This window comes from Pleurodeles waltl, chromosome 10 (assembly GCF_031143425.1).
Source record: "Pleurodeles waltl isolate 20211129_DDA chromosome 10, aPleWal1.hap1.20221129, whole genome shotgun sequence".
In the NCBI taxonomy this organism is placed as follows: Eukaryota; Metazoa; Chordata; class Amphibia; order Caudata; family Salamandridae; genus Pleurodeles; species Pleurodeles waltl.
The window spans coordinates 734,447,027-734,519,115 of NC_090449.1; positions in this window are offsets into that span (position 1 = coordinate 734,447,027).

A 72,089-nucleotide genomic window follows, 5' to 3' on the forward strand; every position below is an offset into this window, starting at 1 on the left:
AGGATCTCGATAAGGTGCTCAGCTGGAATATAGCTGGATTGGAAAGCAAATTACACAGCCCAGGTTGGGGTAACCTTATTGATGATCACTTGATTTGTCTTTTTCAAGAAACATGGGCATTAGAACCCAAATACAGACTCGGTTTTAAAAGCTTCTGGGTTCCGGCCCGTAAGTCATCTTCTGGGAGACCTTCGGGAGGGTTGCTCGTGTGGCTAAATATTTCTCTCAGGTGCAAGATAGAAGAATTAGACACTGGTTGCCCGGACTTGCAAGCCCTATTGTTAATGATTTCTGAAGAAAAACCCCTCCTTTTAATTAATATCTATAACAGGAATGTGAGTCCCCACTTTGAGTCTGACGTTCTGTCAAACTTGGACTATGTTCTTAAAAGTAATTCCCCCTCTTTTGTTTTAATTGGTGGAGATTTTAATGTTACCTTCGAACCTAATCCTTTAGTCCAAGGAATCTGTAAAGAAGAGGATGCCCATTGGGGCATCCCCCAGTTAGTCTCCAACAAAAAACCAAGATTGAACAAATCTGCACGCTTTTTGGCTGACATCGCACTAGCTCATGGCCTCCGAGCCTGTAATGGCCGCTCACACTCGGATGCTATTTTGCGACCCACTTTTAGGCGCGGAGTACATAGCAGTCGCATTGACTACATACTTCTTGATATCCGTCTTTGGTGTTACATGGTAGATATGAGGGTAGATGAGCAGCCTGTGAGCGACCACGATCCCCTGATTCTATCAACCAGAGGTCTTTTTCCTTCGTTGATAGTGCCTCACTCTAGGTCCAACGTGTCCCAACTGGCCCTAACCAATAATAGACGCAATCTAAAATGGGAATCTGTTATCTCCTCCCCTAAACATTTAGCATCTATCTACAGTTTGCTTGCGAATCAAATGGAGTGTATGATCCGGTTAGATGAGTCCGAGGAGGGCGATAGCCTTCTTACAGCCCACACTGATCTGTTCCAATCTTTAAAACAATTTTTCACAAAAGAGACTGTTAACAACTCCAATAAAAAACACAATGCCCCTTGGTTCAATAATTCCTGCAGATCAGCACAACTAGCTCTCCTGGATGCAATTAAAGAAGGCCATGCTGCGATGCTGAGAATAGCCAGGGCCGCTTATAAGAAGGAATGCTCAAAGGCACGCAGAAGTTGGGAGGAGGCCAGATGGGCCACTATCCTGGTTTCAGCCTCATCTAATAATACTTCCAAGTTTTGGAAACTAATAGCTGATAATGACAGTGACTCTCCAGCCGCGCCTGGCTCTACAATCCTCTCAGCAACTTGGGTAGAGCATTTTGGGCAACTTTATGGAGGTCCACCAGATGTTTCTCTGTGGCCCCCCAATGATTCATCAAACCAAGAGATCATTCCAATTTCTTTTTCTCTTTCCGAAACTAGAGCTGCAATAGACTCCCTGAAATGGGGGAAGGCTCCTGGCCCAGATAAAATTCCAGGTGATCTATATAAATCTAGACCTGATATATGGGCTCCCTACCTCAATTTTATCTGCAATACTATTGCAGCAGGCGCTCCAGTTCCATCTACTTGGAAAGGGGCAGAAATTGTACCGATCTTCAAAAAAGGAAATCCAAACATTCCGGCTAACTACCGTCCAATTAGTCTCCTCGATAACTTCCAAAAAATTTACGCGAAACATCTTCTGTCCCACCTTGAGGAATGGATTATTGAGTCTGAAGCCCTTTCTGATTTACAAGCGGGCTTCAGACCCGCTGTGAGCACAGTTGACCAAGCTCTAAGATTTATGTCAATAAAATGGAAGAATGTTGACCTGGGGGGGGGCAACCTTTACGTGGTCTTTATAGACCTAAGAGCTGCATTTGACCTGATCCCCAGGAATCTGCTGTGGTCAACATTATTAAACATGGGAGTGCCATTTGGCCTCCTGAAACTCATAGCCCAGTTGCACCAAAATACCTTTGCCCAAATCAGGTGTGGACAAGGGGGCGAGCTGACTGACCCTGTAGCTATCAAAAAAGGAGCTAGACAAGGTTGTGTTTTGGCACCTACTCTTTTTCTGCTCTACATCAATAATTGCATCCACTACCTAGAGAACTGCATAAATGATTCTCCAAAACTAGGTGGGAAAAAAAATCCCCTGCCTGCTTTATGCAGATGATACGATCCTACTATCAAAATCACCAATGGGAATTCAACACCTAATTAACCAGTTCTGTGCTTACTGTAGTGATTATGGTTTAGATGTAAATATTAAGAAAACTAAATTTATGATATTCACTACCTCTAAAAAACGACTGCGTACTAATATTGAGATGAATTCGACCCCATTGGAGAAAGTTGAAGAGTTTGATTATTTGGGTTTCAGATTATCTACATCGGGCAAATGGAAGGCAGCCATTGACAAGGGGGCTCTGATCATAAGCCAAAGAGGTGGGGCCTTAGTCCGCAGATCTAGAAAGGCACCGAGCCCCCCTCTGAACATTCTTGCGGAGATTTATAATGTTCAAATCAGAGCAGCAGCCCTATATGGAGCGGAACTTTGGGGGTCCCACAAAAACCTGGACATTCTGCAAACTAAGGAAAATATCTTCCTTAGGCAGGTGTCCAGGCTAGGTACGGGCACTCCAATGACCCCTTTAAGGCTTGACCTTGGTTTAAATGGCATTAAAACTATAGCGGCCTTAAGACCCCTTTCCTACTGGATTCGTCTATGGAAATCTGCTGAACTAGAACCATATAGGCTGGCTATAAGAGAGTTGATAGCCGCCCCTAAGGCATTGGAGAGAATCCCTTGGCTGAAAGAGATGAAAACTGCCTGGGACAAAATGGGTCTTCCCCATTATTGGAATCACCCGGATCAAATCCCTGACAAGGCTAGGAGATTTGTTACGAACAGATATTGGGAGAAAGTTAACGAAGATTCCCTGCACCAAAAGAGGGCGGGTAGGTTAACTATGGATTTTCTCCAAATTAAGCATGAACCCTGGGCTGAGATTTTCCTGAACCTCCCTATCCCTCCGTATGCCCGTGCTCTATACCTGCAGTTAAGATATGGCACATTGCCTACCAATGGTTTCACGGCCCATTGGCCATCTAACATCGCTACAAATGATAGGTGTATCTTCTGCCAACTTTGCAAAGAAACATCAGAGCATGTATTATTCTTCTGCCCTTTGTACAAGACACCAAGAAAGAGGTGGATTATTCCCCTCTGTAAAAACATGTCATTTCAGGACAGAGTAACAGCCATTAGAATCTGTACGCATGATTCTTCTCCCAGGGTTGCCATTCCAGTTACCAAATATTTATCGGAGGCCTGGTACATCCGTCGCAAGTTCATAGCACCCAAAGGCTCCTGAGCCATTTCTATACTTGTTTTCAGAAGGATTTTAATCTTCTTTTTTTATCCTTTTTGTATTGTTTTTAGTTGGAAATTTCCATTATGAATTTGTTGCCTTCCCTATGACTACCAAGACTGCACAAGCCCATATAGCCTTCTCATATAGTTATCCTGTTGTTTTCTTTGATTGGTACTCTGATAATGTCGTCTTTTAGTCCAATCAGACTATCTTCTGTCTTTTTTGTCTTTTGGTTGTGCATACTGGTCCTCCAGACAAAAAAGTCTTATATTTCAGTTTTTAGCTCTGTCCCCTTTTTTACTATATTTATTCATGTTTTATTTTATTGTATTTATATATTTGATGAAATGCTTTGTTTTGTTATTCTTATTGTTACACTGTTTTGATGTCTATTGGTTTTACATTGTTACCATGTTTTTATTACATCCCTTTTTAAGTATGATTGTTATTATTATTTTAAATGGACTAGATTTCTAGACCGAATGAACTTAATAAAAAAATGTACATAAAGTACACTTTTACTTCCATCTTGCTTCTGACATACCTCAAAGTAAACATCAGAGATTCACTTCTATATTAACTCGGTGAGGAAACATTAGAATACACCCATTTACCCACAGATTCCTTTAAATAAACAGTGTGATACAGGATAAAAACTACCAGTCATTCCACTGACTCACACATTATTCGACAGCTGAACACTAGCATTTACAGAAAAGAGACACCAGATTTAAGGTTTCAAAAGAGTGCAATTTAAAGGTAAAATGACTATGACTGTTAAAAGAGCTGATATGGCTCTGCCACGATTTTAATTTGAAAATAATAATTTAAAAATCTAGAAATAAAAAAAATATATTTTTTTCTCTTTGATTCCTTTATCAAAAAAATTGTTGAAAGCAGAAAAACAACTCGCAGTTTTTGGAGTGGGTGAACAGGAATAACTATGTATGTAATCTTCTCTGCTAAACAAGCACTGTCAAAACACATAGATCTCGCCCTTTTGACTTAGGGGGTCATTCTAACCCTGGCGGTAAAAACCGCCAGGGCGAATGACCGCGGTAGCACCGCCAACAGGCGGTTCAGCCGCGGCCAGAAACGGAAAGTCGGCGGTGTACCGCCGACTTTCCGCTGCCCTTGAGAATCCTCCATGGCGGCGGAGCTCCGCCGCCATGGGGATTCTGACACCCCCTACCGCTATCCTGTTCCTGGCGGGTCTCCCGCCAGGAACAGGATGGCGGTAGGGGGTGACACGGGGCCCCTGGGGGCCCCAAAAAGAATTTCAGTGTCTGCCTAGGAGACACTGAAATTCGCGACGGGTGCTACTGCACCCGTCGCACTCCAGCAACTCCGCCGGCTCCATTCGGAGCCGGCTTCATCGTTGCTGGGTCTTTCCCGCTGTGATGGCGGGCGGCCTTTTGGCGGTCGCCCGCCAGCACAGCGGGAAAGCCAGAATGGCCGCCGCGGTCTTGTGACCGCGGTGCGGTCATTTGGCGGTAACCGCATCGCGGGCGGCGACCGCCTACCGCCGCGGTTAGAATCACCGCCTTAATGTCTTTTCGATCTGCTTTTTGCAGATGCTGTGCAGCATCTGCAAAAAGCCAAAAGAAGAAAAAAAAGTGCAAATACTCTACCTTCCAGTGTGCTTGCATGCTTAGGGAATGACGTGGGTGCTCTTTTTTTACACGCTTATTTATATTTAATGATCCAAGATGGCGGACACCACATCAATTAGTAAGTTAAATAAAAATTTAATTAGAGTTGTGCAAAAGTGTTTTTTGCATTGTTGAGCAGCCCAGCAGAAAATAGCAGTTGCAGCAACCTCCGAAAAAAATAAAATTAAAAAAAACGCAAGCTTGGTATGCAACAGAGATCTGGGTGGTGGTAGCACAATGAAGGAAGACAAAGAGTAGGTGGGGGGCGAGGGAGAAAGGAAGGTGAGTGAGGTTGGGCATGAGGAAGGCTGAATAAAACAAGCATTTGTAATGCAATGGGTCTCTATTTGCTCAAGTTAGAGCTATTAGCAATGTAAATTACTAACTGGACTTTTCTTGCCACACAAACTGAAAATAAAAAAGCAAAACGTTTCACATAAGCGAGCCAATTCAAAGTGTCACCTTGAGCGTGAAAGAGACACACAAGAGGAAAAAGAAGTTTGCTCGCAGTCAAAGTTATGGGCAAACATGCAATTATCCATGTAACAGGGTTGATGGCCAAGGCAGTTAAAAAATTGCCCTAAGGAGGGACAAACGTACAGCAGTTACCAACGAAAAGAAAGGATTTTTGAAGGGCAAGCCTTTGAACCAGTGACAGTGATGGGCGTGGTTAAAAGCCCAGATACATACCAACACGTTGGAAAAGCATCCCTTGCACGCTTGCTGTGCTCAACCTACAAAATTATAAAAGAGAAAAACCTAGATGGGTGGGGAATACAATGTATGAGCTTGAGTGGGGCCGAATGAGGGAGCAACACACAGTGTGCTAAGTGGGGGTGTTTGGTGTAGGAGTAACCAACACATGTAGAGAGAGCTAGAAAACACATGCACACTCATGGAGTGCTGAAACTGTAAGAAAAGGTAGTTCCCTAAACATGATATGTGGAAGAATACAAGGCATCCAATCAAAAAGATGGTAAAGATGGTATGCTCCAGGGAAGAGACAACAACACAAAAAGAAAAGCAACCCACTGAATAAGAAGCAAACAAATAAAAGTGACAATAAAGCCAATTACTGGTAAGCGTTTCATGTGGAGATCAGGCTCTTCTAAGATCATTCAGGTCAGAAGTAGTTGAGATGGAAATGGCATATGTTAGATCTGACATACTTGTGTTGATGTTTACCCAAACATTTTGCCTTCACACCGTCTGGTTGCTGAATTTATATTTGTGGCTTTAGGAGTCTGTCCACATTACCACTGCTAACCAATGCTAAAATACTTGCGCTCTCACCTTAAAACACTGTAAGATTGGCATATACCTAATTGGCAAATTTAATTTACTTGTAAGCCCCTAGCAGATGGTACTGCATGTACCCAAGGCACATAACTTAAATGCTACTAGAGGGCCTGTAGCACTCATTGTGATACCTCTTAAAGTAGTCTTTTTAAACATGTTTTACGCCAGGCACTGCAGCCTGTGGTGCAGTTTTAAACTGCCCTTTCAACCTGGCAAACTAAACCTTTTGCCAGGCCTAAACCTTCCTTTTTATTACATATGTCATCCCTAGTGTAGGCCTCAAAAAGACCCATAGAGTAGGGTGCACTGTACTAAAATGTAGGACATGTGAGTTTAAGTTTCACATGCCCTAGCAGTGAAAACCCCCTAAAGTCGTGTTTCACTATTGCAAGGCCTATCTCTCCCATTGACTAACACAGGGTTACCTTTTTACATTTAATAAGTACTAACTTTGTATTGGGAGCAACAGATAAATATATGCCATTTAGACTCAAATGTATTGTAATATAAAGTCCTCTTTAATGGTATAGTCAAATTTTGAGCCACAATTCTCAAAATACCACTGTTAAAAAGTTGGCAAGGGAAGGGAAGAACTGTCCATGACCAGATGTGGGGATAGTACAGGGACCCCCCCCCCCCCAAACTTCAAAGGCAGGCATCATGTATAAATACTGACCTCCAGAGCCACTCATCAGTACTGCCCTGCTGCTTCCAGAGGTCTGCCCTGCTAGCTGAGGACTGCCTGTCTCTCTGAGAAGAAAGGCTGTATGTGCTCCCTTGATTTCGGGTAACCTAGATGACTACACAAAGAGTTGGCTCCTTCGGAAAGATAAGATGATATTTCATTATTGTTTTATCTTTCAGCTGCTGGCTCAGCCAACATGTGAAGGGAGGGGCGGGCTCGGCCACGTGAGGTGGGAGGGGGAATGAGGAGAGAGTGCACCTAAGTGTGCATGTGTGTTTGGCAAGCCGTCCTGTGTTGGTGTCCCAGTGAATGCTGGGACACTACAAGATGAGGCGCGACGAGCAAGGCGGCAGGAGTTGGCGGCAACGGGAAGAGGTACGTTTTTTAAGTTCATTATTTTCTTTACCCACCCCGTCCACGCCTCCACTTGAGATTTGTAGTGACCTTCGCTGACTACAAGGCTTACCTGGCTGACCTGTCTGAACTACAGGGACATAACAAGCTCCAGAGGCCTCCCAGCTAACCTGCTGCACTTGACCTTCCTGGACCTACAACTGGACCTGCTTGAGCCATACTGGCCTCTGCTAGAGTAAGTTCCTGATGCTCAAGAGGTGCCTCCCCAGGTCCTGGACCTGTGGCTGGCATTGGTTGCGCTCCTCCTCTGAAGACCGGTGGTATCCTAAGATTTTGGTCCATTTATAACTACAAACAGGGCCCGCAACAACCACAAATACGAAGCTCAAGGGAGCCTGGCTCTGTGCACAAGAGCAACTGCCACTGATGACCACTTTCAAACTACCATGCAGCTTTGTTAGCTGTGCGGTAGTATGAAAGAGAAAGACTCGCAGTTGAAGCAAATCAAACTTGATGGGTTTCACAATTTACAACTTAACATTGCAAAAACCTAACAAGTTTGACTTATTTGAACTGTGATTTTTTCTTTTTCATACTACTGTACGGCTCTGTTCTAAATGTAACATGCTTTTAGAATTGAGCCTACGGTAGTATGAAAGAGAAAGCATTTTAATGTTCCCTAGAAGTGCACGGCGCCCCTGGTGAGTTCTGATGGGGCATCAGGGTACTGCGACATCCACTTTGGAAAACACTGAGCTAGAAGAAAAAGAAGAAGCAGTCAAATGAGAGTGACTGGAAATCCAACCAATGGTAAGCAATGAGTGGGCTTCAAGCCCGCCTATGTTCTTGGTAAGCCCACAAAATGTCTCACAACGTGCACTGCATGTGCTGTATAGTAGGTGAGACTTACAAAAGAGGGATCCCTATAAGAAAGTGCACAAGAGGTCCTCTGCTTATGAGTAAGCATTTAACAGTGCTATCATGAAGAGTTTTTAGGTGCATTGTTATGTTATGTTATGTTACGTTACGTTATGTTACCTTATGTTGCGTTATGTTATTTTAGGTTATGTTAGTGGAATTCTAAAGCACATCTTATTACCCGTGAGGGTATCAAGGTGCTGGGCAGGTGAAATCTGAGACTGGCTGCGGTTGATGCAAGGACTAGAATCCTAGTCGAAGAGTCAATGGATAGCTTCTTTTAGGATTCCACCAGTGACATGGAGGTCCTGATGTTGAGGTCATTCAAGGACTTTAGTGCGAGCTGGGAGAAGGATCATCCTCTGGCTCTGTGAATGCTTATGCACAGAGCGTGGACGAGAGAGAGAAAGAGGCAGAGCAAAGTAACTGGAGACCGTGGTTGAGGTAGGAAGGTCCAGTGTTGTGAAGTGCATTGAATGTGTGTTTGATGATCCTGAGTCAGCAACGTTTCCGGACTGGGAGCCCGAGCTGCTGTCTGAAGTGGGTAGTGATGTGAGTGCATCAGGGGAGGTCAACAATGAATCTGACGAGGGAGTTCTGGGTGGTCGGAATTCTTTGGATGAGGTGAAATGGTATTCCTGCATCTGTAATACAATCTGTTTACGATGAGGACCTGGATGATGATGCATTTGAAGTTCTTGCATAGCATGCACAGGATTAAGAAGCAGGAGTATGCTACTGTGATGATTTGAGAAGTCATAGATAAGTTTGCTGTCCAGGGTGATTCTGAAGTTTCTGGCTTGCTCAACAGGCATTTTTAGTGATTTAGTCATAGCCATGCTGGTCAGAGTTCTGTATTATGTGTTCCATAGAGAATCACTCTCGTCCAAGAGAACATCACCATCTGTCAAACAAAGGGGCAATTGTAGACCTCTGATGAATCCTGTACCCTGTAGATGATTCCCTCATAAAAGACTAATTGAAAGAGTTCTACCAGCAATTCTTTGTGTGGGTGGCTGAACATGGATGAAGCTAGAAGCAGTTACAGTGTCCCAGACAGCCGACCAATAGTCAGAGATGATAGGTCAGGACCAAAGGATGTTAAAGATATTATCCCTCTTCCTGATCACCTCTCCAGGACTCATTTCAGAGCTGGCAAAGTGGGTTGGTGTCCAGTGCCGGTTATGTAGAACTTTCTACATGAACATAAGCCGGGACTTTTGTGATCAGCGGTCATGCATTTCCAACATGAAAGGCCATTCCTCCTCTGCATATTCAATCAATAGGTTAGCTTGCAACATGGCCTGAGTTCCCTCTTATGTGGAGTTGGAGAGCGATCCCATTAATTTTGTGTTGCAAAGCCTATAAGCAGTACCCTAGGAGCTCAATATCATAATATAGTAACACATAGGAGAGGATGACAATGTATACCTTGATGCATCCAGGACTTGCTTCAGACAATGTGCTTGTTGTTGGAAGTGCCAGTGGTGGTCCTTGCTCAGACCAAATTTCCAGTGTAGGACCCCAAAGGAATGAAATCATCATCTGATGGCCAATTGACACTCTTCCAATTGTAGCCCAGACTCTTCAGTGGATGAGAAGGACACCTCTCTCCACCTAGGCATTGGGTACCCCAAATGTAGTGGTGGATCCACTTTGAAAGCTCTGTGGTTAGAAAGCAAAGTTGTCAATAAGGATCAAGCCATAGGGTCCACTTTATGTGGAAAAGGCAGTCTGGCAGTTTAAATATCTTCTCAAACACAATTTTCACTGTCAGGGCATTCTTCTGTAGGTTTGTTCACCAACATTTGGGAGATAAGGTCCAGCCCCTCAAAAGATCAGCTGTGACAAAAGTTGGGCTATTTAGTAAGTTTCCACATGTAGACGCATTAGCCTTTCTCCAGTAATTCGGGTGTATAATTTTAAAGGTCTCACATGTCGCCAGTCTTGATGTCATAGTCACGGTCAATTTTATGTCACAGATGAGAGGAGGGCCAATAGAGGACTGAGAATGAGTATGCTCAAGACGTATTTAAATTAGGGCAACATGACCATTTTGATCACCTATCCCAGAATGAAAGCCGGAGTGCTGTCCTTCTTGTGAAATCAGATCTCACCTGTTGGATGAGCAGGTTCAGAGTGACTAAGCCTGTGTTCAACAGTATACTTTATGCATTAAGATTGCTCCCTACCAACTTAAAGTTAGGCCCCTCAAGTTCTGCAACAGTAGTTGCACTCGACATCATGTGCTTCACATTTGGTCCAATTAATCTGGTATCCAGAAAATGTCTCAATCGAGGTCCTGAGGTCATCCATGGAGGACCTTCATTCTTTCATTGTAAGCATGATGACCTCAGCATACAGGAGGGCTTTTCACTTCAGCTGGGGCAATACAGACACCCTTGATGGTGGTTGTCATTCGAATGGTGGTGGCCAATGATTTCAACAGCAGAGGTACTGGCAACATCCCTGTATAGTGCCCCTATTTATAGGAAGAGACTCCAGCAGAAAGCCACCATTTGTCACCTGTGCAGAGGGGTTTTTCTATAGCAGTGGAAGACTGGAAAGAAAGTGCTTCACAGATAGAACCATTGAAGGAATGTGAAGAGGTTGCCCCATTTCACTTGATCCAAGCATTTTTCTGCAATTATGGGACAATGCCACATTGGTTCTGGATAATCTCAGACGATCCACTGTAGGTGTGAGAGTGTACAAGGGTGAAATCAGAAAGATCTGACACAAGAAAGGAAGATGTATTCTTTTTAAGATGGATATAGCATCTGACAGGTGTCTTTGAGGGCATGGGCCTGTGTTACATAGGTGAAGAGCATTCTGTCAGAGAAGATTCCTATATTGGGGAAACCAGTCCTGTCCAAGAGTGAGTCCAGTGCTAGTTTACAGACACCCCCTACAAGCATTTGTGTAGAACCAAAGTCATCCCACAGTAATTTTGAAGTTGTGTAAAAGGAGGCACCAGAGAAGTTTGGCACAAATAGCCAACCAATTATCAATACCTCTTTTGAGCTTGTTACTTTAGCAAATATATAACAGCCTTGTTGGTACCCCCAATATTTTCAGTACTTTGAGTGTGAGATTTTTCCTGAAAAGGGTGGTCCCACTGCATACATTTGAGAGATTGATGGTGCTCAAGTCATATCAGATTCAAGGCAACTAGAACCCAAAACCAGTCCCACCTAGTCTTGTGTAGCTTATCTGTCTCTGATGGGGTGAGATGTGTCTTTTATACCAATGAAAGGTGCAATGTCAATGTGTTTGGTTGCTAAGTTATTAAGGATCTCCTTCCTCTTTGTTTAGTAGGCCATCCGTTTGACATTCCATAACACAAATCATAGTAGGCTGGACAAGTTTGGATGAGCTCTGATAAGGTTTTACGGTACTTGTGAGTAGGGGCAGTAGCAAGGGGAGGACGTTCTTGAGGTAAGAATGTTCATCAAGGCTAATCAGTACATTTTGCTCGGGTACTAATATCTGGGGTACTTGTATCCCAGAAGAGATGAGTCTTGGATTTTGTCGATAAAGTACCCAATGGGCATGTTCAACCCTCAATTTAGTATTTCTGTCTAAAGGTGACCAAAAATGGAGAACCACCAACAGTTTCACCATATAATGATAAGGGGAAGAAGGGTTAGGGCAAGAGTAATGAGTCTTTAGATAGAAATCTCACAGAAGAGATGAGGGGTTATGTGAGGCCAACAGTGGTTGTGGGGTAAAAGATAAGGCTAGAGGAGGTAACACTGTCAGGCTAACACACTACTGTAACGTGGTCTGGCCCTGGGGGAGAGGAGGGGAGTTCTAACTACTAAAGAACATTCAGCTCTACTTTGGCCCATGGCCCACCAGCAACTAAGGCATGATTCCTGCAGTAATAAGATCCAGGGAACACCTCATTCTAAAAGAAGAAAAGAAGTAAAAAGACAGTGTTGGTGGTTTCAATGGTTGAGCCTGGAGACAAAGGTTTTCAGGTAAGAGAAACATATGTCAAGAAGGTGTGGTGTTTCAGAAGTTGGAACATAGGCTGCACTGTATTTCAATGGGCAGGTCTTAGGCAGACAAACAGGATCATAGAAAAGTGTCTATTGATGAAACATGCATAATAAGACAAATACAACAGGCCTGACCGATTTTTTGTAGAGTTCCCAAACGTAGCAAATAAAATGCTATAGAAAAACAAACTGTTAAAAAAAAACGTTAAAAAAATTCACAAGTAATAGGATTGTGGAGTAGGTTCTTGTGTAGTTGTCCCTGCATCTGTCATCAATGATGATCTAGATTTGTCCCTGTTGCAGATTAGTTGACACCATGGTGCAGGCTTTCTTTACCCATCTATAGAAGGAATGTTCGGCTTCTGAAATCCATGAAAAGCACAGGGGAGGTGATCGATCTTGATCTGTTTATGAGTGTTGGTAGTTAGTAGTAGGTTCATTTCCTCATATTTCAGCTAGTCTAGAAAGTGTTTCAACTGCTCCAGTTCCATGAATTTATTTTGTGACTCTACCATCTATCATAATGAGCACCAAGACCAGATTGGGTAGGCCACATTTAGGCCCTCATTACAATCCTGGCGGTCGGTGTTAAAGCAGCAATTATACCACCAACAGGCCGGCGGTAAAAAAAATGGGATTTGGACCCTGGCGGTTACCGCCATCCAAGACTGCCACTTTAAAACACCGACCGTCAGGGTGGTAATGGCCGATGGGGCTGGAGACTTTGGTCTCCAGCCCGGCCGCCATCACAATCCCACCCTCAGGATTACGACACGGCCTACCGCCATGGTTTTGGTGCCAAACTTACCACCAGGAAAACCATGGCGGTAGGCACTATCAGTGCCAGGGAATCCCTTCCCTGGCACTGATAGGGGTCTCCCCCGCCCACCTCCCCCTCCCGAGAGTCCTCCTCCACCTTCCCCCGCCCTCTCCTGCCCCCGCACATATACACACCCACACGCGCTCCCATATACACACATGCACACACGCATACCCACCACCACCCACCCATGCATGCACACATACATACCCACACACTGCAACACACACCAACATAGCTTGTCCACACATGCATTCACAACACACAAGGCTCACAATCACTCATTCAAGCTTGCATCCAACGCGAGTCACACCCGCGTGCATGCATACCAAAACATACACACACACCCCCCCAAATACACACAACACCCCCTTACCCCCATCTCCGGTAGGAGAACCTGACTTACCTGCTTGCAGGGGGTCCTCCAGCTGGAGACGGTACGTGGCGATGCTGTCAGCAGCAGCGTCTACCAGCAAAACACCACCAGGCTGTATCATTGCTCATGATACGGTCGGCAGTGTTTTGCTAGCGTGGCGGTGCTGCTGTCAACAGTGCCGCCTTACCGCCGTCTGCCTCCATGACCGTCGGCGGTGTTCAGCCAGCATTCTGGCAGAATACTGTCGGCGGTCATGATACGCGTAGATGGCTGGTAGCCACCGCGGCAGTATGTTGGCGGCCATAGCCGTGGCGGTAGGCGGTCAATACCACCAATGTTGTAATGAGGCCCTTAATGTCTCTGTGCCACAGGTATGGCCTCAACACCAGAAGCAACTTCTGCTTTAAGTTCATTTCAGAAGAGAAACCAGCAGAGATGTGTATCTCATGTTTATCAAAGGTAAACAACCCATGTTTCTCTGCTACTCAAATAGCCTGTTGGGCCTGCTGATGTTGGAGAAGCAAGCAATAGTGGGGTGAAATAGGTTAGATATGTCTGCGTGGCAAAATCTGACATGGTGAGTCCTCTGAAATTTGAAGGTTGGGGTAAGTCTATTCCAAGAAGGTAGGTCAAAAATGTGGTCAGGAACTCTTCAATAGTGCCACTCTCTATGGCCTTGAGAATTCCATAGAATTGGCCATTGTCTCTTCCAGACCCATGCTCTAAATGTGTAAGTTTGTGGTGTAACTGCTAACATCTTGTTTGGAGGTTTGTGATGTCCACATGGGTGGAGTGTATGTCAGGCTAATTTTGTTTTTTTAGGGGCACTTAGAGCAGAGTCCACAGCTGTGATTTACCTCATGACAGCTTCTAGTGTGATTTCTGGAGATTTCACTGTCTCCTGGGGTTGGCTGTGCTCACCTAGGACACTGCTTCTGTGAATAGCAGTTCCCTGGATTTATGGTTATTTGCCATTGTATGCATGATGAGGTCAAGGTGGGTAGCGGTCAAGGATGTTGCCTGAAATTTAATTAACTTGGGTGCAAAGAGGCATTGAAAAACACCAGGAACATCTCCTCTGCTGTTTCAAAATGACCTGACGTGTGCTGTATCTCTCTCAACTGAGAGTCTAAGGGAGTGGATACTTGGATTGGTAGGAGCAGGCCCTCAAGTGTAGAAGCAAAAGACAGTGCCACAGTGAAGTATGCAACATTCTTGCTTAGTTTGTCCATGTACCCTTGGAGGAGATTCAGAACTATTTAAGTGAGGACCCGGTACCTCACCTGACTGATATAAAGGGTGTAGTTAGAGTTCTTCTGGTGATGAATCATTTTTCCTTGTGGCAAGGTCTTGTAATTCTAATGCCATGTGTGCCACCAAGTTCTGTGTGTAGGCAGGTTGCAGGGCATTGAGACCCCTCAAGCTGCAGCTGTAGGGCATTAGAGACAAGGAAAAGCGGAGGTAAACATGTCAAGTAGGCTTCCATCGATTCAGCTGGGAGACTGTCTATGTAGCATTATGAGTCAGAAGAGAAAGAAAGGTAGCTCACAGACCTCTCTAAGTTGTGTTCAAGCATCAAGTGTGTGGTTTTTCCTTAGTTAAGTCTTAGGGCTGCAAGCATTGCCCCTCCGGGCCACTTCTCTGGTAGTCGCTGTCTTCAATTGGAGAGTGTCACTCACATTCATTCCACTCAGGAGAAGCCCAGGAGTGACTGTGCACACTGCTCCTAATATGCTGGCTCCTCAGCACCTAGAATCAACAGGTAATTCTGTAGGTACTCAGCAGTCCCCATCACAGTCCATCATCCTCAGGGGCTGCCGCAGAGAATAGAGAGTGTGAGCCAGAATCGTCCGTCCTCTTCTTCAACTTCTGAGGGGCATGCTGTATAAGTAAACCTCAATATTGGTGGGTTGCAGGTAGGACATGAAAGGGCTGTTATCCAGACTGTACAGCCGGTGGGAGGATGAAAAGAGATCCCTTGAGAGCCCCTCTACTGCAGTGTCTTCTTGCACAGAGCGGGTTAATGTGTAGGGTCCCTGCATGCTGATAACTGTTCCAGTGAGGTGGACATCTCAGAAACGTACAGGGAAGCAGCCATCTTCAAGCTGTCAGCTCCATCTCAACACGTTTTTTCGAAATTGCGTTTTCTTAACTTTTTAAGGTGTAAATACCCTTAAACCGCAAATGGATTTTCTCTGTTTGTTTATCTATAAGGTTTGCAGAAATCATTCTTCCCTTCTTAACCCTTTCCTTCACATGTGCTGTCACTGAGAGGAGTTTCACATTTTTAAAAAACAATTGCTGTTCCAATGGTTACTTTCTCAACTCACATTTTCTTTTTCCACTGCTCTTTTCCTTCTCCCATACTCCTTCTCCCCCTACCCTTCCTCAGCCTTTCCCCTACTTCCTCTCTCTTGTGTTTTTTGGACAGACATACTCTAAATCCCCTTTCTTCAACCATTTTAAAAATTAGTTCCCCGTATCCTATGCTATTCCTTATTACCACTTTTTAATGGAGCTCCACTCATACTCTCATTCCTACCCTCAACCCTTTCCTTACCCTACCTCTTCTCTCCCTTTGTCTTTTTACCTGCTTTTTCGCTTCAATATTAGAATGAAGGGGCATATTTATGAGCCCCTAGCACCACCTTGCGTCACATTTGCATCATTTATTTTGACGCAAATGTGGCGGTGGGGTGGCATTTCCCACACGCCATATTTACAAAGAGGTGCAATGCTTGCATTGCGCCACTTTGTAAACTCTTGCCATACTTTATGCCTGCGCCAGGTATAATGAATGCCAGGGGGACGTTCCCCCGGTAATGGGGCTGAAAAAATTGGTGCAAGGAAATCTAAGAGATTTCCTTGCACCATTTTTTTCTGACCTTTTAACGCCTGCTCAGAGCAGGCGTTACAAGGGGGCATACCACTATTTATAATGGGCCCCTATGTACTCTGCAGGTGTAGTGCCAACATTTTTGCGCTACTCCTGCAGAGTATATCAATAGCGTCACAAAAAATGACACTGTTGCCGCCCACCCAGCGCCATGGTGCACCGTATTTTTAATACGGCGCACACATGGTGGAGGTAGGGGGCGTTAAGGGGTGCAAGGAAAGTGGCGCTGCACTGGGTGCACCGCCACTTTCCTTAAATCTGCCCATAAGTTCCAATGGTTAATGCTGAGAGTTCCATGTTTTTCTTATGAAAACAATAATATTATTTTTAAGATGCTATTTGATTTATTTCTCTAATAATTTCCCCAAATTGTATTTCTGCATTCTCAAAATGAGTTTCTATTATTTCAGTTTTCTAAGAATTTACATACTAGAAAAATTATTTACCTTGCCAACACATTTTCCAATTCAGGTTTAGATTCCCAGAGAGAGCCGATGCCATTATTGATTCTCTCTATAGGTAGAGGTTCAAGGGAACTACTTATTTTGCCTAGCCTGTGCCTAGTCATCCTCTACCAAAACAAGGATATTAAACCACCTGAGTAACCAGACATTAAGGCCTTCCAGGATCTATAGCCAGGTCAATGCATCAATTCCAACAAAGTTCATTGACTTATCAGTGATAAAATAAAACTGAAAGCAAGTAACAATGAATAGACATACCACGTACATTTGAACACTCGACTGCTCTTCGGATTGATTCTAGAACTTTGACATCTCCATGTAACATTCAGAATTATCATCATCAAAATATGCGTTGTAACGGTGTGGCTATGACCAATAGTCCTCAAACTACAATTGTTCATTGTAAATCAGACAGCTGAACACTATCAACATGCTTCATTTTCATTGGCTCCTAGCTGGTTATTAGCTACCAGGAAGATTCATAGCCAGTAACTAAAACAGCATCCACCCACATATCACTATGCCTTCTTACCTTAAGGGCTGCCTGTAAAGATCAAAGTTATAATAAAGAACTGAAGTGTTCACTTGGCTCATTGTATGGCTACTGAAGGACACCGCTTTTGAATTATTAACTTCCAGGTGCAGAAGGCTGGCTACATGAATAAAAATGATTATTATCTCTGCTGCCAACTTCCTGTAATAGATGCGTCTTTAAAGTGTTCCGTGTCTGTGAAAATGTGATTTACATGTGTTTCATTTAACTCATAATAAATCTGATATTGAAGCCAGTGCACATTCATGCAGGGAGATGCAACTACTGACTAAAGGAAGTAGGAGAAAATAAAAAGATAAAATAAATGCCTAAGCACCAACTCATTTGACTGTCTCAGTGCCCACAAAGGTCTTATCTAATCATTTTAAATATGTCTGCAAATAGTTTCCACCACCGCTAAAATCTATCTCCATGCATTTAAATGGAAGATTAAAAATCCTATATGTACCAAAATGTTGCTATTTAAAAATATTTAAAAACTAAAGAGGAACTAAGTGATAGAGAAAATGTATGGTCTGAGGATGTGGAAAGAAAAGGCTAGGCTACAGGAAGAATCTCTCTCATTAACAATGAATAGCCCTTTATAATACTCATTTCATAATGATTAAAAATCCATACTTTGCCTCACATTTTAACCAGGAAGTTCCACATCTACAGTAACACCTTATTGCTATTTTTTTCAGCCTATTCCATAAGAAAGGCTTTACATTCTGCAGCTTCTATGCAAAATGGTTCGGAGAACAGGCTAACGTTTGACTTGAATAAAGAATGTTTGCGCTTTAGTAGTCCATTAGAAGTCTGTAAAGAAATCATACCAGAGCATTGTGGAATCAACTCACTGTCTGCTGCTACTATTGGAAGTATATGTCTTACTTAGCAAATCAGGCTTTTTTCTCACATGTCTACAAAAGTTGTGAATTTATACAAAATGTATTGTCATTTTAGCTTCTGAAGCAGAATAATAGCTATAAGAATATCATGAGGTGAAAACAATTTTCTTTCAAGCATGGTTCATAAAATCCTAGATGAGGATGAGCATTTTTCACAGGGAGAAATGACCATAAAAATAATCACAACAATTAGTATGGCACATCTGCCAGACTAACAGTTCCTCCCCTTTAATTTGAGTCAGTAAAAGTGTACTTTTTCTGATGCCAGTGCCTCCCCTGACTCCACCATTAGAAACATTTGACTGACAGCCCATCTGACAATAGAGCTTTTATATTTATGGCTATGGCGGTCTATTGATTGGGCATTGCGTCGGCATGGCTGGATCCATCGCCCCCTTCGTGGCAACAGTGGCTAGGTAAATTGCTATCTGTGTATCACCTTGAAGTTGCCCTGTATGAAGGGAAGGGGAAACGGGCTAAGAGAAAAAGGCAGGCGATATGGGGGCAGTTTCAAGAATGGATTTGGTCCCATTAATGGTTACTAGGGGGGCTGCTCTAATCTTTGCTTCTTATCGAAATCTGAACCGATTCGACTCTGATTATGATTATTATGTATCTTTGATCTCTTATTTTATGGTCAAAGGGGGTCATTTTGACCTCGGCGGTCTTTTTCCAAGCCCGCCGAGGGACCGCCGTGTGGAAGACCGCCAGTGGTGGCGGTTTGCTGCTCGGCCTATTATGACCGTTGGCAGCTCTCCGTTCTTTTACGGACGGAGAGCCGCCACAGCCATACTGGTGGGAGGCGGGGAAGTGGAGGTTGCTCCGCCTCCACCGCCACGCCAACAGAACATCGCCGTGGCAGTGTTCTATTGACAGTGTGGTGTCGGCGGAGCTGCCCCCATGGCTCCCGTCCCCTCCCGGAGGATCGACGGACCAGGTAAGTCGATCGTCCGTTAGGGGACGGGGTGGGGGGGCGTTGTGTGTTGTGTGCGTGCATGGGGGTGTGCGTGTGTGTATGTAGTGGGGGTGTGTGAGTGCGTGTATGCTTGCGGGGGTGTTGTGAGTTTGGGAATGAGTGTGTGTATGTCTGTAGGTATGTCTGTATGGATGTGTGCGTGTATGTTTGAATGTGGGTGTGCGTGTCTGACTGTGTGGATGTTGGCATGTATGTTGGTGTGTGTGCGTATATGTGTGTTGGTGGTGCCTGCGTGCGTGTCGTGTGTGTATGAATGATGTTATGTTGGGGGTCGGGGTGGGGAGGGGGGTCCTGCCACCTTTGAAGGGTGGCAGGGGTGGTGGGGGGTGTAGGGGAGGGAGTTGGGGTGGGGGTGGGGGGTGGGTGAGACCCCTAACAGTGCCAGGGAAGGAATTCCCTGACACTGATAGTGCTTACCGCCATGGATTTCATGGCGGTTCCAACCGCAGGAAATCCACGGCGGTAAGCCGGGTCAAAATACCGCCGGCGGTATAGTGACAGCCGCCGGGCTGGAGACCCAGGTCTCCAGCCTGGCGGTCGTCTCCAGCCTGGCGGTCGTCTCCGCCCTGGCGGGCGGTACGCAGAAGCGGCGGATGACCATGGCGGTAACCGTCATGGTCATAATACAAAAAAAAAGACCGCCAGCCTGTTGGCGGTCTTACCGCCGCTTCTCCGCCTTCCGCCAGGGTCATAATGAACCCCTAAATCTCTTGCTTGGTAAATTAATGTCATTCATTTTCTTTCTTTTCCGAAATAAAAAAAGAATAAAAAAATAATAAAAATAAAGACACAGAGATCCCACCCTGCCCAGTGGGGTTCTCTAGATACAGCAGGTTTTCTCCTACCATGGGAGTGAAGGATATGCCTTTGCTGACATAGTGGTTGTCGAGACGCCCATCAATATCTAAATAAGCCCTTTAGGCCAAGATTTAGGAGTACCTAGTGCCTCCTTGTGCCACATTAGCATAATTTGTTGCACTAATGTGGCCCAACAAAGCCAAAATCACGGTGCCATACTTACAAAGTGCGCCAGAGCAAGCGTTAAAAGGGGGGACACCATAGCTTTCAATGGGCCCTTATGTACTGTTCAGGACTGGTGCCAACATTTTGGCGCTATTCCTACACAGTACATCAATAGCATGAAAAAGTTTGATGCTATTGCCCCCACCCTGCGCCATGGTGCAATGTATATTAAATATGGGGCACGCATGGTGGAGGTAGGCGGGGCGCTAAGGGACGTGAGAAAAGTGGCACTGCATAGGATGCAGGGCCACTTTTCTTAAATCAGGCCCTTATTCTTTTTCAAAATTGTAATCGCTGAAATGATTATTTATTTATGTATTTTTTACCTTTGATGTTTTGTTCATTTTTATATAGTTGCTTTATTGCAAGAGGAAACTTAAACTTAGATACCATTTTCCCAAAATGTAGTAGCAAAAGATTGATGGATTTGATATATTTGAAAATCCAAGTAAACTTCATAAGATGATACATTAGTTTCAACAGTGTTCTAGTACATTAACCAGTTTTAAATGCCATCTTGATAAACTGATGTATCCAGAATATAGGCTACCCCAATATTGTGAAGGTAATTTTACTGTTTGAGGGAGGGAGGCCACCACAATTTGTGTTCCTTTTCTGTTTTTTTTGTTTTTTATTAGGTGACCTGGAGCTAGGAAGGATTAACTTGTTTCAAAGAAATAAGTTGTTTTAGGGATTAATGTTTGAAAAATGTTGAGATGGTGGAGGCACAAGGTCATAAATATTTATTTATTTGTGTTTTTATGAAGTTTGTACAGAATTGTTAATCATTTTACTGTTTTGTTGTTTTACAGTTTGAGGCCTAGTCTGTCAGCACTGGGTGGGTTTATTAATATACATTTCACATCTCACTCCAGCTGTGGTTGCAATCTCATTTGATTCTAATGGAATCTTCCCTAAACAATATGGAGGAATTACTTCCTTTGGTTCTACTTCTATGTCCCAGGAATATTTTACTTATACTTATAAGTCTACAAGGGTATTTGTGCTGTGTGTTACAATGCTCCCAGATTCTGACCTGATTATTGTCCTTGGTGTTCTTGCTGAGCACTGTGATTTATTCTGCGCTATTGCTCTATGCAAGTTTCTGGAGGATTTTTTGCAACTGGCTTTCATCCACCAGGCAGTTTCCTTGGAGGGCACATCCCAGATTTGTGTTTCCTTCACTGGCTTGCAAGGTGGCTTGCAGAGGAGATCGACAGGCCAAGAACTTACATGCCACAACTGTGACTCTTTGAATGTCCAGCCCTTGAAAGATTGCAATGCCAGTGTCGCTTGTCAAGAATGGATTCTACACAGGCTTTACAGGATACCACACAGAAGGCTGGTGAACTGGATTGTCTTCAAAATGAAAATGCAATCTTATGTCAACCGTTGTCAGCCAGGTTGCTCTCTGAGTTACCCCCAGTTCCTGCCGGGGCCCAACATTTTGAGGAGGAGCCCATTAGACTCAAGGAGGTTTTGAATTCTTTAACAGTCCATTTCATCTTTTGACTTACTCAATACTCCCAGTACCATATTAATGTGAAATATCTTATTAGTTGTCTATCCGCAGATGCCCTGGCATGTGCTACACCTTTTGTAATGGCTTCTAACCCTAGTCTAAATGATTATTCCCCCTTTCTGTTGGCTTCCGTCAAATGCATGAGAGGCTGGATTTGGAGAGCTCTGCAGAAGAAGCCCTATGTGAGATTCAGCAGGCTTCTCATGATGTCTTGTCTTACATGACACATTTTAAGCGTTTGGCTGCTGAAACCACTTGGGTGGAGAGAACCATATTGATTCTATTCCATTGGGGACTCAAGGAAGAAATAGAAGATGAGTTAATCCAATTTTGTCCTCTGAACCCTTAAGTGATGCTGTGAATGTCCGTCTATTTCTGTTACCCATTTACATTGATACAGGGCAATCCTCTATTAGTCTTGACATTATTGGACTCGGGGGAAACAGGCATGTTCATGGACAAGAAGTGGGCTCTGAAGAATAATTTTCTGACTCAAGCAAAAGCTAAGGTGGATATTGTGCTGATTGAAGATAGTACTCCATTAGAGTCTGGGCAAGTTTTCACATGTCTCTGTTTAATCATCATGAAAATGTAGAACTTACTTTAATAAGACCACCAAATTATCCTATTATTTTTGGAGCACCATGGCTAGTTCTTCAAAACCCGTATATGAACTGGGCTGCAAGAATGTTGTCCTTTAGCCCTGAGTATTGTGCTCAAAAACTAAGATGCTGCCTCCACATTAAAGTTGTGATGTGCTATAAATCTGGAGCCAGGATCCGAATTTCCTTATGGTAGAATGCCACTACTCCCACAGTCAGAAAAGAAGGTGCTACAACAATATCTCAATGAAAATTTGAAGAACGACCTTATTGTTATATTGACATCTCCTGCAGGGGCTCCACTTTTCTTTGTTCACAAGAAATAAAATTAGTTAAGGCCTTGCACTGGTTACAGAGGCTTGAATAAGATCACAATAAAAGATAGCTATAATTTGACACTAATTAAAGTTATCTTGGAATATGTATGAGGAGCTCAGGCCTTTTTGAAACTCGACCTAAGAGGAGTCTACCATTTATTAAGGATAAAAGTAGTTGATGAATTGAAAAATATCTTTCCAATGCTGTTTGGACATTTTGAGTATTGAGTGATGTCCTTCAGTTTAAGCAATGCTCCCTTTATTTTCCAATACTTTATGGATATTTCTTCTGATTTTCTGAATAAAAATGTAATCGTTTATCTGGATGATATTTTGATTTTTTCCAGGTCATGTGAAGAATATCGTTAAAATGTCTGGGAAGTCCTTCAGAGATTATGGAATCACTTCTTGAAATGTAAACTAGAGAAATGTGTGTTTGAGTAGACAATCATAAAGTATGTTGGGTTTATAATCCCTCCCAGTGGTCTGTTGATTGATCCATGTTACAAATATAGGCTGTATTGAATAGGCCATCTATTCAGTTCATCCAGTTCATCCATAATTTCTTAGAGTATTTGTGTAACATGTCTTGGTTATTAAAGAAGGAAAAGTTAAGCTCAGGGTTTTTCTGGAAAGCTCAAGCGGAAGCAGCTTTTCACTCTTTAAAAGAGACATTCACTATAGCCCCTGTAGTTAGATAACTGGATCCTTTGGAGAAATTTGTAGTAAAGATAGATGCCTCTGACAAAGCCCTTGAAACTGTATTAGTAATGAAAGAGGCCTGCATGGAGTGGAGCAGCTTTCCTCAAGGTTCTCATCATTCATTTGACATGAGGACAGATCATCATAATTTTCAAGTGTTACGAGAATGTCAAAGTTTGAACAGTAGACAGGTATATTTTTATCTCTCTGTTTGATTTTGTAATCACATATATTCCTAGATCTAGTAATGTTCTGGGAGATGTGTTATCTTGTCGTAATTACTCCCATTCAGAGGTACAACTGCTAACTATGTTGGCTCTTAGGCAAGTTCTATTTTTTACTATTTCCTTTTTGGATGCATTCAACAACCCTATCTTTCTCTGGATTTGGAAGACTTGAAAGAATTGCAAAGAAAATGTGAAATTCCAGAAGCAAGGTGAATTATATTTCTTTAAAAAGGACTTGTTAATTCCTGTATCAGTGTTACAAAACAAAGTTATGAACTTGTGCAGGCCATCATGGCGAGAAGAATACTTGGATTTAGTCTTTCAATCTTTTTGGTTGCCACAGATTTAAAGGATGTGGAACAATATGTGTCTTCTTGTGTCACATGTGCTCAGTTGAAAGATTCTCACTTTAAAGCATATTGGGCCTGATTACAACTTTGGAGGAGGTGTTAATCCGTCCCAAATGTGACGGATATACCACCAGCCGTATTACGAGTTCCATAGGATATAATGGACTCGTAATACGGCTGGTGGTATATCCGTCACTTTACCGTCACTTTTGGGACGGATTAACACCTCCTCCAAAGTTGTAATCAGGCCCATTGTCTTCCTTATCCTCTACCTATAGCTCCTGAACTGTGGCACACACTCTCAACAGATTTTATTGTCAACTTGCCTTTACCTAAAGGTTTCACCACAGTTATAGTGAATGTAGATGCATTCTCCAAAATTGCATGTTTTTCCACATATAAAGGAGTTCCTAGAGCATAGATCATGGCCCAACAATGTATTGAATACATTTTTTATTTCCCTGTCCTTCCTTCTGTGACTGTCTCTGATAGAGGACCACAGTTTATCTCATAGTTCCATCCCCAGATCAATGGCTTCACTGAATGTACCAATCAGACTTTGGAACAATTCTTATGATGCTTTTGTAATGCTACCTAAAGTATTTGGGCCTCTTTGTTTCTCTATGTGGAATTTGCATACAACAATAGCACACATAGCAGTACTTGGGTATCCCCTTTCTTTTGTCTACAGAGACTTGATCCTAGGATGAGTCCTAAAATAGTATCTACTGATTCCTTGGTGCATGCAGCTTTGGAATTTGTGGAACATTTAGTTTCTATACGAGACACAGTCAAAGAGAACCAGGTATTACCCAAATGCAAAATAAAATAACAAGCTGATAAGCGTTGTTGCCCTGCTCCTGTTTATTCAGTAGACCATAAGGTTTGGCTGTCCTCTCACTTGTTTCCACTTCAGGGAAGACACCTCAAGTTAGCACAACGTTTTTTGGGTCCTTTCCCCAAAGCTGATATCATTGGTCCTGTTAGTTTGTATTCAGCTTCCTCCTTCTTGGCATATGCATCTTGTGGTCCATGTATCTCAGCTCCCAACTTAAAATCCTTTACCATGTTTTCTGAGTTAAACCCCCACCTCCTCCAGTTTTAATTCTGGGTATTCTTGAGTTTCAGGTTTCAGAAATTTGTGATTCTCGCATGTGTCAAGGGAGGCTGAAGTTTTTGGTACGATGGAAAAGTTATCCTATTATTGCTCAGTCTTGGGAATCAGCTTCCTCTGTTCATGCCCCTCGCTTGATATGAAGATTCTTTCAATTACATCCTCATAAGTCTGGAGTCCTGGGATCAGGGTATAAGGTGAGATACACCTGTAGGCTGTGTCCTGTTTTCAGTCTTGGGTGTTCCCTTGAGATGCGGCTTAGGATAAAAGCATTTCCTTCTTGTGGTTTTGCAGGTGGTTCCAGATGAGGCACTTCTGAGGTAAATTACCTGCAACATTCATACAGTGTGGTGAGGCTCCACAGGAGTCTGCATGGCAGTTTGGACATTAGGGGGAGTACAGGGCCTGGAACTGATGGCGCCATCGTAGGGAGGCTTCTCCTAGTCCATCATGGTTGCAATCTCATTTGATTCTAATGGTATCTTCCCCAACTAATATTGATGAATTACTTCATTTGGTTCTAGTTCTATTTCCATGTCATATTTACTATATAAGTCTGCAAGGATCTTTGTGCTCTGCATCACAACACTCATGGATTCTGATCTGATTATTGCCTCCCGGTATATTTGCTGAGCCCTGTGCTTTATTCTGTGCTACTGCTTTTGCAAGTTTCTGGAGGTTTTCTTTTTTTTTGCTACTGGCTTTCATCTTCCTGGCGGTTACATTCTAGCTTTGTGTTTCCTTCACTGGCTGGCAAGGTGGCTTCCAGAGGAGATCGCCCTGACTTCAGTCAAAGAACTTAACAGGCTAAAATGACTCTTTGAGCACCCAGGGCTTGTAAGCATGTTTCTGTTGGTGGCTAAGGTCTATGTGGCTCCTGGAGTCCAGGCCCATGTGGCCAGACATGTTTCTTTTTTCTTAGCAACCTTCTTCCCCATTTGCTCGGCCACCAGTTTTTGTGAATTTCTGTATGTGTGACTTTATAAATATTGTACTTTACTTTGTTTCTGCACTTTTTAAAAGTATTTTGCAGGAGTAGTTGATGTTTTACATGGACTCTTTGTGATTGAGGAATTTGTAAACTATATTTAATTTTCTTTTCTGACATTACTGATTTTCTGATGGTGAGTAAAGCACAGTCCCTTGTGTGGGCCCAGGCACATTTTGGGCAAATAGTATATAAAAGAGCCATCCTTTTACTGCAGTGCCCCAAGATCTTTCTGTGGAATTATGGGGTGCTGCAGGCATGATAGGGTAACCATGTTCTTTATTCTACTGGTCTTTTTTGTTGCTGGTACAATGGTGGTGGACATTTTCTGTACCCAGTGTGTGTGTTTGTCATGCCTTCTTCTTTGCTGGCCATGCGGCGGTAGACATGTGTGTAGCCAGTGTGTGTGTGCATGTGTGTGGTGCCCATTTCTCCTTTGTTCTAGAGGCCTCCTTCTTTTCTGGCCATGCAGTGACCACCATGCTGTGGAAATAATGAGTGTGTGTGGTGGCCATTTTGTCTTTGTTTTCCATGCCTTCTCTTTCACTGACCACATGGTGGATGAGCTAGCTTGCAGGAAGGGAGGGGGGAAGCATGGGACTGGGTTGGAGAGGATAAGCAAAACAGGGGATGTTGTTGAAATGGGAAAGTAAGAATGAGGGCGGGGACACGCAATGAGATGAATTGTGACAAGAGGCACAAGCAAATGGATGGAGCAGTGTCAGTGGGGCAAGGAAGAGCATGGGGTGGAATTTTAGAGGCAAGCAACAACATGCAGAGGGTGGAAGGGGGCAAGCAACAACAACACAGAGGGTGTGGGTGAGAGAACCAATAACGCAGAGAGGTAGGTGGGGCCAAGCAACAACACAGAAAGGAGCAGCAGGGAGGTTGGGCTATACAACTACAAAGAGATGTTATGGGAGGGGCCACAACAACACAGAGAAGGGGAGGGTAGAAGAGGGCAACCAACAAAACAGAATGAGATGGGGTACAAGCATAGAAGGAGAAGCCTGCAAACACAGGCACTCCTGTGGAGTGTTTCTAGTAAAAGAAAAAAGTGGCTCTGAAAGCTTGAGCAGTGGAGAGACACAAGTACTTGGGCCATGCTCCAGAGGAGGGAAAAAGACATGAAGAGGAAGTGAAGCCGGCGTGAGATGACCAAAGATAAGCAAAGAAATGTGAGTGAACGATGAAGTCTACAAATGGTAATCAATGAGCAGGCTCAAGACCTACTGTAAGCCATAAATTGTCTTGCAAGCAGCAATTTAGTCGCTGAAATGGAAGTAAAAACTCTCCAGCGGCATGAAGCAGAAATCTGTGTCTGAAGACAGTTCCAAGAGGTTAGATACCCCTTTGGCGAAGGATCACAGAAACAAATTTGCTGCTGTGGAAAAGAACATATCTGAAGAAGCTGCAAAGTCAATCCAACTGACAATGCACCTTGGACGGATAGGCAAGCATGTTGGTCCTGGTCTCCTCGTGGTTCTCAATGCACTTTTTGGCCAAATCTTTCTTAGTTTTGGAAATTTAACATCTGGGCACGTTTAGCACCACAACCAAGTGTACAGAAGTGGATGGAGACCTCTTAGGGGTTTAGGACTCACCGAAGCTGAGTCCAGGTGTGAGTTCAAGGCTGAACAGGAGGCCAGAAAACTAACCCTTGGAGTCAGTTATGGAAGTTCTGGGTACAGGTGAAAATGCAGGGTTCAAAAGAAGGGCTGGCCTCTTAGGGTTCAAGGCAGGCCACAGGCAGCAATATAGTCCCTCCAGGTACAGCAGAAGTCTGTCAGACTGCACAGTAGGTCACAGCAGCAGGCAGTCCTCTGAGAGTCCTTCCACAGGTCCAGTAGTGAACTGAAAAGTGGGTCTGAGAGCCCTAATTTTACAGATTGGTGTCCTGCTCCTGGAAGGTGGGAGAAGTTTCTAGAAAGGTTCTTTAAAGTTCTGGGAGTTTCTTGTCTCCCCTGTCCTGGCTTCAAGCTGGCTGCACTGACAGTACAGGATAGTTAAGCCTATTGTGAGGAGACAGGGCACAGCCTATTCAGGTGCAAGTGGGACTGTGCTCTGCACTGCCCCCCAACCTGCCAGTTGATGGGCCATTCAGGCTCTGGGAATCACACTATTGTGTGACCTTTTGGGAGGAATTCACAAAGTCCTAACTGTCAACTACAACAGTCATGTGACCCACGACAGGAAGCCACTCAGGTGGTGGTCCAGGTTGGGAAAATGGCATTCACACTCCTGAAGGGTTGCCCCTTTGCTCAGGTAGATAAGCTGGTGGTGGGATCAGAGAGGGGAGAACAGTGCCCAGCTTGATTTTCTATGCAGATTTAGCCCCCATGCAGCAAACCCTCTAGAGAGCAGCAGCAACTGGCCTTCTACCAGCTCAAAGAGCACTTTGAGGGACCTCGACCTCTGTGGCCAAAGTTGCCCCACCTGACTCGTGGACCAAGAAGTAACTGCAAGGACACCCCCATTAATGGCACAGCACCCAGAGCATTCTTGTACATCTTCCACCTCCTGTTGCTCAACATCCGGATCGCTTCATTCAAGTCTATGTGGTTGTGCTGTAAATTTCAGAACAGGACTGGAAGTCACTTTGGTGGCCTGGTAATTGTCCAAATACTCCTAAGCCCCCCCCCCCGACATTCTCCATGATGGATTTGGCAGCCCCAGTCGAGCCATAGCGGCCAAACACAACTCTTTGAAACTTTTTAAACGCTTACAAACTTTACAGTTACCAATGCCTGTTTGCGGTTGAATGTTTCCTTTAAAAATCCATGTCTCCTACACCCTCCGGTGGATTTTGTTCACTTGGACTCTAAAAATTCATAAACATTTAAACTATTTTACTCAAATAAGTGTTAGATTTCTCTTGTGTTGTGTGACTCTCTTATTTCACTGTTTGGTGCTTCTAAATGCTTAACACTTCTTCCTTTGTTTAAATCTTGCTGTTTGAAGCCACAGCTACCCAGGGTTGAGATAAGGCTTTACTGTCTAGCCTGACTGGACCCAAGACAGATTTTACGAGTATATTACACACACAACCATACCATATAATACATATAGATCCTCATATCCACTCACGTCCTATGGCCTCATGGTCTGTGAAGAAAACATGAGTGTAACGGGAAAAGAAGGTAAGAAGCGGGAGAAAGAGAGAAACACTCCTGCAGTTTGGTTGTTGGAAAACCCGGCCTGGATACATATGGCTCTGTTCTTTGATTAAGGTTTGAGGGGTTGTTGGGGTGTGTCTTTTAAAAGCAGTAATAACATGAAAAGCTTGCAATATATTGTGTGATGAAGCTGCATAGAAAATGTGTTAAAATAGAAAATAATGCAAATGTCTGAAATGTGCCCACGGGGAGTGGGTACCAATGTATACGAAGACTAATGAAAAGCTTGTTAATTCTGAATTTTTATGCAATAATTGTTTTGAATTTGTATTAGTATACCATGATTAGAGTTATGGGTTAAGGGTTTTGCTTTATTAAAATAGAGGGCCTTAGCTTAGCGAGGGTCTGGGCCTAGCTGCCTGGCCTCATATTAAACTGCATTTTCTAATGTGTAATGTACTGTTTTCTGAAGGACACAAAGCTGTACTTTTCCAGAAGTTGTGTGTGTGTAGCCCTAGTAAATACTTTCTTACAAGAACCGACTTGCTCAAGGCGACGTTCTTGCTGAATGCAACAGTGTAATTCGTAACAGGTGCAAGGTTAACTGTAATAGAAGAAAATAATGGAGACACTGACTGGAGCCCAAAGTGTAACTTTTCTTACCTGACATTCCAACCGATGAAGACATCAACAGCATGGACCAATCCGCGACATGAGAACTGTGGTTTGTGGAAAATTCTGGCAAGATGCTTGAAAAATTATTGGACAGAGATAACGATACACCGATTATTATCCAATGAGGACTGAAGGGCTAATTAGACAAGTTTTGATTTAACGGCGTGACCCAAGAAGAAACGGGCTCACTCGATCACTGACACATTCTTCTCTCTCACTCACAGAGACCTTTCTTACTCACACACTCACTTCCCGGAGGACTTGCCACTTTTGAGCTAATGAGCTACTATTCCTTTAGTGTTTTGTCTTGATACTCTAAACCATCCTCTACCCATTCTTGCTTTTTCTTACTTATCCTCCATATGAGGGAAGGGTCCTATTCCTTAGCTATGCAATATTGAGACTTTGCCCCGTCCTATCTCTGCTGATGGAGAATCGACTGATGTCCTGAGGACGAAGACTGACGCTGTTTGCTGATCCGTTGGATTGGTAACTATCTGATGCAAAATTGTAATTGTCTGTTTGCCTTTTCTTTCTAGGTACCAACTGCTATTTTGATTCTTGAGTCCTTAGTTTAGATGTTTTCCAAATTTGTGTTTACTAAAATGTTTTGCATGAAGCCCAACATGCTAATGCTAATTTGAGGTTAGTTAAGGTGTTCACCATACCTTGTGCAAATAGACAAATGACTGAGTTCTTGCTTTGTTGAATCATGTATTACTGAGACCTTGCTAAATTGCTTCATATTAATGATGTGCCTAATTACGGAATGAATATTCTCTATGCATTGATTAATTGTGTTCTAATTCCTAATTAGAAGAGTTTCTAATGAGATTGATTGCTAATGAAATTAACAGAGACGACTTTAGATTGTAACCAATAGGGAAATAAATATCCTGACACTTAACGAATTGGTGTGATTATTCATGACTAAAAAGTCATGGTGTGTTCAACGTATTGATTCTTACTAAATGTTATTGACTAGTTGTCGATTAGCTATTGTAATTATTGATTTGCTTATTGATTTATTGATTCAGTAATGCCAAGAAGACATCTCATACTGGGAAGTCCTCGAACGTGGTCCAAAGGTTTATCGATCTAAACGCGTCTCCTTGTAAGTTTACTTATCAAGGCTCTGACACGCTAACAGTTTTTGGTAGCAGATGATGGTTTGGCCCTTTGGGGCCCCAGTGCGAGGGACTACGGTTTGATAGTGTTGATGGTCCAAAAATTACAATTTGGTAGAAAGGCATTGGTTTTTGGTAAAGATTGATGGGCGTGGTTTGGAAGTAAGCAAGGTGTATCAGAAAAATCGGCTTTTGGGAGAAACATTTTTTTTTTCAAGGATGCAAATTGGAGAGATGATGTGCCCCTAAGTCCCAAATGACTTTCCCAGAATCTCGAAGCTTGCCGAAGGAAATTTGAGTATGTTCTCGGCGTTCTAGTGATAGTGTGAATGAAGTAGAGTTGCGCTTGCTCAGCTTATGCATACAGCAGGTGAATTGTGAAGGTTGTGAGGATTTTAGGCCAGATGATGTTTTAGTAGGAGTGGGCGTACTCCGCAGTATGAGAGTAGGGAAGTCAGCGAACTTCATGTGAGTGTGGCGCTTGGTCCTCAAAAATTGTCCACGTGGTTGTTGATGATGTACGGACCCTGCGTGGTCTAAGACTCTGGAGTATATTGATAAATGCATGAGACACTTGGTGTATGTTGTAATTTGTGCGGTTTAATAGGTAGATGGTGAAGTCAACAAGTCGAGTATGAGTCAAGGTGAGTGAATGAAAACTTCGATGGAGATTTGGTGAGTTCTAAAGTGCACTAGAACAATAATCCATTGACAAGTTGAGAGTAAAATTTGCGGATCAAATTTTGCTTGCGAGTGCGGGATCTGAGAAGGAGAGAGTAGCGGCCGAGGTTAAGCGAAATCTCTGTAAAGTTCCGGAACAATTGTGTTACCCTTTCCTGTAGTAAACCGGCAAATTTTGAGTTTTGTTTTGTTGGTGCAATATATTGCATTAGTTTTGTGTGAATCAAGAGTGGGAAGACAAGCCGCAAGACTTTGACAGCTGCAGTGTGTGTGAGTGTGACGTCATTGGAGCTGCGCTGGGATAGGTTGGTTAGTGAGAAGGGTCGCGCACGGATTGGCAACCGTCCATGAGAGGCAATTGGTTGAGAAGGTAGGCGAAGAGAGTTCTGGGAATTAATGTCACTTCCTGATTTGATTGTGAACAAAATAAAAGACGTAAAAATGACATTTTTCAAGGCTTTAAAGAGCGCTTTGAGGGTAGACGTATATATTACCGCAAGTGTAGGGGAGATTACACCACCAGAGGATACACCGGCTTATACTGTAATGTAGGAAAAGGGTGTTGCGCCATGTCTTTGGCTAAAGCAATGGTGCAAAGTTACAGAGAAAGAAGGGTGCTTGGCGTTTCCTGAGCACGGAACATTCAATTTGAGGATTTTGGAGAATTTGCAGAGGGTGCTAAATGAGCTAAAGCCACCTCCGAGGCCAGCACGGTTTGAGGCATTACCAATTTGGGAACTGATGGCAATATGACAACAGCAACAGAAATTTGAGAGGAGAATGAGGAAAGCAGAAAAGACACTAGCGGAGGTTAGGTGGGATAGTGCACAGAGAGTTTGGAGGAGAGAAACGATAGATGGAGTCAGGCTGTTTCCAGCAATAGCTCAAGAAAGTGAAGACAAAAGGGGGAAAGCTGCTTGTAAGACTGACAAAAGTCCTTCCAAAGACAAAGAGGCTAGGAAGCCCTGGTCAGAGGTAGATGACTCAGACGATGATGAGTTCCTTAATCAGTTACTAAATGATCGACCACCGCCATACACGATAGATGACAATAGACCGTGAACTAGTACATGTCCGGCAGGTTCGACCCAAGAGAAGGTGACAACGAATACGATACAGGTCAGTCCTGTCTCGACACCAGTCCCAGTGCAGAGTAGTTTTAGCATGTCCACTGCCCATGGTATGCAATCTTAGATGCAACCACCACAGGTTCAGAGACTTTACCCCGATGTACCCATTTTAGAGACTACCACTAATCTGATGATGCCGACAGAGCAAGTATATGGAAGACCAAAGTTGATTCAGACTGAGCCAACTCCACCTTTACTGCCTCAGGTGCAGCAGCAAATGATTCCGAATTATACTTCGGTCTTGGGGCCACAGTCAAACATGGCACCAGTGATGAACCAGAATATGGGAGTTAGTCCTCCACAGGTTTTGGGGAACAGACAGACGCCAGATGCCATATCTTTGCCTATTACAGTTGGTCCACCAGTACCATTGTATGCGCAGGCGAAGCCAAGTGTATGCCATTGAGGGGTAATGACTCAAGATATGACAAGAGGAGGGTTCGTAGGAAGCTCCCAAGGAACGACTCCAGTGGAACCGACATTTGAAAGAGCTAGGTCCCTGTTAGACTTCAGTCCGATTGGGGCTCCTCCAGATGCCATGAGACAGTCAGGTTGGAGACTGCTGACACTGCATATCTCGAATGTGAATATACCACAGGCACCCTTAGCGCAGGCTGGGAATATCTCATTACAAGGTTTAACAGCACAACAGCTGACAGATTGGTTGGATAAGCTTAATACTCCACAGACTGCTCCTGTAGCCGCAGGGAGAATGGAAGGAGAAGAACACTTGAATTTTGCGAGGTTGGGCATGGAAGCAAATGAACTTGTTGAAGGGAGCATGGGTGTGAACAGGTTAGAGTCATACACGGAAGCAGAATTGAGATACTTGTGTCCAAAGATAACTAGAGAAGTGAGCAGAATGCACCAGAGGTTGGCTAATTTGGCAGACAAATATGGCGTAGATTTGGAAAATACCAAACATACAAACATCTGAAGAGGAGTTACAGGTTAGATTTTGAGCCTAAGGATTTTGAAAATATGAGGTCTACTGGAATGAAAGCACACCTCAAGGAGATACTACAGAGTGCACAAGTTTGGGGAGCCTTAAAGAAGTGGGAAGGCAGATGGGTGAAGAAAAGAGACAAGAGGAAGAGTGATTACCTATAGCAGCCAGCAAGAGCATTACCGGACACCGGTATGGTAAAGATGTTACCAATAAGAGAGACTGCCAGAGGGGTTCTCGTCCGTGTACCATGGACTAGAGGGGATATTCTGTCATTTACAAATGATTTTCCCAGGCCGAGGGAGAAGCCAATAGAGTGGTATCAGCAGACGTACAGGTTTGTGAAACTTGCGAAATGTCTTTGGGAAGACCTGAATACTCTCTTTGAGATCATAGTTCCAGCTGACTTGTGGCTTGAGTGCAAAAGGAGCGTGGACTGGCCGACCGAGGAACCGGCAAGGGACAGGATCACAGGAGCGCCATCTCCTGAGGTGATGAAGTATTACTATGAGGTGATTGAGCTTCTGAAATCGAGAGTTTCGACGAAGAATATTGATTGGCAAAGTATTGATCGAATGGCTCAAGAAGTCAAGGAGTCCATACATGCCTATTATGAGAGGCTGTTGAAGGCATTTAAGCACTACAGCGGTACAGAGGTTGTTGAGGCGAAGGACATGAATCACCTTGTGTTTAGGTTTATGGAAGGGTTGAGACCTGAAATTGGCCAGATGATTAAGAGTCACTTGATCTGCTGGCAAGCAAAGCCGATTGACGAGGTGTTGCAGTATGCGAAATACTGTAGTGATGAGATTGAGTTGAAGCAGAGAAAGTTGAAGGAAAAGGCGATGGTGATGCAAATTAAGGCAGCACAGTCAGGGATGCAGGGAGGTTGTCTCCAGCAGATGGTGCAACAGCCGCAAGGAAACAGAATGTTTCAGGCGCAAGTGAGAGGTAAAGGTCGAGGAGGTTTTGTGAACAGAAGTCCAGATTTGAACACCATAGTAGTTCAAAATGACACACCGGGAAAGAAGAAGATGCTACCTTGTCATGCTTGCGGGGTCATTGGACAGTGGAAGCGGGAGTGCCTGATGATGGTGCAGGAGGGTGTTGTTCAACAAAGCAATGATGTCAGTTCATTCCAAAATGTGAGAGACTGAGAGGTCCAAATCCAAATTTCCAGAATAATGTGAATCAAATGCACGGGTTTCAATCCATGCAGCAGGTGCAGATGCCACTTATACAGCCAATGCAGTTACAACAAATGCAACAGCAGGTTCCCATGGTACCTAGACAGCAAATGCAAGTGCCTTTAGCGCCAATGGAACAGCAACAGGTGATGCTTCCTCAACAGGTCACAGGTCAAAGAATGAGTCAAAATAACACAATACAACAGTACCCATTGTGTGGTGAGAATGGAATAAATGGTCGGATGAGAGTTCAGATAGTGAAGAGTGTAGGCTTGCAGCATCCTTAGAGGTAGACCAGAAAGGGCCCTATGTTCAGGGGAAGGTAATGGGTCATAAGGTTTCATTCCTGGTTGACATGGGAGCTACACGCTCTACAGTCAGAAGCGCAGAGGTTCTGAAATTGCCCCTTTCGGGACACACAGTTAAAGTAGTGGGAGTAGCAAACCAACTCCTGACTAACCCGATCACAGATCCGGTTCAGGTTGAGCTTGGCACTTTCCAAGGATTGCACAGATTTGTAGTTTGCGATTCAAGTCCTGTGTCCTTGCGAGGAAGAGACTTACTGTGCAAGACAAGGTGTTTAATCACCTTTTCCAATAAGGGAACTGAGGTCCAGACAAACAGCGATGATGAAGGGGAGGAACAGGCTTCAGAGCCTGAAACTGAGACCGCAGATGAGGAATATTCTCTGATTAATTTCTTTCCGATGTTCACAGTGGCTGATCTCCCGGCAGACTTGCAGGGAACAGTCCAAGAGAAGGTGTGGGACTTGACAGGAAAAGAAGTAGGACTGATAAAAGGAGTAGAGCCAGTTAAAGTCAGTGTGAAGCCAAATACTGCGTTCCCGCAGATACTGCAGTATCATATGGCGCAAGATGTCCTTATAAAGGTTGCACAATTAATAGCAGATTTCATGAAACAGGGAGTCTTGAAAGAAGTGATGAGCAGTCCATGTAATTCACCAATAATGGGACTGAGAAAGCCTTGTGGGAAGGTTCGGATTGTCCAAGATTTGAGGAAAATCAATTACATAGTGGTGAAATGTTGCCCAGTGGTGCCAAATCCAGCTGTGATTATGTTTCAGATTCCATGCGATGCAGAATAGTTCACGGTAATTGATCTGTCCCAAGCGTTCTTTTCTGTGCCTCTTCATGAGGACAGTCAATTTCTCTTCAGTTTTAAATTCCTTGACAAGGTTTACAGTTGGTGTCGAATTCCTCAAGGGTTTTCGGAATCACCTTCCATTTTCAATCAGATACTGAAGAAGAATTTGGAGTCATTGGAGCTGCCTTTCCAATCGACTCTAGTGCAATAGATTGATGATCAGTTGATCGCATCTAAAACAAGGGAAGAGTGCAAGTATGATTTGATTGCCTTACTGAATCATTTGGGAAAGAATGGGCACAAGGTGTCCCCAAAGATATTGCCAGAAAGAGGTGAAGTACTTGGGTTATCAAATTGAGAAAGGGTCAAGAAAGTTATCCAGGAAAAGAGTGACTGCGCTGTTACAGATGAATTCCCCAACCACACGGAGAGATGTTAGGATGTTTCTAGGAATGGTGGGTTACTGTCGTCAGTGGATCCCGAATTTCTCAGTCATCTGCAAGCCATTGGTGAGACTGACGGTCAAAGAGGGGCCGGATGCCATAGTTTTGGGAGAAAAGAAAATTAAAGAGTTTACTGAGTCAAGAGAGAGCATGTGCAGGGCTCCAGCTTTAAGTATGCCTGATTACACAAAGCCTTTTGTTCTGTTTTGTCATGAACGTGATGCATGATCTTTGTCTGTCCTGACACAGTCCCTGGAGGTGTAAACTGATCAGTAGCATATTTTTCAGCTACTTTGGACCCAGTTGCAGCAGCCTTACCGGGTTCTCTGCGTGCAGTAGCAGCAGTTGGACAAAGCCTCACATAGTGTGAAGGCATAGTGATGGGACATCCTATAACAGTCATGGTCCCTCACTCAGTTGAAATCCTGTTGACCCGTACTAAAATGCAGCACATGAAAAATGCAAGATTGACCAAATATGAAAAGATTGTATTGGGGTCACCAAATATAACGTTAAAATGATGGACAGTGTTGAACCCGGCAACTTTTCTTCCAAGTGTAAACACAGAGGTTGAAAATGTGGATTGTCTTGAGGTAACAGAGATGTGCACCAAACCAAGGCCTGATATTAAAGATACCCAATTGGAGGAAAATGACCAAATTATCTTTGTCGATGGCTCATGTGTGAGAGATTCAGTAGGAGTGCTGAGAGACGGATATGTTGTATGCACGCTTTTTGGTACCCTGGAAGCGTCCTGGCTTCAAGGAGTGTATTCCGCTCAGGTAGCTGAACTGGTTGCCCTTACTAGAGCTTACCATGTCTCTGCCCAGATGAGAGTGACTATGTATACTGATAGTCAATACGTATTCGGAATTGTCCATGATTTTGGCCAATTGTGGCAACAGAGGGGTTATTTGACCTCTTCTGGTTCGCCAGTGAAAAATGGTGAGAGAATAAAGGAGTTGTTGCACGCGATTCAGTTACCTCATGAAATTGCCGTGGTGAAATGCAGTGCACACCTGAAATCACAAGACTTTGTTTCAATGGGAAATGGATATGCGGATCAATTCGCAAGGTTTCGCGCATTGAACTGTATATCGTTTAAGGATCAATGGGAATTGTTGCCTGAAAAGGAAAATGAGACATGCACAGGTTACGCATTAAGGGTGATTGACACATTAGAAGAATTAAGATTGTTGCAGGGTCGTGCCAGCAAAGATGAGAAGCGTTCTTGGGTTAGGATGCAATGCGTACAAAGACAAGATGATTTGTGGGTTTCAGACGAGGGGAAAATGGTCTTGCCGAACAGTCTTTTGTCACGGTTTGCAAGGTTTTACCATGGTCAAGCACATATTGGGAGGGATGCCATGATCAGGTTGTTCAAGATTGACTGGTTTAACCCGAAGTTCAGACAAGCTACAGAAGTGATTTGCAATAAGTGTGTCATCTGCCAACAGATGAATGCAGGGAAAGGGACAGTGGTGAATTTGAGCCTCATTGGAAGAGCTGGGGGTCCATTTAGCAGAATGCAATTGGATTTTATTGAGATGCCTGTGTGTGGAGGTTTGAGATATGTGTTGGTGATCGTGTGTATCTTTAGCCATTGGATTGAAGCATATCCTACACGCAGGAATGACAGCCTCACAGTTACGAAGCTGCTGCTTAGGGAGTCAATACCACGTTTCGGGTTTCCGATCTCTTTAAAATCAGGTAGGGGAAGTCACTTCAACAACAAGATGGTTAAGTTACTGTGTGCAGCAATGAACTTTGAGCAGTCACAAATTTGAAATGGCCCGATGCATTGCCTTTGGTGTTAATGTCAATGAGAAATACACCTAACAAGAAAACAGGACTGTCCCCTCATGAGATTCTTATGGGTCGAGTTATGAGACTGCCCGCAGTGCCTGCGAATGCTCTTGTGAATATCACAGATGATATGGTGTTGGACTACTGCCAGGGTGAGGCTGATGTGGTTTGCTCTTTTTCTCTCCAGGTGGAAGTTACCACCCTGCCACCGATTAATGATCCAGGACACAACCTGAGAGCTGGTGATTGGGTTGTCATCAAGAAACACGTAAGGAAGACGTGTTTGGAGCCACTTTGGAAGGGACCACATCAACTGATACTAACGACTACTACTGCTGTGAAGTGTGTGGGAATTCTGAACTGGATCCATGCCAGTCACACGAAGAAGGTGACGTGTCCAGCTGATGAGGAAGTTGAGTTGTTGAAAGTACCAACAGCAGACAAGGAAGTCTCAGGGCTGGAGACTGATCGAAGGGGAACTGAGACAGAAGGAGAGCCCGTTGAGACGTCATGGTCACTCCAGTAAGAGACAAAGGAGGAGAGATCCAGAGGGGTGACGTGCGCCTATCTCAACTGAGGCTGCAGGAGAGCCAAATCAGAGGGAGGTTCTCCCAGAAGCAGGCAATTATGAGAACGAGCTAGAGCATTTGACAGATCCAGAAGGCGAAGGAGTTGAGGTGGAAGAGAGTCAGAGTGTCCAAACTCCTCCTGAGCAGACTGCAGGTCCTTCAAGAGGAAACACCATAGAGCCAAGAGAGGGCGAAGGGTTGCCACAGGAAAGATCAAAGACTAGAGAGATACTGAAAGGAGACAAGTGGCCAGAGTTGCAAGTGAAAAGGGGAAAAGTGGTTGTCGAAGATGCAATAGAGGAAGAAGTTGATACAACAAGGAGAGAAGATCAAAGTAAAGGAGAGTTGCAAGGTGATCGCAAGTTGAAAAGAAAAAGAGTAGCAAACAGAAGGTACGCAGGTCCTGAATGGGCGGATGCAATGACAGCTGAATGGCAACAAGAGTTCTTGGCATTTTGCTTTGATCGAGAGATTCCAGGTCAATACTTTGGCACCTGAAGATACTGAATTGGTGTAAAGATCGAATTAAAGTTGAAGATTGAGAAAAAGAGACTGAGAACTTACCGGATGAGACTTTGAAAACCTGAATTGACTTTTGAGAACTGATTTTGACAAGCTGCTAACCTGAATTGACAAGGATCATGGGAGTGAAACTGAAAGCTGTAAATAAATGCTGAGGGAAGAATTTTGCTTGTTTTGACTTTGCTGTGAGGAAGAGAAAAAAAAAAGGAGAAAAGAAATTTATTCTAAATGTCCTCTGTTGTTTGAATTAACAATTATCCACTTTCTGATTCTTTATAGATCATGGCTAACACTAGGCAGGATAATAGAGGGAGTAGGCATTGTAAATATTGAGTGTTGGTCTGGGTGTTGTGTGTGTGATATTCATTATGATTGTGGGTATGATACTAATGGATAAGAGTGGAACTAACAATGCTACAATTCCTGAGACTACTACTGCACTAACAGCTTGGGAGAGGTTTGAGCTGGATCTGGAACTTTCCACTAATGTTTTCTATCGCTTGCTGAGTGAGGATGATGACACAATGGATGCGAAGGATTGCTTTGTGTGCACACAGATTCCTGTTTCGGTACAAGAGGGGGTTACCTATCTTAGCTTGCCATTAACTTATGGGATAAGTTGTAGTCTGTTACTAACAGCATTTTATAACCAAGAGGAAATACAATATTTGTATTCAAATTATGATCTTGTGTTTTCCTATGTGCCTATAATAGAGGATTTGAGTGGGATAGCTAGATAGCTGGACTACTGATGAGAGTGACTATGTATACTGATAGTCAATACGTATTCGGAATTGTCCATGATTTTGGCCAATTGTGGCAACAGAGGGGTTATTTGACCTCTTCTGGTTCGCCAGTGAAAAATGGTGAGAGAATAAAGGAGTTGTTGCACGCGATTCAGTTACCTCATGAAATTGCCGTGGTGAAATGCAGTGCACACCTGAAATCACAAGACTTTGTTTCAATGGGAAATGGATATGCGGATCAATTCGCAAGGTTTCGCGCATTGAACTGTATATCGTTTAAGGATCAATGGGAATTGTTGCCTGAAAAGGAAAATGAGACATGCACAGGTTACGCATTAAGGGTGATTGACACATTAGAAGAATTAAGATTGTTGCAGGGTCGTGCCAGCAAAGATGAGAAGCGTTCTTGGGTTAGGATGCAATGCGTACAAAGACAAGATGATTTGTGGGTTTCAGACGAGGGGAAAATGGTCTTGCCGAACAGTCTTTTGTCACGGTTTGCAAGGTTTTACCATGGTCAAGCACATATTGGGAGGGATGCCATGATCAGGTTGTTCAAGATTGACTGGTTTAACCCGAAGTTCAGACAAGCTACAGAAGTGATTTGCAATAAGTGTGTCATCTGCCAACAGATGAATGCAGGGAAAGGGACAGTGGTGAATTTGAGCCTCATTGGAAGAGCTGGGGGTCCATTTAGCAGAATGCAATTGGATTTTATTGAGATGCCTGTGTGTGGAGGTTTGAGATATGTGTTGGTGATCGTGTGTATCTTTAGCCATTGGATTGAAGCATATCCTACACGCAGGAATGACAGCCTCACAGTTACGAAGCTGCTGCTTAGGGAGTCAATACCACGTTTCGGGTTTCCGATCTCTTTAAAATCAGGTAGGGGAAGTCACTTCAACAACAAGATGGTTAAGTTACTGTGTGCAGCAATGAACATTGAGCAGTCACAAATTTTAAATGGCCCGATGCATTGCCTTTGGTGTTAATGTCAATGAGAAATACACCTAACAAGAAAACAGGACTGTCCCCTCATGAGATTCTTATGGGTCGAGTTATGAGACTGCCCGCAGTGCCTGCGAATGCTCTTGTGAATATCACAGATGATATGGTGTTGGACTACTGCCAGGGTGAGGCTGATGTGGTTTGCTCTTTTTCTCTCCAGGTGGAAGCTACCACCCTGCCACCGATTAATGATCCAGGACACAACCTGAGAGCTGGTGATTGGGTTGTCATCAAGAAACACGTAAGGAAGACGTGTTTGGAGCCACTTTGGAAGGGACCACATCAACTGATACTAACGACTACTACTGCTGTGAAGTGTGTGGGAATTCTGAACTGGATCCATGCCAGTCACACGAAGAAGGTGACGTGTCCAGCTGATGAGGAAGTTGAGTTGTTGAAAGTACCAACAGCAGACAAGGAAGTCTCAGGGCTGGAGACTGATCGAAGGGGAACTGAGACAGAAGGAGAGCCCGTTGAGACGTCATGGTCACTCCAGTAAGAGACAAAGGAGGAGAGATCCAGAGGGGTGACGTGCGCCTATCTCAACTGAGGCTACAGGAGAGCCAAATCAGAGGGAGGTTCTCCCAGAAGCAGGCAATTATGAGAACGAGCTAGAGCATTTGACAGATCCAGAAGGCGAAGGAGTTGAGGTGGAAGAGAGTCAGAGTGTCCAAACTCCTCCTGAGCAGACTGCAGGTCCATCAAGAGGAAACACCATAGAGCCAAGAGAGGGCGAAGGGTTGCCACAGGAAAGATCAAAGACTAGAGAGATACTGAAAGGAGACAAGTGGCCAGAGTTGCAAGTGAAAAGGGGAAAAGTGGTTGTCGAAGATGCAATAGAGGAAGAAGTTGATACAACAAGGAGAGAAGATCAAAGTAAAGGAGAGTTGCAAGGTGATCGCAAGTTGAAAAGAAAAAGAGTAGCAAACAGAAGGTACGCAGGTCCTGAATGGGCGGATGCAATGACAGCTGAATGGCAACAAGAGTTCTTGGCATTTTGCTTTGATCGAGAGATTCCAGGTCAATACTTTGGCACCTGAAGATACTGAATTGGTGTAAAGATCGAATTAAAGTTGAAGATTGAGAAAAAGAGACTGAGAACTTACCGGATGAGACTTTGAAAACCTGAATTGACTTTTGAGAACTGATTTTGACAAGCTGCTAACCTGAACTGACAAGGATCATGGGAGTGAAACTGAAAGCTGTAAATAAATGCTGAGGGAAGAACTTTGCTTGTTTTGACTTTGCTGTGAGGAAGAGAAAAAAAAAAGGAGAAAAGAAATTTATTCTAAATGTCCTCTGTTGTTTGAATTAACAATTATCCACTTTCTGATTCTTTATAGATCATGGCTAACACTAGGCAGGATAATAGAGGGAGTAGGCATTGTAAATATTGAGTGTTGGTCTGGGTGTTGTGTGTGTGATATTCATTATGATTGTGGGTATGATACTAATGGATAAGAGTGGAACTAACAATGCTACAATTCCTGAGACTACTACTGCACTAACAGCTTGGGAGAGGTTTGAGCTGGATCTGGAACTTTCCACTAATGTTTTCTATCGCTTGCTGAGTGAGGATGATGACACAATGGATGCGAAGGATTGCTTTGTGTGCACACAGATTCCTGTTTCGGTACAAGAGGGGGTTACCTTTCTTAGCTTGCCATTAACTTATGGGATAAGTTGTAGTCTGTTACTAACAGCATTTTATAACCAAGAGGAAATACAATATTTGTATTCAAATTATGATCTTGTGTTTTCCTATGTGCCTATAATAGAGGATTTGAGTGGGATAGCTAGATAATATAGTATAAAGTTAGTTAAAGGGTTCTTTGAGTCGACAGTGACGACATCTTCTGCACATCGCAATAATTTGACATGCTTGCTTACACCTGTAGAGAAAGGCTTTTTAGACCACACGGAGCATAGAAGAAGGGCATTAAAGGGTAAATTAGAAAAAGGATTGTAGCAGCGGGCTTTTGCTAGTAGTGAGAGTTATGGTGCAATTAGGGAACAAGGGAAGCTAGCTTTAGATGCATTACACATAGGGAGGCTTTGCATATCTACACCGAAATCATACTATGACAATGTATTTGTGGGAATGAGTGAATGTAAGCATGTGTTTTTGTTTCAGAGTAAATGGACGTTTATGTTAAATGGACAGGATCCAGCGATCCCAGGGATCTATTACACATGTGGACTTAATGCTTATTACCGTCTTCTAAAGGGATGGTATGGGACATGTTATTTGGGAATAGTTTTCCCAAAGATATACCAACTTGATGATTTGAAAAGGTTTCTGAAATTGTCTGAATTACATCCTATTAGACAGAAGAGAGAGACCGCTGCTGGTGTAGTGGGAGACATATTTGGGGCGATAATTCCCTCAGTGGGAGTTATCTTGAACTCCATAAAGATTCAAAAGTTGTCTACTATTGTGGATAACATGTTGACAACCTTTTCAGGGGCTATACTCCTGATGGATACTGAACTTGCTGCGGAGAGGGCTATGACTCTTCAAAACAGGATTGCTTTAGACATTCTTTTAGCAAAAAATGGCGGAGTTTGTAGGATGCTTAATGAGCGTCATTGTTGCGCATATATACCAGACAATAGTAAGGAGATTTGAAGTATGCTTACTAACTTGACTAGGGATAGTACAGACTTGAAGGAATTGATAGAACTAGGTGTTTGGGAAAAGGTTGGAAAAGGGTTTGTTTCAGTGGGAAATTGGCTTAGCAACCTTTGGCATGGTATATTGTCTAAAATAGTACAGGGGATATTGATTGTTATAGCTTGCCTATTCGGGTTGTTGATGGCATGTAAAATTAGCAAAACAATAAAATTGAAGATGGCAAAGAATAATAAGAGGAGGGAAGAAAAACAAAGGGAAATATTGCATGGGGAAAAATCCAAGGGGAAGCAAATAAGGGAAGAGATTGAGTTGACAGAATTTTAGGATGTAAAATTTGTGGGGAAGGTTTTGTGTGATGACAAGAGTCATCAGAGGAGGGATTGTTGAAGTGTGTCTTTTAAAAGCAATATTAACATGAAAAGCTTGCAATATATTGTGTGATGAAGCTGCATAGAAAATGTGTTAAAATAGAAAATAATGCACGCGTCTGAAATGTGCCCACGGGGAGTGGCTACCAATGTATACGAAGATTAATGAAAAGCTTGTTAATTCTGAATTTTTATGCAATAATTGTTTTGAATTTGTATTAGTATATCATGATTAGAGTTATGGGTTAAGGGTTTTGCTTTATTAATATAGAGGGCCTTAGCTTAGCGAGGGTCTGGGCCTAGCTGCCTGGCCTCATATTAAACTGCATTTTCTAACGTGTAATGTGCTGTTTTCTGAAGGACACGAATCTGTACTTTTCCAGAAGTTATGTGTGTGTAGCCATAGTTAATTCTTTCTCACGAACCGACTTGCTCAAGGCGACGTTCTTGCTGAATGCAACAGTGTAATTCGTAACAGGTGCAAGGTTAACTGTAGTAGGAGAAAACAATGGAGACACTGACTGGAGAGCAAAGTGTAACTTTTCTTACCTGACATTCCAACCGAGGAAGACGTTAACAACATGGACCAATCTGCGACATGAGAACTGTGGTTTGTGGAAAATTCTGGCAAGATGCTTGAAAAATTATTGGACAGAGATAACGATTAACCAATTATTATCCAATGAGGAGTTAAGGGCTAATTAGACAAGTTTTGATTTAACGGCGTGACCCAAGAAGAAACGGGCTCACTCGATCACTGACACATTCTTCTCTCTCACTCACAGAGACCTTTCTTACTCACACACTCACTTCCCGGAGGACTTGCCACTTTTGAGCTAATGAGCTACTATTCCTTTAGTGTTTTGTCTTGATACTCTAAACCATCCTCTACCCATTCTTGCTTTTTCTTACTTATCCTCCATATGAGGGAAGGATCCTATTCCTTAGCTATGCAATATTGAGACTTTGCCCTGTCCTATCTATCCTGATGGAGAATCGACTGATGTCCTGAGGACGAAGACTGATGCTGTTTGCTGATCCGTTGGATTGGTAACTATCTGATGCAAAATTGTAATTGTCTGTTTGCCTTTTCTTTCTAGGTACCAACTGCTATTTTGATTCTTGAGTCCTTAGTTTAGATGTTTTCCAAATTCGTGTTTACTAAAATGTTTTGCATGAAGCCCAACATGCTAATGCTAATTTGAGGTTAGTTAAGGTGTTCACCATACCTTGTGCAAATAGACAAATGACTGAGTTCTTGCTTTGTTGAATCATGTATTACTGAGACCTTGCTAAGTTGCTTCATATTAATAATGTGCCTAATTACGGAATGAATATTCTCTATGCATTAATTGTGTTCTAATTGCTAATTAGAAGAGTTTTTAATGAGATTGATTGCTAATGAGATTAACAGAGACGACTTTAGATTGTAACCAATAGGGAAATAAATATCCTGACACTTAACGAATTGGTGTGGTTATTCATGACTGAAAAGTCATGGTGTGTTCAACGTATTGATTCTTACTAAATTTTATTGACTAGTTGTCGATTAGCTATTGTAATTATTGATTTGCTTATTGATTTATTGATTCAGTAATGCCAAGAAGACACCTCGTACTGGGAAGTCCTCGAATGTGGTCCAAAGGTTTATCGACCTAAACGCTTCTCCTTGTAAGTTTACTTATCAGGGCTCTGACGCACTAACAGGGTCTGCAATTCCCCACCCAGGAGACAGGTAGCACCAGCCAATGAAGCATCACCATTTTAAAAGGATATGAACAGATTTATCACATAACTAAACCACTGCAGCACTGGCCTGAGAGGAGGGAGACAAAGATAACAACCATAGCATATTGACAAGTCACAGAAACAATAAGGATTAAGGAACTGAGGAAACTGAGAAGGTGAAAAACAACAAATGTGGTCAAATAAATATACCTTTTTAAAGTCTTTGGGGCCTTTTGTAGGCTATCGTGCCCGGTGACTTGACAAAGGAAGAGAAATGGTAGGCAGAAGGATACACCCATTAATCAACAGCATGAGGTGAGGGAGAAACACTTCTATGCCCTGAACCAAGATGTGATTGAGAAGGCCTCAAACCAATGGCTGAAGGGGACAGACCCAAAGCCCACCTTTCTGTACATAAATCTATTTGACAGCTGTGCTCTTAATCCCAGCCCTAAAGTTGGAGAAGATAGACTTTAAAAATAATCCATGCTTTCACTTAGTCTGCAATTACTAATTTTACACCGGGTTGTTTAAACATTCTGGTCAACAGGTAGAAGTAATGCTTTGTGTTATGGTTTATGAATAGGAAATACTCACAGGCTCTGTATTAATACACACAGGATCATTTGTTTAGAACAAAATCTACATTTCCCTAAAAGTCCCAGAATATTCATCCAGGAACAAAGAAAATAATTTGCTGATCCCTGCAATACCATAGTGGGATTATTCATATGGACTGACCCAAAAATAACAGCTGTGTGTATCACTTGAGCACAAGAGTGCATGCTTCATCTAAACAGACATAAAAGAAAACCATAGATGTTAAAGTGAATATACAAAGTCTGTGTAGAAGACAGTGTCAAATACAATAAGAAGGCATTGTAGTTTGAAAATAGTAAACCATAATAGAAACAATAGAAAGTGGTTTGGAATTATGAATTCTGTCTCAAATGCAGTGTAAGGGGTTTAACATTGTGATCTCTGTGACAAACACCAAAGAAAGGGGTTTTGCATTGTTTCACACTGATAGACCTTTTACACAGATAGTTTATGAGGGGCTAGAGAGGTCTGAGTTTCTTTAAAAGCATGTGCAGTTAGAGGCTTTAATATTTTGCTGTTGTGTGTATTATATGTTTCCTTTTCAAAATAAAAGCAAAGCACTAACTGGAGATTGATTCATTGAGGGGCTGCTATGTGCTTTGCGGATATCTGAGTTTCTTCCCCATTATCTTTCTCAGTGATCCTTGGAAAATACTGGATCACTAATCTGAGGGTCAAGCGGTAAAAGGGTATACTTAGGGGCATATTGATACTCTGTTTGCTCCAAATTAGCGTCATTTTTTTACTCTAATTCGGTTCACAACTAACTCCATATTTATACTTTGGTGCTGGACCCATCTAGCGCCAAATTTATGGAGTTAAAGACATTTTTTGGACATGGAAACCTACCTTGCCTTAATGAGATGCAAGGTAGGCATTCCCGTGCAACAAATGCCTCTATGTCCTTAACTGAACACTAAGGCCCTGATTTACACTTTTTGCCGCAAACCTGCATTAGCGCAGGTTTGCAGCAAAAAGTATAGCTCCGGTTGCACCATTCCTAGATGACGGCTGGGCGTCATATTTAAGGAAGGATGGAGGACCCCATCCCAGGTAAGTACAGGTAGGTATTTAATTGTATTTTTTAAAGTGCCTTGGGGGGCCCTGAAATGGGCCCCCATGCATGTCGCAGGGTGCAATGGCCATGCCCAGGGGTCCCTTGTCCCCTGTGATGGCCATTGGGGTGGTGGTCATGACTCCTGCCTTTTCTAAGGCAGGAGTCATGGGGCATGGTAGGTTTAGTGCCATAAAATGATGCTAATCTGGTTAGAGTCGTTTTTTTTTTTACTCTAACCACGCTAGCGTCATTTTATGGCACTAAACCCCCCATCTTTCATACTGCCTCCCCCATCCGGCTAGTGTCAACTTTTCTAATGTTAGACCACCCTTTAAACCGGCTAGCGTCATTCCTTAAATATGACGCCCAGCCGTCGTCTAGGAATGGTGCAACCGGAGCTATACTTTTTGCTGCAAACCTGCGCTAATGCAGGTTTGCGGCAAAAAGTGTAAATCAGGGCCTTAGTGTTCAGTTTGGGTCTGGTAATAAGGTTGCCCCAGGACTTTGGCTTGATATTTATTTATGTTTTTGACAGGAATTTGAAAGGGGGTGCAGTAGTATTAGCCTGCAAACAAGTTCGAGTGCAAGGTGACTCCAGGACAATAGATGTAAATGATGCCACTAGTCACAACTGGAGCCCTGTAACACCTGATTGCCCTGGGGAACAACACCGGAACTAGTTCACACAGTCTCACATGAACTGTAATAAAAGTGCATTGGTATTGCCCACTGCCTCAGAACAAACCATCCTCCAACAGTTGCTGTCAAGTTGCTTAAAAACAGTAATTACATGTGCTAGCAGTACAGCATTGTATAATGTTCCGTGGAATTCTAGCACAAGGTGGTAGTTGTGTCCATACATAATGATACAGTGCCTATGGAGTGGTTGGACATTGCATGTTGCAGCAGCCAGCCACAAGGCTGAAACGCTGTGGGGTGCTCTCCGCCTCTCTCCCAGTGCTGAAAGCTTTATGTTTTGTTTTTTGCTCCATCTCAGAGCCACCATTCTCATCCCAGAGGGCAATTACAGTGGCCGGTGGGGTCTATGCTGTGCTATGCTGGGTTATCTAGTGTGATAGTTTGTCCCTCTTTAGTGCATAAATCAGTTTGGGATCTCTTAGGTAAGCATTTTTCAATCTGTAGGCATCTTCATTACGGAATGCAACCATTAAGGCTCACAAACTGAGGAAGTGAACTCTGTTTAGGAATGACTGCTACAGCATTGTTTTCGCGAGTAAAACCTTTCCATTGTTAAACAAGTACACAGGGTGTCTTCAGTCATAGTCTCAGGTAAGTCTTGAGGGAAAATGTACAAGCCCTTGTGGTGGAAAAGCACTCTAAATACTGACTGCAATCAGTAGTAGTCACACATACCAGATGTATACTCATACCCTCACAGAGTATCAGTCACATCCTACTGGAAGCATACTTACACCCCTCACATAGTAACACTCTTCACTTCAAACAGCACTCCCACAGTATTACAAGCACCAGGAGCACTATTTCACCTTTCACAGTCTAATTGTCACACACTGCCAATAGCCCACACAGAGGCTCAGTCTGACACAACTGACAGCACTTTCACACCCCTAACACTCTAGCAGTCATACTCAACCAACAGCACTCACACACCCTTCACAGAGTAGCAGTCTCAAACCCACATCATTATTACACTTCTCACCGACTAACAGTCGCACACTACTAGAACCATTCTCCCACCCCTCACAGAGTAGCAGTTTCACAGCACCAGAACCATATTTATGCCCATCATATACTAGCAGTCTCGAAACTGAGGAAGTGGACTCTACTTAAGAATGGCTGCTGCAGCATTGTTTCAAGAGTAAAACTCTTCCTTTGTTAAATAAGTACACAGGGTGTCTTCATCCATGGTCTCAGTGAAGTCCTGGAGGGAAATGTAGAAGCCCTTGTGGCGGAAAAAACACCCTAAATACTGACTGCAATCAGCACAGACCAGTAGTCTCACATACGATCACATCTATAGTAGTCACAACTACCGTTCAACGAAACAATAACACCCATCCTCAATGCCTACATCGACTCAGCCACATTATTGGACAACTGAAAATATGCCATTGTCATGCCCCTGCTCAAGAAATCATCTGCTGACCCAGCTACACTTTCCATCTACACACCCATCTCTCTCCTACCAAAACCAGCAAAGGTCTTAGAGAAGCTAATCAAACAATGCCTCCCTGACCACCTCAGCAACCACCAGCTCCTCACCTCCACGCAGTCGAAATTAAGGCCCAACTACAGTACAGAAACAGGGTTCATTGCCGCCACAGACGATATCTGCATGATCCTTGACAGAGGAGACACAGCAGCCCTCATTCTCTTAGACCTCTCTGCAGCATTTGACATGGTCTCACACCCTATCTTCATCATGCACCTACACAAGATTGGCATCCAAGGACTGGATCTGCTCTTTCCTAATGGATAGAAAACAAGCTGACAGCCTGGAACCTTACTCCTCAGAAGCCTGCACACTTTTCTGCAGAGTACCTCATGGCTCAGCTCCACCCTCTTCAATGCATACATGATCCCTCTGGCTAATGTCATCCAAGCGCATGACATCCACATCCTCTTCTATGCAGATGACATCCAACTCATGCTCTCCATCACAGTCAAGGCTCCCAACACAAGAAACAAGTTCACCGCCTGCAGAACCGCAGTTGCTAACTGGATGAAAGCCAAACATCTCAAGCTCAACACCGACAAAACAGAAGTAGTGCTCTTCAGCAAGAACACCTCACCATGGGACTTCAAGTAGTGTCCGGCTGAACTTGGACCCACAAGCACACTCAGAACCCATGCCAGGAACCTCAGAGTAATCATCAACAGCAAAATGGACATGATTGCACAACGCTGTCACTGCATCCTGCTTCCACACCCTGAAGACACACAGGAACAGTACAAAAACTGTCATTCATTCCCTACTCACCAGAAAGGTGGATTATGGGAACACCCTCTAAACCCAGATTCACCAAGCAGATCACTAGAGGATTACAAACCTACCAGAACTTGGCAGCCGGACTCAACCTCTCTCACAGCACCTACATCACATCACACCACAGGGTACTAAACTGGCTCCAGATACACAAATGCTCTCAATTTAAACTCCTCACACACACATTCAAGGCCACTTGAACAGTTGCATCTTCTTCCACCAACTTCCCACATACTGCTGCTGCACAGAACTCTTACTCGCACACAGATCAGGAAGATGGACGTTCCCTTAAAATGCTATGCTACTAAAGCGTGGAGCAACCTCCCACAGCACATCAGAACATCCCCCTCCCAAATTCCGCAAGAAGCTGAAGGCCTGGCTTTTCAATTAACCAACCTACCATAAGCATTGTAGGCACACACACCTGATGAGCACCAGGGCACCCCAACAGGTGATAGTGCACTTTACAAATACATATAACATAAAATCATACCAACTACCAATAGCACTCCCACCTCCATCAGAGTAGCAGTAATAGTACCAAATGTGCCAGAACCCCCAGAAGCGCTCACATCAGCCACAGAGGAACAATGTGTTAATATTGCCAGCAATCTGATATCTCTCACACACTGGTAGTCAGGGTCTGATTCACCTATAAAACAATCAAGCAGTGCCTGTTGGGCTGGTCTGACAGGTAAGTGTGTGACCCCATTTTTTTAGCAGTGTGTGGCCCTGGTTTATGTTCAGGTAGGCCGGTTTTTACTGTTGATATCCCTGGTATTATCAGAAACATTGCCTGCAGCAAGGACAAATGCATGCAGTCTCCCATTCCTTGCAAAAGATCCATCCAGCGTGTCTTTATAAGTTCAAAACTAGCTTGCTATGTAAATGCGGGCCACTTTTTAAGGTATCTGGTTCACTAATGAGGGTCACTTTTTTGTTGGTGCCCGGGCCTATTTCTTTGGCCTAGTCCGATCCCGCTGGCAGACACGCACTAGCAGAACTGCTGTCAAACACCTCACAGACTAGCAGTCACACAATACAGACTACTAGCAAAACAAGTAGGTTGGATGAAAATTCAACGTTGGTTTGTTATTTTGGTTGGTTATTTTGTGTGCGATGTTGTGGCTGGATGAGAGTGGGTGAATGCAAGAATGAGTCAATGGATAGATTAATCGATATGTGCAAACAAGGAAGAGTGACTGAATACATGGATGATGAGAAACTGAGAACATGGACAGATGAGTGAATGCATGAATGAAATCTCCAACCATTTTCTATAAGCCCGACCGATTGGCTTTGGTGATACTTTACCGGTGACAGTAGGAAAGTGAATCCTCTAAACGTCTTGGAGGCCTGCCTTAGAGCAGCAGAATGTTATGAGACCACCACAGCAACACGGAGCGGAAACTGGGCCAGCAATAAGCAGCAGACACGGCTTGAAAGACCAGGTTGTGCTGTCTCTCGTTTTAGTAATCTCCTTCCTGCTCGCCGATCAAAAACAATTTCTTGCACAGCACCGTGTTAGAAGTCCACATTTTCTATAGACATCACCCCTGTCTCAGATGCTCATAAAACCAAAGGCTAGCTCCGACCTCTTTTTCCAGATTTCATTTGCGTCAGGAATTTCCACTGCGCTCTAAAACTCGTGGCCTGGAAACACTTTAGGGCCCTCTGTTCCAGATGCAAAAAATGACAAACTGCAACAAATGCTAGTGGTAAACCTAAAAACACCAATTGGAGCCTGTGATTTATGAGGCGCCCCAGAGGCCTGTAACAAGTACAGTTTTCATCATAAATCACACGTGGATTGAAAAACAGCACAGGGTAGGAAATGTTCAGACCCCACCTATGAACTTTGACAATCGGTCTCAGGAAGAATCATTGCAATATAGAAAGTAAATACAGGACGCATCAATTGATTTTTTTAGGTTTGTCTTAAAAGCCCATCTAGCCTGATCTGATGTGATCAACAGAAAATTGAGCTTTAAGAAGCAGCCCGAGAGAAGGGCTTTAGCTACATCTAAATGTTGATCGCTTTGAGTGCAGAATTTGATTAGTCCGAATTTTAGTTCCTCCATTGAAATGCTGGCTTGCATTGGACTTTTTTTCCTTTGCAGGAAAGCATACGGTCAATACAGCAGGGCTGAGTCGGTTATCACAATGAGCCAATGATCAAGACTATAGGCCTGTTTGTTTTATTATGAAAAGATATGACAAAGGCAGTAGGCCTGTCTACGTTTTTGTGAAAATCAATCAATACACATGCAAGGATGGGGATTGTCATTACACTGTGTTAAAGCATATAGACAAGTATTTCGCTACCTGGAATCTCACAGATTTCTGTTGTAGGCAAAGGTTTCAGCGTTGGTTGTCCGCTGTGACAAAGGCTCTGGGAAAAAGATCGGAACTTTGAGAATCCTTGATATTCCATGTTAGTTAAGAGTTGTATATTGTTTTGCCAACTGTAACTGTGTACATATTTGTAAATTTGTGACTTGAAGCTGACAGTTGCTTTATGGGAAAGCTTATGTGAAATGCAGGAAGCCTCAGTCACGTACAAGACAGTGATAAAGGGTATAGGCCTGATTGGTTCAATGGAAAGAGTTATGTAAGAGGTCTAATCTTTTCTACATTATATCTACTTCAATACAGCCAGGCCCTTTGTTATTTTTTTTATTTATTGATTACAACAAAATAAACAGCACAGAAAAAAGCAAATGAAGATATGTCCTGGTAGTGCACCTATGAAAACCAGTGCCAATACATATTATTATATGTAAGGGAGCTTACCACCGAGCCATGTGTGTAAACCACCATGTCTATCGGAATATCTCACACCATAAAAGACGGCCCTTTTAGCACCCACTTACCTTCGTGTAGTTATTTGACTTTGGGCTGAATCAGCACTTCTACCAAATTCTCAACTTAATCGAGAGCTATATTACTCACTGAACAAACCACATCATATTTTATTTACTATCCGTTGATCAGTCCCTTTGCCCACGTGCTGGTCTTGCAGTGCATCTATTGCAATGATGTATGACTCACTGAGCGCTGCCCAGGCCAAGGTACAGCCCAGCCGTCCAATCTCGCAATATCCTTCTGTATGCACTTTTCTTTCTTCCAGGAAGCACAGCAGTCCAATAGTGACATACAACAGTATAACAGATGGCCCTTTTTATCACCCTTTTAGCTCAGTGTACTGATTTGCCTCTGGGCACTACCCGCGCTACTACTGAAGTGTCAGCATAGGGTAATAAAAATATTCAAATTCATGCTACGTTTTTCTGGCCTTAGAAGTATACAACAAGGAGTCTCTGTGAACAACGTCTTACTGCACATTGTTAATTTTTTGAACCATTCCTTATGGGACGATAAAATCTTGAGTGCAACGTTTTGTTTGGCGGCCAGTGTTGCAACCTGCACACTACACATTTATAGCTTGGGCACCCAGGCAACAATCCCTGTACAGGGGCAGCAGGAGAATATGTAATTGTCATCACAACATCCCCATTAACAGTCACAATTACTTCAGCAAACCAGAATATTGGTATATTCCTAGGCAGAATGTACAATCCCAGATTGTACTGAGAGCTCCTAGGGCGTCTGTCACTTACACAGGGGTATAGTAGTTTTTGGATAAAATTAAAATGTATGTCTATATTTCTCTGGTATCTCTCTAATAAGTCCGCACACATATTGCCATTCATCGTCACACTCTAATCATCTCTCAATTCTGATCTACAAACTCTTTCCCTGATTGCAATACTGTGATGCCTAGCTACATTGCGCAGCCCAAGATTGTACTCACACTAATTGTTCTCTAGGGTTGAACAGAGATGCTGGGATGGGTGATGTAGTGATGGCTTCATTTATTTCAGGTTTCCCGACAGTACAGTGAGTCCAGACTGGTACAGAGATTCAACCAATTGTTCAACAGTCAAAACATGTTTCGTCATGGGAATATTAAACCCTGTGACTTCATCATGGCTAAAACGAAACATACACAATACCCACTGACACCACAAATGCTGTATTGAGTAAATTGGTGTAAACCATATCCCAGTACATGCCTGCTCTGAGTGAGGTATGGTATGCAGACAAACTTGCAGTGAATAAAGATCTTAGGGGGTCATTACAACATTGGCGGTATAAGGTGCTTACCGCCGTGCAGAAGACCGCCAATACACCGCTGCGGCCGCGGTAGACCGCCACAGCTATTATGACACACATCACGGAATCCGCCGAAATTCAGACACCCACACAATACCGCCACACCAAAGGTCAGCGATAAACATGCAGAAACAAATCCTCCACCTCCACGCCAACAGAAACACGCCCATGCTATTACGACCCACGAATCCACGCGGCAGTCTTTCAACCGTGGTATTCCATTGGCGGTACACACCGCCGCGCTCAAAATACACACACATCTACAAAACACAGCCACATTGGACAATTACATATACACATACCTGATACACATACACACACCACTCCCACACACCCAACACAATATAAAACACACACCCACATCACCCACAAACCCCTACGACCACAATTCACGAACGAAGGCCAGAGAGATAGCACAGAACAGACAACCCCATCACACAGAAGCACACAACACCATCACCCACGCAACATCCAAGCATAAAACACCACATACCACTACACTCACCACACCCATCAACACATACACCACCCCACACATCACACACACCACCCCATGTCACGCTAAAGACACTCCCGCTTCTCCGAGGAGGAGCTCAGGGTCATGGTGGAGGAAATCATCCGGGTTGAGCCACAGCTATTTGGCTCACAGGTACAGCACACATCAATAGCCAGGAAGATGGAGCTATGGCAAAGAATAGTCGACAGGGTCAACGCTGTGGGACAGCACCCAAGAAATAGGGAGGACATCCGGAAGAGGTGGAACGACCTACAGGGGAAGGTGCGTTCAACGGTATCCAGGCACCACATCGCGGTACAGCGGACTGGCGGTGGACCACCACCTCCTCCCCCTCAACTAACAACATGGGAGGAGCAAGTCTTGTCCATCTTGCATCCTGAGGGCCTCGCAGGAGTCGTTGGAGGAACGGACACTGGTAAGTCAAATCTTAACTATCATAACCCCCACCCTACCTGCATGATATCACACACCCCCACCATCACACCCTCCCCTATCACCCCAAATCCTCACCTATCTACCCATGACACCAACCACCCATCCCAACCCCAAGCCCTGCATGACATAACTAAGCATGGACACCCATCACCAAAGCATGCCCACTGCACTGACCTAGAACACCCCCCAACCATCAGCACACAAGCCCCCCCCACAGGAATGCCTGCACTGGGGTTCACACACACCCAACCATTGCACACCATGAAACACACACATGCAATAATCATGTACTTATACCCCTGCAGGAACCCGAAGGAACGTCACCACACCAGAGGGTCCAGACAACACCACTCCACCCCCAGAAGAGGCCCACAGTGACGACAGCAGCTCTGCCCCACTGGATCTTGATGACCAGCCCGGACCATCATGAGCCTCGGGACAGTCGGTTCCCCTTGCCCAGCCACAGCCCAACACCGAGCTTCCACCCTCTGGTAACACCAGCACAGCACCCACCCAGCGGGCCCAAACCTCTCTACCCAGGACAGGTCAATCAGCGGTGTGTCCACCACTACAGGGCACCCAGGCTAACCCACCATCCCAACAACAACAGGGACCTGGGGGCAGTGATAGTGGGCACACGGTCCAGGGGACGGAGGCCCAGGAACATAGGGGAACTGGGAGGGCTGCTGTGCGACAGAGGGAGGACAGGCCAAGGGAAACCACTCTCAACGAGGCCCTCTCCTCCATCATGGGAGCATACCACCACTCCCAGGAGACGATGGCCACGGTCCTGGACAAGTTGAAGGAGACCCTGTGTCTGCAGGAGGAACAATATTTGGGGTTCAGGGAGGAGCTCAGGACCATCGGCTCCGCCCTGGGCACCATCGTAGGGGTGCTGACGGACATTAAAAAGACCTTGAGAGACACCGTGGCACTCCAAGGGGCCCCTGACACTAGCCAGGACGACGAACTGCCCACCACCTCCGCCGGCGCTAGTGGACAAGACGCCCCGCCACAGGACCACCACACCAGCACCCCACCCCCTGCAGACGGACAACCACCAAGCAAGCGGGCCCTGAGATCCAGGAACAGGACAGGGCAAGATGGCAAGACCCCCGCCAGGATATAAGACCACCCTGATTGTCCTCCCACTGTCCCACTTTGTTACCCTGCCCAAATCGGAACTGCCCCAGTTCCACTTCCAATGCCCAGATGTGCAATGTACCTGTGAGACTAATAGACTGGACTCTGCCAGGGACATTCCTCCACCATCACCCATCACCATTTTACAACCCCCCTTCATTTTTTTGCACTTGAATAAACACCCTTGAAACACCAAAAAAAATGGAGTCAGTCTATGATTTGTAAATCTGTATTGTCAATTACAGTTTCATAATGGGTTACCCATTGGAAGGCTAACATACCTATGTCACACATCACAAGTCCTTCAAGGATGCAAACAGTTGACACGTAGGTTACCACATTTGTGAAACTGAAATGGAAGGGGACAACTCAGTTAACAAATAGTGAGTGAAATGGAGGTACAGGATAGAGGTAGATTTGTGAAACTCAATGTAATGGTAAAAAATAAAAAGTTCTCACCTGTGTGTCACTAGAAATATTGCTGTATGACTGACTCCCTGTTATCGTTTTCGTCTTCCTCAGCTTCATCCTCATCACTGTCCACAGGCTCCACAGGCTCCACAGCTGCTACAACACCGTCATCTGGATCATCCTCCTTCAGAAAAGGCACCTGGCATCGCAATGCCAAGTTATGGAGCATGGAGCAGGCGATGATGATGTCGCACACCTTCTTCAGTGAGTAGAATAGGGATCCACCTGTCATATGGAGGCACCTGAACCTGGCCTTAAGAAGGCTGAAGGTGCGCTCGATAACCCTCCTAGTCCGCCCATGGGCCTCATTGTAGCGTTCCTCTGCCCTAGTCCTGGGATTCCTCACTGGGGTCAATAGCCAGGAAAGGTTGGGGTAACCAGAGTCCCCCAATAGCCATACACGGTGCCTCTGGAGTTGACCCATCATATCAGGGATGCTGCTATTGCGCAGGATGTAGGCGTCATGCACTGAGCCAGGGAACATAGCATTTACCTGTGAGATGTACTGGTCTGCCAAACAGACCATCTGGACATTCATCGAATGATAACTCTTCCTGTTCCTGTACACCTATTCACTCCTGCGGGGGGACCAGAGCTACATGGGTCCCATCAATGGCACCTATGACGTTCAGGATATGTCCAAGGGCATAGAAGTCACCTTTCACTGTAGGCAAATCCTCCACCTCAGGGAAAATGATGTATCTCCTTACGTGTTTCAGCAGGGCAGACAACACTCTGGACAACACGTTGGAAAACATAGGCTGGGACATCCCTGATGCCATGGCCACTGTTGTCTGAAATGACCCACTTGCAAGGAAATGGAGCACTGACAGCACCTGCACGTCAGGGGGATTCCAGTCGGATGGCGGATTGGTGACATCAGCTCTGGCTCCAACTGGGTACACAGTTCCTGGATTGTGGCATGGTCAAACCTGTAGGTCACGATTAAATGTCGCTCCTCCATTGTCAACAGGTCCACCAGCGGTCGGTACACCGGCGGATTCCTCCAGACCAACAGGTTAGTACACAGGGAGCACGTTGTAGGGGCTAGGCCTGGGTGGACAGGGCTGGGTGGAAGAGGGAAGGGGGCAGAAGTCATACTACAGTAAAGCATGGAAATAAATGGGCCACATGGTCAGAGTATGGAGGGGGCCACACACATTGACGGTGCAATTGGTAATGACTGTTCCTCTTCCCTTGTGCATGTCATGTAGGTCAGCGCCCACCAGAAGAGGGACATTTGGCATGCCATCGCCAAGGAGGTCCGGACCCTGGGGGCCCACCAGAGACGGGGCACCCACTGCCGGAAGAGATGGGAGGACATTCGCCGCTGCAGCAAGAAGACGGCGGAGGCTCAGCTGGGGATGGCCTCCCAACGTGGGAGGGGTGCCCGTCGTACCCTGACCCCCCTGATGTTCTGGATCCTGGCGGTGGCCTACCCGGAGTTGGATGGGTGCTTAAGGACATCACAGCAGACACAAGGGGGGTGAGTACAACCTCATTCTGCTTACTTTGCGTGCAGTGGAGGTGTCTGGGTGGGGGAGGTGGGCTGTGGGTGTCCCTAGGCCAGGGCGAGTTAGTTAGGCAAGGCCCCTCCGTAATGTAGGCCATGTGGCACTCTACCCCACCTCAGAAAATTAGCAAGTTGAGGTATAGTTGCCCCTGTGGCACCCATGTGCGCAGATTTCAAACATTGCCATGTAGGCCATATCCATGAAATTGCATGTGCAGAGGGTAGGAGCGCGGCGTTATGCATGGGGCTGCTGCGTCTCTCTTGTCCGCCAATGGTAGCGGTATGCCATGCACTAAAACTCTCTTTCTTCTGTCTCCCCCCCTTTTCCTGCTCTCCCTGTCCTTTTGTACATCAGCATCAACAGGCGGAGGTACAGTGGCACCGGAGAACGAGGGAGCTGCATCCCACATGGCCATGGAGGGCCACACCACAGACTCTGAATACACCAGTGGGACGGAGGGCGAGGGGAGCTTCACGTCGGCCACCGGATCACCAACCAGCAACACAGACTCGTCTGCCGATGTGAGCTCCCCTGTGGTGGCGGCACCATTTGTGCGCCCCACTTCTACAGGTACAGCCGCCACCCCCCCTACCAGCACCGCCCTCCCAGCAGCCCCTCACCGTTCGCCCCGTGCCCGCTCACCCAGGAGGGTGGGCATCACCTTCGCCCCAGGCACCTCAGGCCCTTCCCCAGTCACCCCTGCTGCCCTCAGTGAGGAGTCCATTGACCTCCTCAGGTCACTCACTGTTGGGCAGTCTACCATTGTGAATGCCATCCAGGGTGTAGAAAGGGCATTGCAACACGGTAATGCATTCCTGGAGGGCATTTATTCTGGTCAGGCTGCCCTTCAGCGAACCCTGCAATCTCTGGCCTCAGCACTGATGGCAGCAATTGTCCCTGTGTCCAGCCTCCCGCCTCCAACTTCCTCCACCCAGACCCAATCCCCTGTATCCCAGCCCATCCCATGCACACCTACAGACCAGCATGCAGACAAGTCAACACACACAAGTAGCTCAAGCAAACATAGGCACCACACACACCACAGACACTCACACAAGCATCACACCCATACAGACACAGCAACATCGACTGTCTCCACTGTGTCCCCCTCCTCCTCTTCTCCCTCCTCCCTCCCAGTCTCGTCTACACACACACCTGCATGCACCACATCTACAGGCAGTAGGACTCGCACCAGGACACCAAGCACCACACGCCGCTCACCTGCACTCACCACCTCCACTGCCATATACACGTCCCCTGTGTCCTCTCCCAGTGTGTCTGTGACGCCCTCTCCCAAAGTACCCAAACGCCGGCAATCACTCACCCAACATCCATCCACCTCACGACAGCCTCCAGTACCTGCACCCAAAACAGCTAAAGTGACACCTCCGACAACCACCTCCTCTTCCTCCATTCCCAGACCCCCTCCAGCTACCCATCCCAGTGTTTGTCAGAAATTGTCCCTCTGTCAAATTGACCTTTTTGCCCCCACCCCACCCTCCAATTCATCAGTCCCGTCGTAGCGCCTCAGCCAAAAAGCCTCCAGTACCAGTGGTGCCTGTTCAAGGTTTTTGGAGTGCACCGGCCACCAGGGCAGGCAGTAGGACCCGGAGCCAAGGCACTGGCAGCCCACCCCCTGTAAAGGCTCCGAAATTGGAGAGTGGACGACGGGACCGTGTCAAGACTCCTGGTGGGACAACAAGTGAAATGGGATCGAAGGCGATTGGTGAGTCAGCTGTAACTTCAAAAAAGATGGGGAAGGTCCAGAGGAAGTCTGCCCAGCCTGTTGTGAGTGTCACGGCGGAGAAGTGCGCCATCATTTCCAGCGGTCCAGACAACCGCCAGCACCGTCGTCACTGGTCCAGAGAGCACCACCAGAGTCACAGCCCAGGAGGGCTCAAGTATCGTCACTGGTCCAGAGACCACCACCAGAGTCACAGCCCAGGAGGGCTCAAGTATCGTCACTGGTCCATAGACTACCGCCAGAGTCACAGCCCAGGAGGGCTCAAGTATCGTCACTGGTCCAGAGAGCACCGCCAGAGTCACAGCCCAGGAGGGCTCAAGTATCGTCACTGGTCCAGAGAGCACCGCCGGAGTCACAGCCCAGGCGGGGCCAGGATGCCACAGCCCGCTGGGCAATGATTGAACGTCATGCCACACACCAATGTCCAGTGTGGAAATTGTCATCCCACACCAATGTCCAGTGTGGAAATCGTCATGCCACACACCAATGTCCAGTATGGAGATCGTCATGCCACACACCAATGTCCAATGTGGAAATCGTCATGCCACACACCAATGTCCAGTGTGGAAATCGTCATGCCACACACCAATGTCCAGTATGGAGATCGTCATGCCACACACCAATGTCCAATGTGGAAATCGTCATGCCACACACCAATGTCCAGTGTGGAAATCGTCATGCCACACACAAATGTCCGTGCCAGAACCGCCATGTCATAGCACCGCTGAAGAGGGCAAAGACCGCCATGTCATAGCACCGCTGAACAGTCCTGAACCGCCATGTCAAAGCACCGCTGAACAGGGCAAAGACCGCCATGTCATAGCACCGCTGAACAGTCCTGAACCGCCATGTCAAAGCACTGCTGAAGAGGGCAAAGACCGCCATGTCATAGCACCGCTGAAGAGGGCAAAGACCGCCATGTCATAGCACCGCTGAAGAGGGCAAAGACCTCCATGTCATAGCACCGCTGAAGAGGGCAAAGACCGCCATGTCATAGCACCGCTGAAGAGGGCAAAGACCGCCATGTCATAGCACCGCTGAAGAGGGCAAAGACCGATATGTCAAAGCACCGCTGAACAGGGCAAAGACCGCCATGTCAAAGCACCGCTGAACAGGGCAAAGACCGCCATGTCATAGCACCGCTGAACAGGGCAATGCACCTGGTAGGAATGAATGGCCCACCACATCAGGCATCCTTATCCCATGTGCAGCTGGGACAGTGACAGGACACTACCTTTCACAGGGAGACTCATCCAGTCTGGGCACCAGTCACCCCCCAGTACCAGTATGGACCTGCATCAACTTGAGAGACTGTGGCTTTGCACTCCCCAGGATGTGACAGTGGGAAACCCACCCACTGTAGAGACTTGAGAGACTGTGGCTTTGCACTCCCCAGGATTGAACAGTGGCCAACCCACCCACTGTAGAGACTTGAGAGACTGTGGCTTTGCACTCCCCAGGATACATCAATGGGCATGGAGCCCCGTCGTGGATCTGGCTTTGCATTCATGTGGCTGAGGTGCCCCCCTTTCCCTTCCCCCTGAGGTGCCTGTAGTGTTTCTATCTGATGCCCTGGCAGTGTTCTCTCCGATTTTGGTCAGGTATCTATTGTGGGCCTCGCCCATGCATTTTTGGACTGTTTGTGCACGGACATTGTTGTGTACATATCTGCACTACTTCTCGGATTGTATATATGTAAATAAGAGTGATTTTATAATACATATATTTGTATATTTTTGTATGACATGTATATTGGCACATTACACAGTTTGACCGAAATTCGCATTGTCTTTGCATTCTTCCGGGGGAATTGTGGGTTGTTACTGTGATTTTTGTGACTGCATTGGTGTGTATGTTGTAATATGCGAGGGTGGGGGTGTTTGGTGGGTGTCCCCCTAACTTTTGAATCCCCCCTCCCCCGTGTCGTAGGTGCTGTACTCACCGGTATCTTCTGCGCCTACGTCGCTGTTGGTCGTGAAGGAGCAGAAAGACAAGGGCAGGTAGTATTTGGAGTTCCGGGTCCATGGAGTCGTCGTTCCTTGTGGGATGTGTAGAAGGTGAGCGTTTTCCCATAGCAATAGCTGTTTCCTCCGTGTTTTTATCCATGGTGAATCCACCCCGGAAAAGGTGGCGGATTGGCCTGTTGTGATACTGTGGGCGGTACATTGTCTTCCGCCTGTCTGTTGGCGGTGACCGCCGCGCTGCTTGTCTGTACCGCCGTAGCGGGCGAAGTATTAAAGTGGCTGTCTTTGTTGGCGGTTTCCGCCAGGGTCATAATTCCCTTTTTTTGTCCGTCTGACTGTTTGCGGTATTACCGCATCTTTAACACCGTCCGCCAGCGTTGTAATGACCCCCTTAGTCTGAGAAGACCGTTGTGGCGACTGAATACCAAAGTAATACAAAGGGACAATAGTTTGCGTGGATTAAGGAATTCCATGTGATCTGAAATATGACAAAAAAAACATATGCGATGGAACAGAAAACAATTGCACTGCAGCGGTTGGCAAGAGAACCAAATAGACAAAAGAAGGACAACGTGAATACACCGTCATGGAGGACTTACAAAACTTGTAATGGTTCGCAAAAAAGATTCAAATAGAAAAGCAAATATTAGATGCCCAAACGCCCTAACTGCTAAAAAGGCAAGGGCGCAATAGGAGTGGGTATAGTGCAATAAAATAACCGAGTGAGAACAAGGGGCTTGGGGCTGAGATATACCGGAAACGGTATGCTTCTGTCAGAGAAAAAAAGTTGAACCAAGATGTTATATAAAGCTCACCAACAGCATAAACGTTCCTAAAAATGATTAGAATCTGTTTATGTGAATCGAAGTGAGAAAGATACAAAGGGCCAAACATGCTCACAAGTGAGAAGGAAGCTAAAAGCTTAACTTTTAGTAGGATCAGGCCCTGTTTGTCCAAGCACAGAATGTGTAGAACACAATTGTGCTGAAGTGAGAACAGTGCAAAAAAGAGCCTTAGCATCTGAAGAGTGGTAATGGTGAAAGGAGGGTGACTGAAAGTAACATCTTCAGAAGGCGAGTTTTCCTCCTGCGGAGCCAGCAAATCTCATTATGCTATTGATGTGCTTTCACGGTTGAGCGCCATCTTCAGCAGAGCTAAAATGAGAAATAGGAGAAAAGGTGGTTAGGAACATCCGATCACCATAATGAAATGGTAACAAGGATGTATACATCTAACTGCTATAACGGAGTCAAAAAATGCAGGCTGAATGTGACAAAAAAGGGGAACGAACAATTGAATAATTAAAAAATGGAATAACGTAATAAAAAAGAAATAGTCGGTCTCGTGCTAGTAACCACGGATTCGTGAACTTGAGGGAAATGCAAAGCTGAAAGTAAAGAAGAACAAGTGTTCAGTCCAATATCCTCTCTTGTTATATATAGTATTTTGGTTACCGTGGTCTGACCAGGACACATCTCAAATAAAGAATGCTGCAACACAACTCAAAGGTCCAGACTGACAGGTTTGTGGAATGAAAAGTGAGACCCTTTTCCCTGATGACCAATTTCCTAAGTATATGGCAATTTCAGAATTGCCTGTGGTGTGTGCACCCATGAAAATTTTACCCAGTGAAAGGGGGAAAGATACTTGTTTTTCTAGCAACAAATATGGGAGTAACTTTCAGTAGTAAAACCAGTCACTGGCATGTTGGACCAGAGGAGACGAATAGCAGCACATCTTCAGGTCTGGCAAGGTTAGGCCACCCGCTCACAGGTGACTTTTGGTGTGTTTAAACCAAAATGTGCCTGTCCCCCATATGGCACAAGTGAGGAAGAGAGACAACACTAAGACGATTGAGAAACAAGTTTCAAAACAAGACAGGTATACTAGTAAATGAGCAAAGCAATTTTATACACAAATATTTTGGCAAGGGATTGTATGACCGATTGTAGCACCCACCGAAAGAAAATGGCATCATTGGTCCATTACATTTAGCAAATATTCATTTGTGACAAATAGGGATGCCAGTGGGTCCAAGGCTGCTTCTGGAAGCAATGTTTCTAGCCATTGACTCATACGTGGTATTTAGGGTGTTAAAGAAGTTTATCTTTCTGTAACAGCCAGTGCTTAGTTTGTAATACAATAAGAGCTAGCGCACAAAGCTCTGCCCAGAAACACGTGACCGGTCCTTTTGAATGTTGGTGCACCAAGGTTGTGTAGTGTTGAGTCAACCTCATGGCTCTTGCATCCGCTATCAAGCATCTCTTCCCCATTTATCTCACTGGAGCAGGTTCCTGCATTCTCCCTTTGCAATGTTTTGTTCCATCGTTCTCTTCCTACTTCTTTCCTCTTGGTGTATTTTTCCTTCTTTTGCTCGTAATCAATATCTAATGTGAAACAATAAGTGCTGGTGCTAAAAAATGAGTGCCGGTGGACCCCACTGGCAAACACCAACTCAAACGAAGCGCTGGTAATAGCATAATCAAAGCCTCGCACAATACATTATAGTATTATTTATTGCATATGATGATTCAAGGTTTTCTTGACTTCAATATTTGCCTTTCTGGTGGAAACGACCCACACTATAAAATCACAGTGATTTGGTAAACTGGCACATGTTTACTGTGTACTTGCTTTTCTCAAAATTGCATTGCTGTCCCTGTAATTAAGTCGCCATATATAGCTGCAATGCCCGTACAAAACAGGCCTGAGTGCCAAAGACGTATTCAATATTTTTCAAAGGAAGTAAGAATGAAGATTGTTTGGCATCAAGTAGGGGCATTCATCATCTCTCCAACAAACAAATCCATTTTCCTGTCTTCTGTGGATTCTGGAATGCCAACGATGGCAAACATTCCATTGAAAGAACCAGCATTCTGATCATCACATTTTCATTGCACAGCTTTAAGGGCATATTTTAGATGATGTCATCTGTTTTAGCATGTACACACTGCTCTGCTGCGTCACTCCAATTGGCATTCCTATCGAACCTAGCCTTTATTTGCTTCACTATACACATGAGGTGGTCTAGTTTAGCCAACCATGCCAACTATCAGCTCATTACACATGACCTTTACTTCTGTTTTCATCGGCTGGAGACTAGTTGACAAGATGAAGTGCTTTATCCAGGTGTGTTTTGGGATCTGTTTTTCATATTATCAAAGTTCCGGCAGGATTGGTCCCTGTTAGCCTTTCCAACTGCTGTTATAAAGGGTGCATATTCCTAGTCTAAACTATTGCCCAACTTCCAAGCAGAGGTTGTTAATGGATCTTGCATAATTTTCCAGTTGAGTATGTGATATCTTAATCTGGGCACTGACCTGCTTTTTTCAGTGTACTACCAGTGTTTTAGCTGAAAACTGATTAGACATCATCTAGACTGGGATGTATCATTCCTTATACTAAGCAAGCCTCCTGTCAGCAAAGGATATTAATGTATGGGTAGCTTACACATAACTCACTTAAATTTCTTCAGACTGAGGGCCATTAAACATTCCAAAATATTTGCAGTTAAGAGGAATAAAACAAGAACAACATTCATAATCCAATTCATTAAAACTTCTAATTAAGGCTTCCCTTCTCTGCCACAGATGAAACCCAACCAGTATAACCATATTATTCCCCTTTTTAATATTGGTCAGGGATTTTACTTTCAGCTAACAGAAAAAATCCAGTTGCATACACCTCATCATGGAACTGCATAGTGGGGAGTGGCCAAGATGGCGGCACAGTCGGACACTGACGCATTGCAAACTCACCCCCTCCCCAAGACGTTGATTGCCATGAGGCTCAGGGAAGGGCCTAACTGGGCCTAATTACAGCAGAGGCCACCGGACTACCCATTACTTGAGACTTTTGGTTTCTGGAGACAATGGGAGGAAACATTGGTGTGTGGCACCCTTTCTTTGTCTTTGCCGGTGCCCCTGATATTGCATTGACCCTGGGCGGAAGCTGAAGGGGTTAATGCCAATGCCTGATATTTGCGTTCCTGTTCTGCTGCCATGGTTAAACTCACAAAGATGAAGGATCTAGATGCTGGGCACACAACTTTGATGAAGGCCTCTGACCTTGAATTAAATAACAGAGGTCCCGACTCAGTGCAGGGGACCCCATAAGGTCCCGCATTGCAAGACATACTTCAAGCAATCACTGCTTCCACAGAAGCTTTAGAAACAAAGATAAACACGTTAGGTGCCAAATTTGGAATCCTGAATGATGACCATCGTCGTTTAGCTGAAAGAGTCACCACAGCGGAAAGGACACTAACAGATATCCCCTCTGATTTTATTTTGATGCAAGAAAGGCTGACAACCAAAGAGGACAAGGACCAGTCCCCTGAGCTGTTTCCGGAAGACGCAGAAAACAGATTGAGGAGGAATAATATTTAAGTAATAGGGCTACCTGAAAAAGTGGAAGGACACAGCATGATGGCCTTCCTAGAGAAATGGCTGTGAGAAGAATTGGCCCTGGACGGCCTCTCGCCCTTGTAAGCACTAGAAAGAGATCATCAAGTACCAGTGCGACCTTCACGCCAAGGTGCACCGCCATACCAAGTGGTAGCTAAATTATTATATTACGGAGCCCAAACCAGGAAAAAAAAGGTAACCTTTTAGTGGACAAAAGCAAAGTTATGATTTTTCCAGACTTAACTAGAGAAGTTAAGAACAGTGCTCCACATCCTTGCAGAAAAGCATCACCTGTGCCAAATCGGTGTGACTTATGCTATGTTATTCCCTGCCTGACTGAGGGTGATTACACTTGATGGAGCGCAGTTCTTTGTCATCATACAGGAAGTATGGGGCAGGGTTGATTGCCGCCCACAAGCCGGCTCAAGCTGAAGCACGTCTGAGCACTCACAAAGGTGCAAGAAACTATTACACAGACCTAAAGGCGCCCCTGAAGGACCCAATTGGGAGTAAAAGTTCAGTGGGAGCAGTAGGTGGCACTTGAGCAACGGGGGTGAGCCCACCTGCCTCATTAGATGAGGGTGAGGGAGAGGCCTCAGACCTTGAGCGAGGGTCCACCACTGCTGAGGACTCTGACACTGAACTAACTGCCTGTTGTGACACCTGGGACAGAGGATGAACCTATATTGGTCCATGGTATGGTAAGAAGGAAATAAGTAAATTGGACACAGCTCACATGCTGGCATGGGAGGAATACAATATAATAATTCTAGTAGAGTACTTGATTGACATGTTATTCATATATGCGCAGGAAGACTCTGCAAGCCTAATGATTTAACTGATTATGGGGGAGGACCTAGGTGGCCCGCCTCAGTTGACTCACGCCCCTCTACTCGTATTTACTTGCGTTCAGCCACTTCTGTTTGTGTTCTTGCATAAGTTTGGATGTTGGGCATTCACCTGATTGTCCTAGGGAGTGGGATTTTGGTTGACTATTGTTTTAATGTCAGGGAGGGTTACACCTGCCGCGCACCAGGGATACTTATTGCTTTAAGTTGTGGATTATTGTTGAATTATTCTACTATGTTTAGATCCCATCAGGAGCGAGGCTCTTCTATTGCGCACTCACCACAGCTACCTTCATGATGTACAAAATAATAATCTGGAATGTGAAGGGAATGCACACAATGGGCAAATGATACAAAGGGCCTGATTTAGAACTCAGCTGATGTATTAGTCCGTCACAATAGTGACGGATATCCTGTGTGCCAAAATCTAAATCCCATAGAATATAATGGGAGTTAGATTTCATCGGATGGGACATCCGTCATCATCTGCCGAGTTGTAAATCAGGCCCAATTTTGTTTTCATTCTTATCCAGACAGGGGGTCCAGATATTACTTCTTCAGGAAACACAACTCATTGCTAAATAAGGGGTGGCACTGCACCGTTGATGGCAAGGCCAGGCCTACTATAACTCTTATTCAGCATTTGCATGGGATACACTGATATGAGTGTGACCAGGAGTCCCAGCACACTGGGGATCTCGTCAGTCCAAATGGACGCTATGTGGTGGTCATGGGTCGTCTTGAGAGCAGAGACATTACCATAATAAACACATATGATCTGAGCACAGATCAAGCAGGGTTTTTGGCTGAACTGTCACTGAACTTAGGGTCATATGTACGAACACATTTTCCCATTGACACAGAATTGGAAAAACCCTTTGCTACATCTGGCCCTTAGCCCCTACTTAGTAGACTCTGTTATCATGGGAGTGGACTACAATTGTGTAGCTAACCTGACACTGGACCTCTTCCATCCACCTTTGGGAGATTCTTTGTTATCAGAAAGTCTTGCCTTTTTTCAAACTGGCAGGCGGAGTAGGAATTGGTGGATTCATGGTGGCAGCACCACCCAAAGGAGCGGGTTTGCTCCTTTTTCTCACCCCTACATGATCTCCACATGCACTTGGATGCATTAATTTGCACCCCAGAGGATAATGACCAAGTGCACTTATAGAATACCTTTCTAGAACCATATCCAACCACAACCCAATTTTGCTGCACCTCGGATGGGTGTGGTACTTCACCCTGTATACTCATGCTGAGACTGAAACTGGAATCCCTAGAAGACCCTGTATACCGGGACTCGATAGGACAGATTATTAGCCAATACTTTGAGGATAACTCGGGGAAAGCATCTTCCCTCCGGATGGAGTGGTATGCATTTAAAGTGCTGGTCAGAGGGAGGTGCATAGCTGAGAGAGTGGGCAAGAGATGCAGCTTATTGACCAAAGAGCTGTCCTCTGAGAACACCTGGGGGTCCCTTGAATTAGCCAGACCGAGGGTCTCCAGACCTCCAAACAGCACTACTAGAAGCAAAGGAACAAGTCGCAGAGCAGGTGGGATGCCTTTGCTGCTTTGATTACAAACCTGATAGTATCAGAGCTCATGAGGAACATGATCGCACTGGCCAACTTTTGGCCTGGCTGTGAATCGAACTGTTAACGCATCCCTTTATGATAATTCAGGACTCGTTTTAGGCCAATGAATCTTTTGACCCAGTTGAGAGACACCTTAGGACGAGATAGCTAATCAATATATCAATCAATACGTCAATAATTTCATCAATATTTATCACAACAATGCATTTCACTTTAGTCAAAGACATTAATCAATTCAAGACACCACCATGACCTGACAGTCATGAATAATCACATCAGTTTAGTAGAATTTTATGAGTTGTATTCCCTATTAGTTACAATTCTAAAAGCAGATGTGTTAATCTCAAAACCAAGAAACACAATAACATAGTCACAATATGGCAACTCTGATAAGATTTCATTAAGGAGAGAATCACAAACATCAAAACATAACACGCCGTGAACATAGATCGATTTTAGCAGAGTGTTATTAAAGCACCAGTTCAACAAAGCATAGATTCAGTCGTTTGTCTATTTGCGTCCGTTTTAGTGAACCCCTGTCCTACCCACTGATTAGCATTAGCATGTTGGGCTTCATGCAAAATAATTTGGAACACCGAGTTGGAAAACATCTAGCTATGGTCTCTGTCAAAAGTAAGCAGTTGGTACCTAGAAAGGAAAAGCAAACAGACAAATCACAAATGCATTGCCATAGTTACCCTCCAAGTTTTAGGTCAGCACTCAGGTTCAGTCTTCATCTTCAGGAAATCAGTCAAATCGCCATCAGTCAGAATTCAGCTCCAGGGCAAAAAAGGGGGCACTTCCCTCATAAGGAGGTAAAGTGCAAAATGGGCAATCTAAGGAAGCGGATGGTTCTAAGTAAAATCAGCAAAGTCACTAAACAGAGTGACAAAGTTTCTGGATAAAATCAATAGCATTCCTTACCTAATTCTAATGGTTCTCTGTGTCATGGGTTTTTATCACTTTTTTGTTGTACACTCCCCTAAAATGTTATTGGTCACTGGTTATACCCCACTATCTTTTCCCAATTAGATAATGTATTATGTCATTAATCTTTCACCCCATATTATTTTACAAGCTTTTTATTGGTCCACATGATTGACGTCTTCAGAGGTAGAACGTCGGGTATGATTCCATCCTTCTGTAATTCTTTGCACATCTTTTGGTCAGTAGCTCCATTGTCTTCACCGGTTCAAACGACCTTGTACATTACATTAATCTACACTGTTGCATTTTGCCTAATATTATCTACAAGCAATGTGGATTTCATGAGAACGGATCTACTATGGTTACATTCGGCTTCTAGTTTGAAGAAAAGAAGGGGTCATGACCTTTTGCGGGTCAGCACACTGCAAGATAGGAAAAATACATTTAATATGAGAGCCAAGCAGCTAGGCTTCGGCTCATGCTAACTTAAGGCCTACAAGGATTTCAGCACAAATTCAATAACACAATCATTATTAATTAGTATAAACTTATTCTTCAGCATGGCAGCTGGAATAACTACCCTGGGGGACGTCTACAGAGACAGAGTGCTCCTCCCATTTGAGGAGTTCAGGGAGGAATATGACCTACAACTTAGACATTTATTACTCTACAGTGCAGTGACCGCTGCTGTATGTAAACACTGGAGAGCGGAGCTGGTGGAACCTCCACAGCACATGAGTTGTACGTGTATCATAACAGCATCACAGATGTTTAAAACGGTTACCTGCGTATATAGGGCTATACCAGAAGACAGCATGTTATCCTTGAGCACACTGCTTGAACAGTGGGAGGAAGACATAGGAAACCCCATAGATGAGAAGGACTTGGCAACTCTATTAGAGAGAATACCTAAGATATCAAGGAATGCCAGATTCAAACTCATAAAAATTTATGTGATACACAGACCATACCTTGCGAGTAAGAGGATAAATCATTTTGTCCATATAACAGCTGCAAAATGCCTGAGATTTGGAGAACTGGCTGCAGAATTCTTCCATATGGTCTGGTCCTGCCTGAACTTTGCTACTTATTGGGAAGAGATCACTACGATAGTTGCAGATATCATAGACAGAAAGGTCCCATGTGAAATAGCCTATTGGCTCCTGAGCAAATTCCCACATAGAGCAAAAACAAAAACCACTAGTAGATTCCAGTATTTAGCTTTTCTACTGGAAAAGAAGGCAAACACAAAAAATGGAAAACAACAGGGGCACCTAGCCACTGGTTTGGCAAAGAGTATTGGAGAGATGGGCTGACGACAAAGGGTGCTATGTTGCTCTGAGAGACTTGACATGGGCAGGGATCTGTGGGTTTACTCAGAGCCTGGAAAGTTTTTAGTGGAATCACTGAAGAACCTAGAGACCCCTCACTCAACTCACTGCTGAACACTCAGAACATGTCCACTCATTGAGTAACCGCTACACCAGCATTGCGATGAGGGGAACAGGGTGTGCACCTTGCTTCACAGGAGATTGACCTGCACCACAATCTAACAGCCTATCCTACATTACCCCTTCGCATTTCTTTCAGATAGTGGTGGACAAGGTGCACAACAGAGGGTGGAGGGTGGGTGATATATTAGGGGAAAATGTTTTCACATTGCTTTAGCTATTATGATTTAACTATCTATGAGGAAGAAACACAAAATGCATAATACAGCGAGCAATGTTTGTTTGTGCTGCAAAATCAATAAAATCTGTTAAAAAATCATGGAACTGCATATTAGATAAAAATCTCAAGGCTCCACAGTGATTAAATATGCCATATTTCATTAAAATAGG